Source organism: Geotrypetes seraphini, chromosome 9, assembly GCF_902459505.1.
Source record: "Geotrypetes seraphini chromosome 9, aGeoSer1.1, whole genome shotgun sequence".
In the NCBI taxonomy this organism is placed as follows: Eukaryota; Metazoa; Chordata; class Amphibia; order Gymnophiona; family Dermophiidae; genus Geotrypetes; species Geotrypetes seraphini.
The window spans coordinates 19,508,452-19,569,399 of record NC_047092.1 but is presented as its reverse complement, the minus strand read 5'-3'; the positions used below and the strand labels follow the sequence as shown (position 1 = coordinate 19,569,399).

At 44.2% G+C, this 60,948-nt stretch overlaps 1 protein-coding gene across 1 annotated transcript; it reads right to left on the bottom strand.

Moving 5' to 3' along the window:
• Positions 1 to 5,394: 5,394 nt before the first annotated feature.
• Positions 5,395 to 52,119, bottom strand: PRRT4 (proline rich transmembrane protein 4). Its single transcript, XM_033959584.1, has 3 exons — positions 51,990 to 52,119; positions 27,665 to 28,741; positions 5,395 to 8,046 (listed from the first exon to the last, which is right to left on the bottom strand). The coding sequence occupies exons 2-3, from the start codon at positions 28,641 to 28,643 to the stop codon at positions 6,086 to 6,088; spliced, it is 2,940 nt and encodes a 979-aa protein (XP_033815475.1). The 5' UTR covers positions 28,644 to 28,741; positions 51,990 to 52,119; the 3' UTR covers positions 5,395 to 6,085.
• Between the last annotated feature and the right edge of the window lie 8,829 nt (positions 52,120 to 60,948).

Here is a 60,948-nt window from a genome sequence, read left to right as displayed (position 1 = left end):
CATAGTTTGCGATAACACTGCCCTAAGGTTAGACATTAGTGTATTTACATTATAATGCAAGTTCTAAATATGCCATCCCTTTGATTCATCCTTCCTGTGCTCTCTCCCTCCTTTTTCCTTCTCTACCACAAGAAGGAAAGAAGACCTGTGTTTGAAAACCAGTTTAGTAATTAGTGCTGTGAGTTTTCATTGACCATATTCTCACACCACTGTGGGACTGTTTAAATATGATCTCCCCCTTTGACTAAGCCACGGTAGAAGTTTCTATTACGGCTTAGTAAGAGGGCCTATATTAGTCTAGTAAAATACACACACACATACTCACATAGATCAGTTTTTATTAGGAACTACTCAAGATTTGGCCACATACAGATATATGTTTGTAAGGAAAATAAAGTTTGACTTACGGTTTTTGGACATTTTAAAACAAAATCAAAAAAGCTTGTCCGTGTTGCATGAACAAAAAATTGCACACAAAATAAAGAAGAAATTTCCCTGCTCCCTCATTAAATATGTAGCACCAGTTTGAGAGAGGTTGAGTGGTTAACCACATGGGTTCACAGCCCAGGGTAGGAAGACTTGTGTTAATATTTCAAAAGCAGGTTTGGAGAATTTATTGGTTGAATTCACTCTCCCTCTCCCAATGAAATGCATAAGCAAAACAAGACACTCTAAATCCACTGTTCTCAATTAAATGAATATAGTAAATGAATGGCGGCAGATAAAGACCTGAACGGTCCATTCAGTTTGCCCATTAGTTATACCCATAAAAAATACATGATTAAATTAACTTGTCTCTTCTTTGATATTTCTGGGTCATAGACTGTAAAGTCCACCTGGTATTGTCCTAGGTTCCAAATGCTGAAGTTGCCGTCCAAGCTCACTCCAGCCTATCCAACCATCCTGTTTGCAGGATATCTACCATAAAGTCTGGCCAGTAACATCCTCATGTTCCAAGTTAATGGAGATCCCATTGATGCCTCTCCCCAGCCCATCCTACACAAAGTCACCACATATGGGACACAGACCGTGCAAGTCTGTCCAATACCTGCCTTAGTTCTTTAATTTACATCCTTGTACTTATATATAAGCTGTTTTCTACAGTCTCCCCTCCCCCAGAGTAGCTGTCTTCAGAACAGCTTCAGAAACAGTATGACATGAAATGTTTAATACAGTGTATGTGCTGCAGTTTCTGGCATCATCACAAATATGCCCTGATAATGTAGGATGCCCAGTGCACTGCTTTAAAAGCAATGCTCCTATGTCCTACTTAAGCAGGAAAAGGATGCTTTATTTCTCAATTCAGCCCTAACCAGGGAAAGAAAGAAAGGCGACTTAGTTTCATAGCAATGGTCCTGGTTTTAACCAAAATGAGGGTGCAGATGATAAGGTTGGTTATCATCCATTCTACTCTTTTTTTCCCCCCCCTGTTTAGATTCCTCTTCATTTCCCTCCACTGGTTCATTTGTCTTGTTCTCTCTTCCCCCTCCAGTTTTCTTCTCGCTTTAATTCTCCGTTGTCCTCTTTAAGTTCCTCTCTCTGTCCCCTTCACCTCCTCCTTGCTGTTAAGGTTCTCTTTACTGAATCTCTCATTCCCTTTTCCTTGGGTGATTCTTAGAAGAGAAGAGCGACTAAGATGGTTAAGGGGCTGGAGGAGTTGCCGTACAGCGAAAGATTAGAGAAACTGGGACTCTTCTCCCTCGAACAGAGGAGATTGAGAGGGGACAGGATCGAAACATTCAAGGTACTGAAGGGAATAGACTTAGTAGATAAGAACAGGTTGTTCACCCTCTCCAAAGGAGGGAGAACGAGAGGGCACGCTCTAAAACTGAAAGGGGATAGATTCCGTACGAAGATAAGGAAGTTCTTCTTCACCCAAAGAGTGGTAGAAAACTGGAACGCTCTTCCAGAGGCTGTTAAAGGGGAAAACACACTCCAGGGATTCAAGACAAAGTTAGACAAGTTCCTGCTGAACCAGAACGTACGCAGGTAGGGCTAGTCTTAGGGCGCTGGTATTTGACTAGAGGGCCACCGCGTGAGCAGACTTCTGGGCACGATGGACCACTGGTCCGACCCAGCAGTGGAAATTCTCCTGTTCAAGTTTGTCTAGTGTTTCTGCCCCACCAGTCGGATGAGCCTTCTAGGCGGCCTACAGTATAAAATATGTCCAAATGATGAACCCAATAAATCAGCGGGCTTCATTAATTTTTTAGCTGGATCCACCTTTCATTCTAATGAGCTGAAGGAGAACTGACAAATATCTTCCCATTCGGGGCCACAACACTGCTGGTCAGTGTCAATGGCATCATCCCCACCAGCCTACCATCAAACTTCATGGGGGGAGGGGAGTATCCTCAAGGTTGTAAATGCATTCTGTTTTGCAAATGGAGAAATGCTTTGTCCTTCAAGTATGTGGCTCTTCTCCCAACCCACCCCCCAAAAAATCTTCTTTTCTCATTCTGTCCTAAGCCTGGGTAGAGAAGCAGAAACCCCCCCCAAAAAAATACAGGAAGACAACGGGGGCCTCCACTGAAGATCAAAAACCAAGTGAAGTGAAGAAAGAAAAGTGGGGCTGTGGTTCACCTGTTTATCCAAAGTGGCAGCTTTAGAGAACGTGCTCCACTGCTCCTTTTGGAATGAAGTGAGAGCTCATTGGAGACGTTAATGATTTGGGAAATTCCGGGGAGCAGTAACTTAGCCCACAACCTTAACCCCCTCTTTTACGAAGGCATGGTGTGGGTTTTAGCACCAGCAACGGTGGTAACTGCTCTGACGCTCATAGGAATTCTACGAGTGTCGGAGCAGTTGCCGGCGCTGAAACCCGTGCTATGCGTTCGTAAAAGAGGGGGGTTAGTGAGGTTTATTTATTAAGAATAAAGTGATCGTTAGTTTTAAAGCTGTGAGATTTGTACGAACAGCCCTGGGATGGGAGATATGTTCCCTATGTGCTTAAAATATCTTTTTCAACCCCCTTTTTCATTGGCTACATTCCTCTCTCGCTTTAGTCTTGCAGCGTTACGCATTTATTTATTATACTTTTGTATTTTTCCCTAAAAATAAAAGATATGCACCTCTTGTGGTCACACTAGCACCTGTTATTAAAAAAAAGAAAGATCTTCCATGAATCCCACCTGCCACCTGTTTGTGTGACACTCATATTTTGCATGAAGTTCTGAGGAAGAGCAGCAAAGCAGCACCCCAGGGTATGATTAAGGCAGAGGCAAACTAGGAATGTGCTATGAGATTTATGACATATATATAGTCAGCAGAGAGAAGAGTGGAGGAAACTCACCAGCGTGGCTGCCACCCTCAGAAATCGCTCTATCCACCCCACCTTTCTGCAGTGCCCAGTAATGGGCAGAAGTCAGCAAGTAGCACTTCTTACCTGCTGCCGCCTCCTCATCTGCCAGCTTTCCTGCGCTGTCAGAAGCATGGCAGACACCGCAATTTCATGAGACCTATCAGCCCCATGGAGATTTGACTACAGTGGAAAGCTGGCAGCAGAAGCACTGCTTGCTTAGGGTTACAAGGCGTCCGGATTTCCCCAAATATGACCTCCTTTTCAAGCTCAAGTTTGGGGGTCCGGACAGCTTTTCAAAACCCGGCACTTTGTTCGTGTTTTGAAAAGCTTCTAGCAAAAAGTGACATCATTACGTCACACCAGCGCATGCACAGATGCCGTCCTGATGAGCAAACAGGTTGAGGAGGCGGGGCCATGTAGAACAGGGTGGGGGCTATGGGTCCAGGTTTTTGTTTACAAAATTTTGGTAACCTTATGCTTGCTGACTCCTACCTGTTAGAGGGTATCCTGAATGGGGCTGAAGAAGGTGATTATGCCAGGGGGTAGATGAACAAGATGCCTACATTTCTTTGCAGAATAGACTTAAAATCAGTATCATATCCAGCGCCAGGTGCCCTATTATGGAATTATCTTCCATAATTTACATATATACTTGATGGCTCCACCCATACGTATGTCCCCTGGCAAATTATGTGCCATCAAATCATGTCACGTACTTTTCTGATAGCTGGTATTCTGTAAGAGGTCATTTCTGTTTGCATTGACCTCTTTCAGGTCTTATCTTGTGGAGGAATGGCCTGGAACATCTCTACCATGTTTTTTCAGAGACAAAGGAATTCTCTAGTCCCTTCCAAGCAGCCTGCAGATAAGAGGAGGGAAGGTTGTGAGCACAGTTACTGTAATCCTAGTGTGACCATATGGCTCCAGAAAAAGGGACAGATTGAGACATCCGGGTTTTACTTCCATTGAAAGCAACTAAGATGTCTCAATCTGTTCTCCTTACTTCCATTGCTTTCAATGGAAGTAAAACCCGGATGTCTCAATCTGTCCACTTTTTCCTAGAGCCATATGGTCACACTGTGTAATCCCTAATCTATCCCCTCTTCTATGCTCATTCTCCTGGCCCACCCAACCCAAGCCTTTCCCTGGCTCTTCAGTTCCACTTCCTTTTTATCTGCAAATTAAGGCCTGGCCTTTTTTACTGCAGGCCTGCTACCTAAAATTAGGTGGCTTATAAAATTATCCTTAGTGGGGCAGCAAATTTTCCTTTAAGTAGATCTAGCTTCCTAACTCCTTAAGAAAGGTGCCACAATCTTTTGAATGTCAGTCTGTTTTTATCTATGGGGAAAGTGTTTAGCGTATAAGTGTAAGCTCTTTGTTTGTAAATAAAGTTAATTGTATATTAGATGGATTACATCCTACAGCAGAGCAAACCTGTTCTAAGGATCCCATGGCCAATCAAGTCTTCAAGATAACCACAATAAATATGCATGAGATAAATATGCATATCTAGTCCCCTAGATTCTATGCATGGTGCCAAAATTTAAAACAAAATAAAAAAAGGAAAGCAACAAACCCTACGGTGGTAAACCAGTGAAGAAAAGTAGGACTGGATAAATGGTCTTCTAAAGAAAAGGGGAAGAGGTCCAAACAGCAATTTTATTAAATAATAGTTTAATAAAGTTCTCAGTGTCTGCCACAAAGCCACAATTCATCACAGGGCTGTGTTTCAGCACTTGGAAGCCTGCATCAGGCGTCGTAATCTTATGGTAAATGCACAGTCATAATAGTATGTAGTGAGAGCGCTCAACCTTGGAAACACAGACACAATCTTTTGTGGCTGAAATATCAAATACTGTTGTTCCAACCCAGCCGCTCTCACTAAAAACTTTTACGACTGTGCATTTACCATAAGATTACAGCTCCTGATGCAGGCTTCTAAGTGCCGAAACACAACCTCATGCTGAGTCATAGCTTTGTGGTGGTCATTGAGAGCTTTTGAAACCTATTATTTAATAAAATTGTTGTTTGGACCTCTTCGGGCCTTTTCCCCTTTTCTTTAGAAGACCATGTATCTGGCCCTACTCTTCCTGACTGGTGCCCAAATCTAGGCATGCTTCCGAGATGCAACCACTGAGATGCAACCACAACTTAATTGGCTAACAAGCTGTTAGCCATTAATAATTGGGTGCTAATGACCAATTATTGACAATTGGTACCAATTACAGTAGGATGTGTGTACGCATCTGGCTGCATGTTATTCTTTGACAATGATACCCTAAATCCCATAATGTGCACTACAAAAGGGGGCACGGGCAGGTCAGGGGTGTTCCAAAATATTGCACATAGTGTTATCGAATAATGGGGTCTCCATGCCAACTTGGACACCAGGATTTACACCAGATTTCAGCAGGCATAAGTCTGTGCCCAGAATTGGGTGCGGGAATTGGCGCTAAGTGCTATTCCACAAAGGGCAAGTGCCATTTATATAATAGCGGTTAGCGCCAGTTTTTCCAATGCCTGTTTCTGAGTGGCATTCCTATCATTATGTGCAAACTTATCTCCAGGACAGGTTTGGGAAGCCCTGTCCTACCGCAAAACCATTTTAGGACTATGGAAATTCTGTAAAGAAGTGCAAAATTACAGTGCATGCCCCATCGTTTTGTGCCTCAATACGGTAGTCCTGGGCTACCCGCCTCTTCATTGCTGCCAGGAAGCTTAATGAACACTGTCTGTATTAGTTACAGTGGGAGGTCAGTGTTAGTCTTTGTATAAAATAGCAGTTTACAGGTCTATGGTATCACTGCTGATGCTCAGTGTATCTATCTGTCTGCAGATATCCACAAATTCCTCTTGCAAAGCTGTGTCCTGATGAGAGAGAAAGTCCAAAGAATCTTGGGAGGGTGGGGGAAGTGTTTGATAGAGGCCTGGCACCTGAGGAACATAGCTTGGGTTGGTCTGAGACAAGTTCACATAGGCTTTCTTTTCAAAGTTGAATGAAGAAGAGCAGCCAAACTTCTCTGGGCTGGAGCAGAGCACTAAGGACGAACCATTCATGGACAGTTTGTATGGAGAACTGGAGCTGCTGTTGCCCCCTCTCCATTTCTCTGGGGAAGATGCTGCAGTTTCTGGCTTGCTGATGTTTAGGGTAGCATGCCCTCTGGGCTGCATTGTTTCCATCTCCAAGCAAGAGGACGTTCGGTACAGACCACGGTCTGTGATCTTCTCCTTTAAAACATTGTTATCTAGAATGACGGGGCTCTTTATATTGAGAGAGAAGTTGCTAGAAAGGGCAGTGCCATGGAAAAGGCTCTTGGGAATCAAAGCCTCACTGAAGAGGGCCTCATCTATACTGCGTCGCAGGTTGATGGGTGATGGTGGCCTGAAGTCAACAGTTGAATCACTGTCCATCTGGATGCTGGTGAATGATGATGTCTTTGATTCACATCCCCTCTTCATGTTTGCATCACAGCCCTTGGTCTCCATGCTCTTGCTGCTATGATATGTTAGGTCAATATCTTCATCAAAGCTCATGTGCTTCTCGACCACTGTGTAAAGTGGGAGGAACTCTGAATTGCTCTGGGCAATGGTATCACAGATTACCAGCTTCTCATGTTGGGAAGATGCCCATTGATAATCGTTTGAAAGAATTGGTGCTTTCATAGTGACATGACTTGGAGAGAGGCAGAAAAACTTGGTCCAGCACCGAAATCTGGGAGTTTCATTGGAACAAAATACAGGGTAGATGCCAACAAGGGCTAGAGGGAGGCTCATACCCAGCTCACATAGTCTAAATCCTAATTGAAATGCCCACCATGGCCAAGGGCTGAAGATGTGGGTGCCACCATATCCCAAGGCATGGAGTATTGCATACAAATGAAGTCCTGCATTGAACAGTCCAAATGTAGCTGAAAACAAAGCAGTGTGTGTGGCTCTGCTCCAGTCTGCCAGATCCACAAATGGGCATCTGTTCAGGTAGTTTGTTGGCAGCATGGAGCTCTTAAGGTCATAGATAAGCACTGTGTCTGATTTCACCAGACAGTAGAAGATGAAGAAGGAAATTGACAAGATGGCTGCCATGATGACAAAGACCCCCTGAGAAATGAAGAGAAGGAAGGGAAACTGATGGAGAAGGTCCACAGTGACAATGGCCCCCACTGACACCAGGAAGTGCAGGAAGACAACGGCAGCCAAAACACAAGGGTGCTGGAACCAGGAATGGGAGAACTGCATCCTAGACCTAAGGGACAGCAGTAAGAAGACAACGCCAAATGAAGATGTGAGGCAGGGGAAGGTGACATCATACAACAAGAGGGCAGCAAAGGCAGGCAGTCTTTCCTGGTGGCTGTAGGCATCATAAAACAAGCAGAAAGCCCTGCTGCAACCAACGGTGAGCAGCAACAGGTCAAGAACAATGAAGAACTTGCAGCCAGCAGGACAGCGAAATGGCAGACAGAGTAAGCTCAGCAAGGAGATGAAGGCCACTAGGCCGAAGAGTGAACCCGCCCCATAAATGTGGACTTCCCAGGCAATTCCCCAGTCTGACATAGCACTGTTCCAGTCTGCATGAAGGGTAATAAAGAGAGGTGGAGAAGGAAGAAAATAAGAAGGGACGTGTGCTGTGGCTTCCACATCTTGTATAGTGGGGCTCGGGGTCATGGAAGAGGTGTAGCCTGTGCTTTTCTCACGGTTATAGTCTGTGGATGCTGAGCTTGCATGTGCGTCATCTTTGGTGGGAGCCAAGTCTGTAAAGAAAAGATGAGAGGCATGTCAACAGCATACTAGCATACAATCAACACAGTTGCATATGGTAGCATCCTATCTCACACATGATGTCTTTATATAAAGTCAAACACAAAGTCGGTGGGTAACTCAAAAAACGTTCATAAAAAGTACAACAAGAGAATTGTAGCAACGGGATATCAGATATTGACCTTAGAGTTTGAGATGCTCATCCGGCCTGTCAATTCGTCATTAATCCCTGCTGGTATTCTCATATTTAATGTGTTTATATATTTTTTTGTATTTTTATTTTTATATAGACTATCGTCCATCTTTTGGTTATTGATGGCTTGTTTAGTATGAAGTTAAACTATGACTCCCCAGCCTTGACAAAGATAAGCGAAATGTGTTGGCAAGGGGGAATATCACCTTAATGCTGAAGTTTCCAAGTTTATTAGTTTTTAATATCCCGACCATCAAGTGAATATCTGGCCGGTTTAACCATGCAGATTGCAGATTCTAAAAAAAAGCTAAGTTGTTTAAATATTTAACTTATTTAGAAGATAAGTGAAAAGAATTAGAATGACGATAGTCTATATAAATATATAAAAATACAAATACAAAAAAATATATAAACACATTAAATATGAGAATACCAGCAGGGATTAATGACGAATTGACAGGCCGGATGAGTATCTCAAACTCTAAGGTCAATATCTGATATCCCGTTGCTACAATTCTCTTGTTGTACTTTTTATGAATGTTTTTTGAGTTACCCACCGACTTTGTGTTTGCATTTGGATGAAAATATACTCTTAAGTTATCAGTGTATGTGAAGAGGATGGCTCAGACCTTTGTTTATATAAAGTCAACAGAACCATGAATGATATTATGGCATATCCTTAGATTCTATTAGCATCTGCCACTGGAAGCTTCCATTCATTCTGGCTTCTTGCCCTTGGTCGTAAGATGCTGTGATAAAATCATATTAACAATCCAAGCATAGTTAATTACAATAGGTAAGCAAAGATTTCCATATTTTATTATATCTCCTTAAATTTCCGCACTTGACTGCAAGTATTTTTCCATATTTTGCATACAAACACACCAAATTCCACCAATTATAACAATCTAGCTTAGAAGAGTTTTTCCAATGAAAAAGAATCAATTTAATTGTTATCATGACTAAATTTCTTAGAAGTTGGGCTTTATAACTGTCCAACTCAACATCTAAATCAGTGGTACCAAAGATGATTAACCTATAAGATAAAGGGTGTGAAATAGAAAGCAAATCAGAAACAGAAGACCAGACTGTAGCCCAAGACTCATATACATAAGGGCATTTAAAGAGCATATGTTCCAAGGTGCCTACCTCTAGGTTACAAGACCAGCAAATATTCTTCTGTTTATTACTGATCTTGGATCATTTCAATGATGTCCAAAAAGCTTTATGTACTGTATAAGAAAATAATGCGCTTGCATCATGCTAGCAGAATGTAAAGAAGTAGTAATGAATAAGTTCCTGGAGGAAAAGTCCATAGTCTGTTATTGAGAAAGACATGGGGGAAGCCACTGCTTTCCCTGTATTGATAGCTTGGAATATTGCTACTCCTTGGGTTTTGGCCAGGTACTAGTGACCTGGATAGTTGTACGCAGCGCTGTACATTTAATATTCAATAGATGGCCCTGCTCAGAAGAGCTTACAATCTAATTTGGACAAACATACAGGATATGTCATAAGAACATAACGTAAGAATTGCCATGCTGGGACAGACCAAAGGTCCATCAAGCCCAGTATTATTTCTAACGGTGGCCAACCATGTCCCAAATACCTAGCTAGATCCCAAGTAGTAAAACAGATTTTATGCTGCTTATCCTAGGAATAAGCAGTGGATTTTCCCAACGCCATCTCAATAATGGCTTATGGACTTCTCTTTTAGGAAATTATCCAAGCCTTTTTTAAACCCTGCTAAGCTAACTGATTTCACCACATTCTCTGGCAACAAATTCCAGAGTTTAATAGCATGTTGGGTGAAGAAATATTTTCTCCAGTTTGTTTTAAATCTATTAATAATAATAATAATAATAATAATAACTTTATTTTTATATACCGCAGTACCACAAACAGTTCAAAGCAGTTTACAGTGTAAGAGACTGTACATTTACAGCGAAGATACAATGCGAACTGTACATATTCAGTAAAGGTGTTTATACAGCAAAGAACAGTGTAGGTTTACCATGCAGGAGACTGTACATATACAGCAGAGATATATATATAGTGGAGAGGCAGTGCGAGAGGCATTATAATGAACAAAGCAGTGTACAAAAACCAATGCAGGGTGGTGAATGTCAAGAAGACTACCAGTATCAGTTATAGGATGGAAGTATTTGATTATTTGGTGATAGGGGAGGTTCCAGAAATTTGTCATAGAGGAAAGATTTGAGATTTCCTGAAGGATGAGTAAGATGGGGCAGATGAGATGAGGGTGGTCAGGCAGTTTGTCCATCTGCCAGCTTGGTATGAGAGAGTTCTATTGAAGAATTTTTTGTAGGTGCATCCCTTTGGGGAAGGGTAGGTAAACAAGTTGGCATTACGCGTGCGGGTGGTTCCAGGGAACACGAAGTGGTGAGACAGATAAATCGGGGATAAGCCAGTTAAGGTTTTGAAGCAGAGGCAGGCGAATTTGAAGATGACTCTCGCTTCTATTGGCAACCAGTGCAGTTTTCTATAGTAAGGGGTGATGTGGTCTGATTTTTTGAGGCCAAAGATTAGGCGGACCGCGGTGTTTTGGATAAGTCTCAGTCGTTTGATGGTTTTCTTGAAGGAGCCCATATAAATTATATTACAGTAATCCAGTGTGCTTAGGATTAGGGATTGGACCAGCAGTCTGAAGGAGGGGAAGTCGAAGTAATGTTTGATGGTACGGAGTTTCCAGAGGATATAAAAGCATTTTTTGACCTGGGCGTTGGTGTTGGTCTTCGAAGGTCAGGCAGCGGTCTAGGATGACTCCAAGGATTTTGATGGTGGGGTTAATAGGATAAGTTAGGCCGTTGAGTTGTAAGGTGGTGTTCGTTAATTTGTGGTTGGGACTTGCTAGGAAGAGTTTGGTCTTTTCTGGATTTAGTTTCAGTTTGGACTGAGTGGTCCAGTGTTCGACCATAGTAAGTATTGAAGAGATGTGTTGCTCTGTTGCTTTGCAGCTTCATCGCATGCCCCCTAGTCCTAGTATTTTTGGAAGGAGTGAACAAGCAAGTCACATCTACCCTTTCCACTCCTCAGTATTTTATAGATCTCCATCCTTTTTATATCTTTTTTATTTATTTATTTAATTTTCTATACCGTTCTCCCAAGGGAGCTCAGAACGGTACTTAAGCATTTTTCCCTGTCTGTCCTGATGGACTCACAATCTATCTAATGTACCTTTTTGAAGGTGCAGTCTCCAGAATTGTACATAATATTCTAAATGAGGTCTCACCAGAGTCTTATACAGGGGCATCGTTACCTGCTTTTTCCTAAAAGCCATTTCTCTCACTAAGCACCCAAGCATTCTTCTAGCTTTCGCCATTGCTTTTCAACCTGTTTGGCCACCTTAAGATCATCAAATAGAATGTGGACCATAGCGACTGAATATTGCCGACTTTCCATATAGCTGCAGCAGTCACTTCTCCCTATATTCAGTCCACATCATTTCTATGGAGAACAGTGTAGCCAGCATTAAAATTTAACTATTGATCCAACCGATTTTAAAATTCACTTCTGCGTGTGTAGTTTTCTCCCCCAGCCTAACCCCGCTCCTGGGAACACCTCTTTTAAATTTATTGTGTGCAATTTTAGCAGCTATAGATGGTACAATTTTTAGCTCTGTAGTTACCTGGTTAGATCTTTGTTGAAAATCATCCTCAGTATCTGCCATTTATCAACTGCTATGAATAGAGACCGTTCCTGCATTTCTGTGTCTAATCCTACTCTGGCTTGGCCCAAAATTAGATCAGTTACCCATGCTCATTCCACCACCTTTTGGTCCCTCACTGCAGATCGAATTCTCAAGCAAAGTTTTGGGCACCATTATTGACTGTACACTTTCCTTTAATGATCATCTCAACTCTCTGGTAAAAAAATATTTTTTAGTCTTCACATGCTGAGGAAAGTGAGATACTGCTTCTGCCAACAACATTTTGCTGTCCTTGTACAATCAATCATTCTTTCCAGACTGGATTGTTGTAATTCCATCTATCTAAGTCTTCAAAGACTTCAGCGGATCCAGAACTGCGGCTAGGTTGATCTTCGCAAAAAGCAAATTCGAACATGTTTCCCCGCTTCTGTCAAAACTTCACTGGCTTCTGGTGATTTCTAGGATTCACTTTAAATGTAGCTGCCTAATTTTCAAGATCCTGTATGGCATTCTTCCTCCCCTAATCCCACTATCCTGGAATTCTTTGAGACCTGACACTACCAGATCCGCCCACATACTCAAACTATCTTTCCCCTTGTTAAAAGGCATCATGTATGCAGGTAAATTAGGGAAATCCCTTTCCTTCAAATTCACTGAGCTTTGGAACAACCTCCCTGCCCCGCTGCGGAACCTAGGCTCATTCCAATTATTCCAAAAGCATCTGAAAACCTGGCTTTTCTACAAAACGTTAAGCTATCTATTTAAGATGTAAAACTAGCTATCCTCTTCCTAACCTCTAATTTCTTATTATGTCCTTCCCTCATTTATTGAATTTACCTGTAAACCGTGCCGAGCTCTATCTTTATAGAGATGATGTGGTATACAAACTTAAGGTTTCGTTTAGTTTCTCTTCCTCTCTCTCTCTCCTTTTTTTCTCTTTCTCTCTTCCTCTCTTTTTTCTCTCTCTTTCTCTTCCTCTCTCTTTTTTTCTCTCTTTCTCTTTCTCATTTTCATTAAAAGGCGTCTTGTATGCAGGTAAATTAAGGAAATCCCTTTCCTTCAAATTCACTGAGCTTTGGAATAACTTCCCTGCCCCACTGCTGAAACTAGGCTAATTCCAATTATTCTGAAAGCATCTGAAAACCTGGCTTTTCTCCAAAACGTAAAGCTATCTATTGAAAATGTAAAGCCAGCTATCCTCTTCATAACCTCTAATTTCTTATTATGTCCTTCCCTCATTTATTGAATTTACCTGTAAACCGTGCCGAGCTCTATCTTTATGGAGATGATGCGGTATACAAACTTAAGGTTTAGTTTAGTTTAGTTTAATCCTGATCGACACGTACAGATTTAGGAGTTCTTTTACTGAACTGTGGTAACCACTAACGCGTGCTGAACACAGTTTACAAGGCCTTACTATGGAGCGCACTCGGGTGTTCTGTGGTAATTTTGGCATTGGCACATGCTACATTGAAAAATAGCTGTGGGCAGAGTGTAGGCTTGCTCTGCGCAATTGGGTAGTTCATCTACATTGCTACATGCTAACTAATTAGCATGTGGTTATCACATGAGCAGTGGTGAAGTAAGGGGGGAAGGGGGGTTCGGTCACCGGCACCCCTCCTCCTCTTTTCCCCCGCCCCTCCCCACACCATGTGCACACCTTCACTTCCCCCCACTGCACCTCTGTCTCTTCGCTGGCACAAGCAGCAATGCCAACCTACCGCTCAAGCCAGCATCGGCTCTCTCCCTCTGATGCCACTTCCTAGGTGCAGGACCCAGAGGCGACATCGGAGGGAGTCGAAGCCGGCGTGTTGGTGACGCTGCTCACGCCGGAGAAGTTAAAAAGAGGTACGGGGAGGGAAAAGGTGTGCTGCGTGGGGTGGGGTGGGGAAAGAGCGGGGGCGGAGAAGAGGGTGGAGGAGGAGCGCCACCGCCCCAGGCGTCTCTCACCTTCACTATGCCACTGCGCGCAAGTCCGTAACACGCACAAAATAGGTGGCAGTAGAGGCTTCTGCGGCAGAGGCCAGGTACAAATTTATTTATTGAGATTTCTATCCCGTTCTCTCAGGAGCTCAGAATGGGTTACAATAGACCAGGGGTAGGGAACTCCCACAAGAGAGATTGTGGAGGAAGATGGTCTCGGAATCCTACTTGGATACGGATAGTCCAATCCGAGAATATTTTAATCCAATGCCAAGTTAAAGTTCAAGTTTATTAGGATTTTATATACCGCCTATCAAGGTTATCTAAACGTTTTTTTTACAATCAGGTACTCAAGCATTTTTCCCTCTCTGTCCCGGTGGGCTCACAATCTATCTAACGTACCTGGGGCTATGGAGGATTAAGTGACTTGCCCAGGGTCACAAGGAGCAGCACGGGGTTTGAACCCACAACCCCAGGGTGCTGAGGCTGTAGATCCAACCACTGCGCCACACACTCCATCACTGACCAAATTACCTCCACCTCCCTATTTGTGTAAACCAAATTGTACTGTATCATATTTTAATTCTTTGCTTTTTACAAACAGTAAAAGATCACTTATCTGTAAAGTGTGCAGAGTACTGATATGCCCGAAGGGGACCCATTTCGCTGCTAAACTAAGCTTTTTCAAGGATTCTCAGCACACTTTATTTCAGTCTCTCACCTCATTTGGAGAGATGTGTGTTTAATACCCAGCCTGACTCCCTTTTTGCCAGCAGGCTCTGCTTAGCAAATTTCTGATAGATGCTATGGCCAGTATTCCATTCCGTCCCTTGCCTGCCTGCATACCAACCCCCTGCAGATAGCAGTAGAGAAGCCGCAATATGAGTCCCCAAAGATCAGCACTATCCTTCAATTTAATACTTTCTGCTCAGCTCTGCAATGGCATCAGATCATGTGAAATCCTAACAGAGCAGCAATTACTTCCACACTATAAAGAGAGGTGCTTAAGGGGTGGAGAGGAGGAGAAAGGAGGCAACAATACGGAAAAAGAGAGAGTAAAAGAAAGAAAGAACAGAAATAAAATGGGAGAGAGAAAGAAGAAGCAAAAAAAGAGCAAGAAATAGCAGAAAAGATGTAGAAAGACATAAAGAGAAAAGGGGTGATAGAGGAAGAAGGTCAGAATTAGGGGGTTCAGTCAGTGCAATAGCCTTGGGCTCACATACCAGAGGGGGCATCAAGCGTGCTCAAAACTAAAGGTGTGAAGGATGATTCTATAAAGGTCACCTAAATTAGGTGCCAATTGCACACACTGATTTAGAGAATAGGCACACATACTCGTTGAAAGCTAGAAGGATGCTAGGGTGCATAGGGAGAGGTATGGCCAGTAGGAAAAAGGAGGTATTGATGCCCCTGTATAAGACTCTGGTGAGACCTGATTTAGATTATTGTGTACAATTCTGGAAGCTGCACCTTCAAAAAGATATGAAAAGATGGAGTCGGTCGAGAGGAAGGCTACTAAAATGGTGTGTGGTCTTCGTCATAAGGCGTATGGGGACAGACTTAAAGATCTCAATCTGTATATTTTGGAGGAAAGGCAGGAGAGGGGAGATATGATAGCGATGTTTAAATATCTACGTAATGTAAATGCGCATGAGTCAAGTCTCTTTCATTTGAAAGAAAACTCTGCAATGAGAGGACATAGGATGAAGTTAAGAGGTGATAGGCTCCGGAATAATCTGAGGAAATATTATTTTACAGAAAGGGTGGAACAGTCGCCTAGTAGAGGTGGTGGAGACAGAGACTGTGTTTGATTTCAAGAAAGCCTAGGATAGGCACGTGAGATCTCTTAGAGAGAGGAAGAGATAACGGTTACTGCGAATGGGCAGACTGGATGAGCCATTTGGCCTTTATCTGCCTTCATGTTTCTATGTTTATATATTAGGCACAGATCTCTAAAATTGAAGTGTTAGTTGCACTGGTGTATAACAGCAAATAGGTTTTGCCGATGGACAGAGCATGTGTGTGCCATGCGTGTTCCACCTAGCAATAGGTGCATCTTATAGAGTAAAAGAGGCACATACTGCAAGGTGTACTTAAGTATATTAGTTTATGCCTGCCATTTACCTGGTGTAAGTTTTCATGCTTAAGTTTTGGTCTGCCACAGTGCCTTTGTGCTATAGAAACATAGAAACATGATGGCAGATAAAGGCCTAATGGCCCAACCACAGCATCCACTATCTCCTCCTCTCCCTATTGGCTAAGGCTCTTAACATTTGCATCTCCTCTTCCTATAGGCTAAGGCTCTTTACACCTGCATTGTGATGTCATAGAACTTTATGGTTATGGAAACAGTAACATGATGGCAGATAAAGGCCTAATGGCCCAACCACAGCATCCACTATCTCCTCCTCTCCCTATAGGCCAAGGCTCTTAACACTTGCATTGTGAGGTCATAGAGCTTTATGGTTATAAAAAATATTAGAAATATGATAGTAGATAAAGGCCAAATGCCCCATCAAGTCCGCCCATCTGCACCATCCACTATCTCCTCCTCTCCCTAAGAGATCCCACATGCCTGTCCCACGCTTTCTTAAATTCAAACGTAGTTTTTCCCTCCACCACCTGTACCGGGAGACTATTCCACGCATCTACCACCCTTTCTGTAAAAAAGTATTTCCTTAGATTACTCCGGAGCCCATCACCTCTTAACTTCATCCTATGCCCTCTCATTCCAGAACTCCCTTTCAAATGAGACTCGCCTTATGTGCATTTATGCCAGGAAGGTCTTGAAACAACTCTCCTCTCTCGCCTTTCCCCCAAAGTATACATTATTGAGATCTTTAAGTCTGTCCCATATGTTTTATGGGCATTAGTTGATTGAATGGTCGAGCTGGGATGTGTTTTATTGGGTTTATGGTGAAAGTTGGGTGGGTGGGAGTGTTGGGATGTATTCTGTTGGGTCTATTTATTTATTTATTTCCAATTTACTACTTTTAACTGCTCGGGCAAAGCGGTGTACAGTCTAAAATATAAATGAAGAAAAGAACAACAATCTCTTAATAGGATAATATAATTCGTACAAAGAACAGACAGCACATAATCAAAGGGAATGGGGGAGGGGGAGGGGAAGGAAAGAATAAAGGTTGCAGGAAAAAGAAGGGGGCTGGAGGCAATCAGCGGTAGGAGCGCTGAAATCATCCCGGATAGGCCTGCTCAAACGGCCAGGTAATAGACAAGTGGATGGGAGAGTTGGGATGTGTTCTTTTGGGTTTACATTGGAGGTCGGGTGGGAGGGAGTGTTGGGATGTACTTTACCAGGTTTATGTTAGTGGAATATGGGATGGATTTGATTAGGTTTACGGTTGGGTTGGGTGGGAGTATGTTGGCTTTGTTACTTTTTTGTTTTATTATAAATCTCATTGAATTGTGGTAGATAAAGGTGAATATATGAATGATCATAAATAAATGAAGAGAGGTTAGCTGGATGTTTGAGGAAAGCAGAAAATGCAGACGTGCTGGATTAGGAAAATACAGAGACAGGTGAATGTATATGGGGAGTCCTCAATGTACAGGAAAACTGACAACAAATATTGATATTCACAGCATAAATATGAATTATACAGTGGGGTGCTGTACATGGACTATGTACTGAGAGACACTGTATATATGTTCATATCTTTATTTATCTAACTCGCTTTCTATCCCGTTGTCCCTGAAGAGCTCAGAATGGCTTACAGGTTTAACATACATATTATAAAAGAGCCCGAGAGCTAGTCTCGACGGGCGACTATAACAGTGAGCTGGATGGCCCAAGTTGGTCGCCCGTAGTGAGACTGCTTGAAGGCTGGTAGGGAGGTAGTAGGGAAAAGCGAGAGAGAAGCGGCAGGTGAGGTGGGTTGTGATTTCCCGCCAGAGGGCTGGAGAGTGATTGGATGGGAGAGGGGAAGCAGGGCATGATGGGAGGAGATATATAGTCTTCATGCATCCGAGGAACAGTGTGCTCCATAGTCCCTCAGAGGCAACTTTCCCTCCCACCCTCCCCTTGTGCTTATCGGGTTCACTTGGAAGTTTCAGAGTTTGAGGGTTGTCGCAGCGGCGGTAATCCCGAGCTAGAAGGTTTTGCCTCATCGAAGATGAGCAGGTATTTGGTAGTCAGCTCAGTTGAGTGGCGATGCCAAGGGTCAGGTGACCCTGACAGGAGAGGTATGGAAGTCCAGGTAAGGGAAAATGAGCTCAGGTGAGCAAATCTGCATTGATGCAGGTGGCACAGAATGGGGCATGGAGGTCCATGCCACCCCGTAGGCTCTTGCTGATGTGGCGGAGTCAGGGGTATACAATTTTGAGTTCTGTCAAATTGCAATGTTTTGTAGCTCGGGAACTGAAGCAATTGTTGATTGCTTATTGGTTGTCCCCAATAAACAAAGCTGGGGCCTGGTTTTTACCATCAATAAAGTGTCTGTGGTTTATTTATTGTCCACATTATTCTTGTGAATATATGAACTCGGGTGAGCAGGTATGGTGAAGGGCTTTGGGATACGGGGTATGAGGGGTGACAATTTGGCCATTCCAGATCCATATGTTAATAGTTGACAGGTTATAATTTGACAGTTAAAGAGTAAGTTTACGATCCAAGGTTGCATCCTAACTGGATACTAACTATGGATCTAGTGTAGTGATCTCAAACTCGCAGCCCGCCAGGTACTATTTTGAGGCCCTCGGTATGTTTATCATAATCACAAAAGTAAAATAAAACAGTTTCTTGATCCTATGTCGCTTTACCTATAAATTACAATATTATTATTAAGACTCAGCCAAAAGGAAAGATTTATAAACTATAAAGAGTTTTACCTCATGCAAAATTGTCATTTCTTTAATAAGACATTAACTATTTTTTCTGAGGCTCTCCAAGTACCGACAAATCCAAAATGTGGCCCTGCAAAAGGTTTCAGTTTTAGACCATTGATCTACTGCAAACAATTCGATTTTCCAGGTTACAATTTGCATAGTTATGCTTCGCGATGCCTGCTTTTTCAATACAAGTTTTTAACCTAATGTGGCACACATTGAGATCTAGTACAAAAATAAAATTCTCTGCAATCCATTTGTTATGGGCAGGTAATAGCTGCTCCTTCTTTTTTTGTGTACTGGAGCCTATTAAAAATGTGATAGCATAAGGGACATATAGCTGGTGTAACTATCATTGTCTTTGAGCCAGGTTTTAGTAGTCAGGAATGTTTTCATTTGCGAGGTCTTTTAGTAGGATGTCTTTGTTATTTACTTCCGTGTTTCCCCGAAAATAAGACAGTGTTTTATATTAATTCAGGGTCCAAATATGCCTTACAGCTTATTCTGGGGGGATTTCTTATTTTTTTCATGTCCAACAATCATCTCTCCCTTCTTCTCCTCCACCCCCTTTCCTTTCTCCCCCACCTCCCATGTGCAGCAACTTTCCTCCCCTCTCACCCATCCCCTTATACAGCATCCTTCTATCCCTCCCTCCCATCCTCCTGTGCAGTGCAGCAGAACCCCACCGACCCTCCCACCGTGGGACTGACATACCCCCACTCTGAGGCCCCCCAGAGCAGCAGGGATGGAGGTTGCTGAATTGATGAGTCCAATTTTTTCAGCAAATCAGGCAGCACGTGTCAAGGATGGAGTCAGGGAGTGTTGGGGACATTCGGGGGTCAATCTTAATTAGGGCTTATTTTCGGGGAAACAGGGTAGTTTGGCTTTTATGAGGGTGATATGTTTTTTGTTGTGGGGGGGTGAGGAAAAGGAGTTTCCTCTCTGGTTGTGACTGTACAGCGCTGCGTGCGACTGGTAGCGCTAAAGAAATAATTAATAGTCGTAGTTGTGGGGGCTGTGTTGGGAGGGATTTTGGGGGGGTCAGCAAATCTGCCCTGGTTGATAACTGGGAAAGGAAAGCACATGATGGGTAAGATTATGATAAGTTTAAGGTATAGCATTGGGGTCGTTGAATTATATTTTTAGTTTACTTACTTCTGTTGCTTACAATGTTTATTGCAGAACGTACAAAAATACAACATTCAAATTAACTTTCCGAAATAGAGCGAGATCCCACGTTTGCCTTTTCTCTGCTCTGCTGTGATAAGAAATTCATTTCTCAGGCAGAAACATATTTCCTTTCTTAGCTGAAATTGAAATAAAATGACATGGAGGGAGAGTGGGACGAAGGGAGAGAAGAGACAGATCTAAAGGCAGGGAAGGAGGGAGGAAAAGCAAGTGAAAAGGAGCAAAGTTAACGACGGGGAGAGAGAAATTAAGACATGGAGGGAAAGTGGAGACCCAGTGGAAGACAGATATGGAGAGAGGTGTAGAGGAATGGAAGGAGAAGTGGAGATGTGCAGCTTAAATGGAGGGGAAGTAGCAGGATGGAGAGATGAGGAAAGATAGGGGAACGAGTGCAATAAGCATGAGAGTGGGTTTAAATGCTGTCTGATACATGAATTGAATGAGTAACAAGGTAAGCCTTTCTCCCAGTGGGTCTCGGACACATGCAGAATATAGATTAAGGGCTGGGGAAGCTTTGCAGCAACAAATACACAGCGGCGGAAGGTTATCCATCTGTGCAAGGATGTGATAAATGTAATCTCCATTGCTTGCTAGTGCAGATGGCTCGTTCACCACCTCCCATCTTCCAACTCTTGAAGGCACACATGGCTCCTCCCTCCCCATCTGAGCAAAGCCCCTGTCAACACCATACAGATATACCCAGAACTCCCTCATATAAGGCCAGTTTAAACACTAGACAAATTAGGTTTTTATCTATGGTGCCAGGATCATCTGGAGGGGGAGGGGGAGGGGGAGGGGGGGAAGAAGGGCATTAAAGAACAGCAGCACTGATAGCTACATGAACCCAATAAAAATCACCATAATAGGGGGAGGGGTTTCCAAGGATGAAGGTTCACCTAATGCCTAAGGGGGTAGTTATCACCCTGTATTATGGTTATAACAAGTGTTATTTGCCCCTTAACATAACAAAGGACACTAACCCCCCCCCCCCTTTTACTAAACCGCAATAGCAGTTATTAGTGCAGGGAGCCGCGCAGTGCTCCTGGCACTTATAGAGTTCCTATGAGCGTCGGAAGCAGCGCAGAGCGCTTGGTACGGCTCCCTGTGCTAATAACTGATATTGTTTAGTAAAAAAAAAAGGGGGGGGGGAACTCAGGTTTTCTAGATGTAATCCAGTAAAATTTAAATCATAGGAAGCGACATGCTGAGATGCAAGTATGCAAATGTATTTAAAATGGCTCATTAGCATGTAAGAAACAAAATGTGGTAGGAAGTAAACAGTGCAAGCTGCTTCATGTCTGGAACAACAATGTCAGAAAAAGTGGGGTTATTTTTCCATCCTGCGAGCCTCAGGCTATCAAGCCAAATCTTGACATTTCCAAGCCGCTTCTTAAAGGGGCCGGCCAAATTGGCACCCCCCCCCCCCACTCCTACCACCAATTTGGAATCTCTCTTCCGAAGGCTTTCTCCCGTAACCACACTATTACCCAATAACCTCCCCCTGTTCGAGGCTCCCAGTGCATGCCCCTCCACTTCAATCGCTCCATGATCAGAATGCCCAATGCATCTGACACTCCCCCCCACTTCCCATCTGGAAGATCTCATCAGGTGGTCTAGCTGGGTCTGGACAGGAGCAATCCCCAAGCAACCCTTACCTTGATGACCCTGGATTCAAATTAGTGCCAGCAGCCCCTAGTAGTAGTCTTTTGGTACTACTTGTGACCATTAGGAGGTCATATTTCGCTATAAGGACTTATTTATTGGGATTTATTAATGGTGATGGGACTATAGTGCATCAGACAAAATTGCTAAGACAAATGCACGCAGGACATCTGTGCGCCAGATTAAAAGGTAACTTTAAAGCGTTCCGAGAGGGTGTGTGGGGAGAACCCCCCACTTTACTTAGAAGTGTTGCCGCTGCCGTTGGGGGTGGCACACACACACACACTTACAGAGGAAACTAGTTTTTCACTAAAACACTGGGAAAAATTACACTTTCCTCTCTAATGGGGGGGTTTCCTTCCCCCAAACCCTCCAACGGCAGCACCAACACTTCTAAGTAAAATCGGGGGGTTCTCCCCCATGCCCCCCCTCAGGGCGCTTTAAAGTTACCTTTTAATCTGGCGCACTGACGTCCTGCGTGCATTTGTCTTAGCATTTTTGTCTTCGCGCGCTTTCGTCTATGAACCTTCATTAACTTGTTCAGTTGCTCCTGCCTGGATCTCACCAAGCCCCATGGATGACACAGTAGGTTGAGGGATGGGGGTTAGATGCTACAGATGGGTGGTGGTGGGGGCAGAGACGTAGCAAGGACAGGAAGCGCCCGAGGCAGTGGTGCCACCCCCGTGCCCTTTCCTTCAACCCCTCCACTCCTTCCTTGCTCCCCAAAGCTACACTCATGCCCTCCCTTTCCCAGTCCATCTTTAAATATTCGCCAGCGCAAGCAGCTTCTCCTGCCTGCTGTTTGTGCCAGCATAGGCTTTCCCTCTGATGTCACTTCCTGGCCCGTGACCCGGAAGGGATTTCAGAGGGGAGCCAAGCTGGCAGGCAGGAGAAGCTGCTTGTGCTGGTGAAGATTTAAAGAGGGACTGGGATGGGGGTGGCGAGTGTGTTGTAGGGGGGGGTGGGGGCAGAGAGGTGCTGATGCCCCAACCAAAATGGTGCCCAGGGCGGTCTGCCCCACCCCACCTTACTACACCATTGGGTGGGGAAAATAACTATGGAGGGTCCTGGGTACTTAGAGTTAGGTGTGTAACCGTGGATTCCGATTAGTATTCTATAGCGGCAATTACGTGTGTAATTATAATTATAGAATTCACATTTACTGCACATAGGGTTCCTTTTACAAAGGTGCGCCAGCGTTTTAGCGCATGCACCGGATTAGCACGTGCTATAGTGTGCGCTATTCTGCACGTTAAGGCCCTAACACACCTTTGTAAAAGAAGTCCATAGTGTAGGTACCTAACTTCAGGCGCCTTTTTGAGAATTACTTCCCATGACCAGTGATTTGGAAATATATCCCTTTGTGGCTTCTGTTTTCTGTAACCTTTTCCTCCACCCCCTTTACACCAAGTGACATTTTCCAACCTGTTATTCTGGGGCTGTTCTCCCTGGAGAAGAGGAGACTTAGAGGGGACATGATAGAAACCTTCAAAATCCTTAAGGGCATAGAGAGAGTAAATAAGGACAGATTCTTCAAACTGAGGGGAGCCACAAGCACTAGGGGGCACTCAGAGAAATTGAAAGGGGACAGGTTTAGAACAAATGCTAGAAAATTCTTTTTTACGCAGAGGGTGGTGGACACATGGAACGCGCTTCCGGAGGAAGTGATAGGCCAGAACTCTGTACAGGGGTTCAAGAAGGGTTTGGATAGGTTCCTGGAGGATAAAGGGATAGAGGGGTACAGATAGAACTTGAGGTAGGTTATAAAAGTGGTCAGAAACCACTTCACAGGTCGCAGACCTGATGGGCTGCCGCGGGAGCGGACCGCTGGGCGAGATGGACCTCTGGTCTGACCCAGTGGAGGCAACTTCTTATGTTCTTATGTTCTCACTTACTGTTTTTTTAATAAATTCTTTCTTTTTGGACCATAGCAGCAGCTTTCTGGAGAGATTCTGCAGGGGTAAGCATCTGCTCATGCCCATTAAAAATCTGCACTGCCAGGCTGGTTTTGGGAACACAAGTACATATGTATTGCCAAACCGGGAGAGACCAAAGGTCCATCAAGCCCAGTATCCCATATCCAACAGAGGCCAATCCAGAACACAAGCACCTGGCAAGATTCCAAAGCATAAACCAGATTTTATGCTGCGTATCCTAGAAATAAGCAGTGGGTTTTTCCCAAGCCCAGCTTAATAATGGCTTACGGACTGCTCTTTTAGAAAATTAGCCAACCCTTTTTTAAACCCTGCTAAGCTAACTGCTTTCACCACATTCTCTGGCAACATATTCCAGAGTTTAATTACACATTGAGTCCCTGGTCTTGACTGTGCTAATGGCAGCCACCGCAGAGAGAGCCGAGTGGGGGATAACTTAATGGTTAGCGCAATGACCTGAAAACCAGGTTTGATTCCCACTCTAGCACCTTGTGACTCAGGGCAAGTCACTTAACCCTCCATTGCCCCAGGTACAAAATAAGTACCTGTATATAATATGTACCATTTTAACTGCAGCCATAGAAAGGTGATATATCAAATTCCATCCCCTTTCATTTAAAAAAAAAAAAAAAATTGGTCCCACCTTTTTTTTCAGTAATTTCATTCTCAGTCTTCTAACCATACCATACCCCTCCCCAAGAAAATGTTCATATACAGTAAAACCTTGGATTGCAAGTAACTTGGTATGCAAGTGTTTTGCAAGATAAGCAAAACATTTTATAAAATTTTAACTTGATATAAAAGCAAGGTCTTGCAATACAAGTATATATGCGTCATATCATCACAACTGAGCCGATGGTTCTTCTCTCTGTGACGCTGCGGGAGTGTAGTGACTGTTCTAAACGAGCGAGGTTTTGCAATACAAGAACATACAGTATCTAAGCGTCATATCATCACAAGTGAGCCAATGGTTCTTCTCTCTCTGACGCTGCGGATGTGTAGTGACTGTTCTAAACGAGCAAGGTCTTGCAATACGAGTACGTACAGTATTTTGTATTAAAGTTTTTGGGTTGTGGAATGAATCGTCTGAGTTTCCATTATTTCCTTTGGGGAAATTCGCTTTGATGTGCGAGTGTTTTGGATTACATGCATGGTTTCAGAACAAATTATGCTCGTAAACCAAGGTTTTACTGTATATGCTTAAACACACATGTGTACTGCCTTTCTGGTGGTTACAATCAAAGCAAATTACATATACAGTACTCCCCCCGATATTCACGGGGGTTCCGTTCCAGGAACCCCTGCGAATCTTGAAAAACCGCGAATACGGTTTTTCATGGGGGAGACTTGAGAGGACAGCTGGAGAGGCAGGAGAGAGCAGCCGGAGCACCGCCGAGTGAAGGAAATCACTCACTGTATGCTCCGACCACCTCTTCCTGCCTTAAAGTTGGGCCTTACTGATTAGGAGCTATGTGTCAAAGCAGCTCCTGATTAGTAAGGCCTGACTTTAGTGCAGGAAGAGGCGGTCGGAGCATACAACAAGTGATTTCCATCACTCGCCGGCGCTCCGGCTGCTCTCTCCTGCCTCTCCAGCTGTCTTCTCCTGAACGGCGGTTCGCGGTCAGAAAATATCGCGAAAGACCGGGACCGCGAATCACCGACCAAAAATGACCGGGGGAACACTGTATTATATACAGGTACTTATTGTGTACTTGCAACAATGGAGGGTTAAGTGACTTTCCCATGGTCACTTGAAGCTGCAGTGGAAGGAATCAAACCCAGTTGCCCGGGTTCTACAGGCCACTGCACTAACCATCAGGCTACTCATTCACAGCCACAGCAATGCTTTTAAATAATTTTTGTCTTTAATATTTTTGTGGTGAGTGGACATATGGACCGGCGGAAATAAAATAATTATTTTGTGGACCGGCACCGGTCCGCGGACCGGAAGTTGAAGAACACTGGGCTAAGTTATGCCCATCTCCACCCAATCTCCGCCCCAGACCCCGCCCCCATAATAGTACTAATTTTTTTTTCATATATATATATACACACAATATAATCGTATTAACAACACATAATGGTTAACCACAAAATTAAACTACACAAAGCACACTGTATGCTCCTACCAGAAAACAGATAACCCCATGCAAATGCAAGACCAAAAACTCAAAGTACTAATATATATAAACAAACTCTAAGATGCAAGACTCTGCATGCAGTACAACCCCAGAGGAAAAGAAACAAATGTATTTCTTCCTGAACAGACAAATCAATCACTAAATGTAAAAAAAAAAAAAAAAAAGCATTCCCCCTACCGTTGGTGTCTCTCCCCCTCCATGCTGTGCCTTGCCTTCTGGTCTGCCCCCCGGTGTTATCTTTGGACTGGTCCACGGTGCGATCAATGTGGCATCTTCAGGCCGGCTCCCTGAGTGCTGCAGTGCACAAAGCTGTGGGCAGCGGTTCCTCATGCACGTCCCGTTGTGACCTCAGAGAGAAGGCTTCCGGTTCAGACGCAGGACGCACGTAGGAGCCTTTTCCCACAGCTATGTGCACTGCAGCACTCAGGGAGCCAGCCCAAAGACGCCGCGTTGATCGCACTGTGGACCGGTGGCTGAAGAACACTGTCTTCTACCCGATGGACGTGCCGGCCCTGCGGACCGGCAGAACATTTCTGCGGACCGGCACTGGTCCACGGACCGGTGATTGAAGAACACGGCTCTAGATCCCAATTTTATGACTCCCTTGTTTCTACTACCTGAGTTTCCCTCTTTGTTGATCTTCACGATAATTTCATACCTAGTGGATTATTTTGTCAGGCTGTGATATCTTTTATTGCAGTGTTCTTCAGCCGCCGGTCCACGGTACGATCAACGCGACATCTTCAGGCCGGCTCCCTGAGTGCTGCAGTGCACAAAGCCATGGGAAAAGGCTGCTATGCACGTCCCGTGCCTGAACCGGAAGCCTTCTCTCTGACGTCGCAACGTCAGAGGGAAGTCTTCCAGATGAGGCGGGGGACGTGCGCGAGGAGCCACTGCCCACAGCTTTGTGTAATGCAGCACTCAGGGAGCTGGCCTGATGCTGCCACATTGATCGCATGGTGGACCGGCCCAAAGATAAGTTTAATTTTGTGGTTAACCATTATGTGTTGTTAATACGATTATATTGTGTGTGTGTGTGTGTGTGTGTGTATATATGAAAAGTGAATGGAAAAAATTGTGTTACAATTAGTTCTATTATGGGGGGCTGGGTCTGGGCGGAGATTGGGTGGATATGGGCGGGGTCTAGCCCACGACTTAGCCCAGTGTTCTTCAACTGCCGGTCTGCGGACCAGTACCGGTCCACAAAATAATTATTTTATTTCCGCCGGTCCATAGGTGTCAAAAGATTGAAGAACACTGTTTTATTAGACTATTACTGAGAGACAAGAAGGGTACTGTATATACTCAAATATAGGCTGAGATTTTTGGGCCATAAAAATGGCCCCAAAATGGGGGTCTCAAATTCGTAGCAGCCAATCAGCCAGTGGCCTCGAACAGAGCAGGAGGGCAGGAAGATCGCTCCTGCTCCATGCACCAGCTGGCTACCAGGGACCTGAAAGGTACATGGGGGAGGTGTGGTTGTCAATTTCAGCAGGCACAGGAGGCAGAACGGATTCCTCCTATCCTGCCCACTTGCGAGGCCATCAAGGAATCAGGGAGGAGGGGCAGGGGGGTTTATTCAGCTTGGATGGGAGATGGATAATCCCTTATATCACGACCCACCGCTGGACCACCGGGTCCCACAGCAGGCCCAGTGGAGGCCTGCAAAGCATTGGAAGGGAGGGAGATGGTACAGGGCAGTGAGGGAGAGAGGGGAAATAGGGGACACAGCCTGTCAGGTGAGGTAGGGGGCGCTGGGTGCAGATCCTGGCAGGGCACTTGACTATTAAGCCTCGTCTTATATTTGAGTCAACCATTTTTCCTCCTTTTTGGTGGGAAAAATGGGGGTCTTGACTTATATTCGGATTGACTCATATTTGAGTATATACGGTATTTCAGAACACAGAGGGCCTCTGTAGATGTACCTAACAGACCTAAATAGTCTCATATTCATGAGCTGCAAAACATTGTCTTTGGATAATGATTAAGTTTGCAGAATAGACGCGGTCACAGCCAATATGGCTACTAGAAGAATACAAACTTTATTGCACTCACTGTCACTGCACGCAGCTGTGTCCTGCTTCTCCAGTGTGTTTCTTGGCTTTAAACTTGATAGGAGTGGTAATACTGATACCAGATCCGATACTTCTTCCTTTGAAGATCTCTCTTGCTGAAAGTGAGTAGGAAGCTTTCCGGCTTTTTCTTCTAAGCTGCTCCTCAGTGAATAGTCATTTTTCAGTTCCACTTCTGGACTATAATTGGCTTGATGGATTCCTAAGGAAGGTTTAGACTCTAGATCCAAGGTAGGTAATATTGTGGGCTTGACAATGAGAGAATTAATGTCAAGTATTGGCCTATAAGATGATGATAACTCCACAGTGGGAACAGGATTGAGGAATTCAGAATCAAAAGGCAATTGTGGAGATGTCCTATGCCACCCAGAAGGAGGAGATAGACTAAGCCTGGAGGCCGCAGAATTAGCTTCTTCCCTAGCTGGCAAGTCATCCTTCCCATGAGTCGACTGCTGCCAAGGGAACTGAATTAAGTTATTTCCAGTTGCATGCTGGGAAGAGCCATGAGATGGTTCTTCAACAGATTCAGTTATCAGAAAATGAGAACCTGGCATCAAAGACACAGACGTGAATGGATTTTGTGGAAGTTCAGTCCAATATTTATTTACCGGGGTGAAAAGATTGATTGATGAAGATAACTCTGTTTTGTCTTCCAGCAACATACCAGTAAAGAATGGTTGAGGATCAAATACAGACTTTCCTTCTTCCTGTCCGATGGGCTCATCGTTCCCAGCCCTGTTTTCAGGATTCAAGTCTTGAGCTGGGGAGACCATGGCATCGTCGTTTTTCTCAGACCTAGTGGGAGATGCTACCAGAGGTACTTGCTGATGTTTCTCTGCAGGGCTAGTGCGAGTCTGAAAGGGTGACGAGGTTGCAAGTGGTTCTGCAGTGGCACCGACAGCTCTGAAGTCTATCAGTATAACAGCAAGGCAGTAATGATGAAGCCATGTGATGAAACCCATGTTCTGCTGCTGTGGAAGGATCCACCTCTGAGCCGGAGGCAGAAGTGTTTACTACGCTGCCACCTCAGCGTGGGAAAGGCTGTTTTGTGCTATGGTGCCTGAAACGAAAGAGATGATGATCATTATTTTAGCTAAGCAAGACGCAAAAGTCATTATTTATTTTATCTTATGTATTGTGAACATTTCATAAAATGCCCAATGTCAACTGAGACATTAAAATGGTTTGCAACTCCAGAGAGATAAAATGGACCCGATAAAAAACTCCGAACCTCCACAAGCACAAAATCTTCTCTATTTTTTTTTTTTTTTTTTCCTGAAGGCTAATTTGGAAGAAAAATTCCTCATGTAAATCTGTTATCAGAAAATATCCCTGTTCAGAATTCATCATTTAATGAACTGTCAGCACCAGCTGAACGTCTCATACTATCTTGCTGCCCTGAAGCGACACTTTGAGACAGGTCATATAAGTTGAGTTGGCCAGTATGCTGCAACTGAATGCAGTATATGCAGAGCTGTTAAGCCTCTCAGCCCTTATCTAGCCTGGTGCCACTCAGCCTGATCGATGCATATCTTGTTTTCATGCTCACATTCCACAGAGAGCAAGCTGCAAGCATAACCCTTAACAATTGTTTATTATAGGTCTTAATGGCTCCAGCAAATGCACCCCTCCTTAGCCTTAGTCCTTCATGGTATGGAATGACTCAACTTCAAAATTCAGCAACCCTCCCCCCCCCCCCCCCACACACACACAGAATGTTTCTCTGGAACTGCCACCAAGGTGTGGATGCACTAAAAATGGCCGTTAGACTGCGTGGGTCGCCAATTTTGTTGTCCGATTCTGAAACGGCGATCGGCGTTCCAACCAGTATGCATGCAAATGAATTTCACGGAGGTTCGCCATAATCCCGTCCGATTGGTCATCGTGAAAGGGACTTTGACACGTACGCAGAATAGTCCACTTGATACAGACACAAATGTGTGCATGCGCTAAGCATTGCTGCATAAGCGTCAGTCGTAGGCATGCCTTATTGTGGCGCGTCATATGCGTACGTCATAGCCGCGCGTCGAAGGCATCAGCTGTACAGCATTCTTGTTACAAAAACGATTTTACAAGACCGCTGGTTGAGATATTCCTGCTTCTTGAGCTGTTGGAAAAGCGAAGAGTTAGGCAGCATTTAACACTTTTCCGCTGTGTTGTGTGTTTTCAATCGGCTGGTTATTTTTTTGGTATGGTGAGTATGATAGCGTGGGTTGATGTTAGGGGGTCCATTGGTTTTTTTAAAATAATTTGAATTGTTCTCCGTTTTGCGGCAATATCAATGGATGCATGGAGTCGGGGGGAGGGGGGCTGTGCTTGATTGTTGTGATTGTGTTTGGGGAACTTGGACACAACATCGAGGATCCTCAGGTTTGCATCACAGACACTTGGATATTTAAGGAATATCCCATCTTGCGGATGCAGAACATTATCTCTTCACCCACAGGGGGAGTAAAAAGAGCAACGGGACAGTGGCACCGAAGACATTAGGCATGCCAGCAATCTTGAAAAACTCACACGTGGATTACGAATGCATGTAATTCACGGGCTTTTCAATTTTACAGCGTGCACGATATCCCATGATGCTTTGCGCTTCCTCTTGCCATAAAGCATAAAATACAAGACACCTCATGGCAAATCATTTAACTACCAAATTGCAAAAGTACAGAACTCACTTCCCATCGAAATTCGTACAACCACTGTATGTGCACTGTTCCACAAAAATCCGAAAACAGGGCTTTTCAAGAAGTCCCTGTTAAGGGCCTAAGGAGACTCAGGCCTAGATTCACTAAACTCACCTTTCCGATCCGATCCGTAGGTGATCCGTGGCCGAGTCTTCCCGGGTGACCGATTCACTACGAGTCATCATGCAAATTAATTAAATCGGAGGCACGCCTCACATCGACCCCACGGATCACTGCAGAGCGATCCCGATGCATGCGCAGACCATCTTCTCCGCACAAGTGAGATCAAAACAAGGGTCGGGGGGCTTTAATGGAACAGAACACACTTTAGCTAGGGAATAGCACATGCTGCAGCCAGAAGCAGAACACGCTTTTAACCCGCGGGTTAAAACCACGGGCTCGCAGTGCAGAGAAGGGCAGGAGAGTCGGCAGGGACAGGGCGACAGAGAGCAGGAGAGCTTGCCTTCTTGTGCTTTTTGCACAAGGGAGATGGGATTTCAGGGCTGCAGAGAGCAGGACAGTCGCAAGGACATGAGCGACTGGTCCTCAGCAGTCGCTTCTTTTTGGATCGGTCAGCCCCATCAGTGTTCCTTCTTCTGTTTAGTGAATCGTTGCCTTCCTACTTTGCATGCCATTTCCCCTCATTTGCATGTGCGGATCGGATTGGGTGTGGATCGGATCGGGCAGAAGGTTAGTGAATCGGGTCGGGGTTGCAAACTGGTCGGGACACGATCAGTAAGCGTAGCGAATCTAGCCCTCAGACTTCATAATATACGTTTACTCGATAGATGACAGTCTCCCTCATTTGGGAACGCATAGCGTGGGCTTTAGCGCCGGCAGTGGCGGTAACTGCTCCGACGCTTCTAGAATTCCTAGGAGCGTCGGAGCAGTTACCGCCGCTAAAACCCACGCTATGCATTCGTAAAAGAGGGGGAATGTTAGTAGTTACTGTTATAGATGCCTTATCTTACATTACAGGTATAATTTTATGGAACATGTATAACTCTAGCGCGCCTTAGTAAAAGGACCCAAATATCAGCTATTGCATTGACCCTAGGAACAGATTTAACTAAAGTTGAAAACCTCAGACCAGTGAATTCTGCGTTAATATACAACTAACAGTTTATCTAAATTTGGCAGAAGAATTTCATAGTTCACAACATGTTTTTTCGGGCTATGCACAGAAAAAATTCATCTAAGGCAAGGCAGATATTGGGTTGTATCAATAGAAGTTTCGTCAGCTGAAAGCCTGAAGTCATAATGCCGTTGTACAGGGCCATGGTGAGACCTCATCTGGAGTACTGTGTGCAATTCTGGAGGCCACATTACAGTAAAGATGTGCGCAGAATTGAATCAGTTCAGCGGACGGCCACCAGGATGATCTCGGGACTCAAGGATCTCTCGTACGAAGAGAGACTGAACAAATTGCAGCTCTACACTCTCGAGGAACGTAGGGAGAGGGGAGACATGATCAAAACATTTAAGTACCTCACGGGACATGTCGAAGTGGAAGATGATATTTTCTTTCTCAAGGGACCCTCGGCCACAAGAGGGCACCCGCTCAAACTCAGGGGCGGAAAATTTCATGGCGACACCAGAAAGTATTTCTTCAAAGAGAGAGTGGTTGATCATTGAAACAAGCTTCCAGTGCAGGTGATCGAGGCAGACAGCGTGCCAGACTTTAAGAATAAATGGGATACCCATGTGGGATCCCTACGAGGGTCAAGATAAGGAAATTAGGTCATTAGGGCATAGACAGGGGGTGGGTAAGCAGAGTGGACAGACTTGATGGGCTGTAGCCCTTTTCTGCCGTCATCTTCTATGTTTCTATGTTTCTATTCTATGTAGCAAAATGCTGTTTATAACCTGCCTAGAACTCTGACTTGCGAGGATTCGGCGGGATAGAAGATTGCACATAACATATGAAGTAAGTTAACAAGTTCAGAGTAACAATATTAAAGACAGATGAGAGGAGCTTCTGTACCATTCATACATCCCATGGCCATAAAATTATTCAATATTCTCTCTAAAACAGCCAGTATTAGGTGGAAGATACCACTACCCGATCACCCAAGCTATAAAACAGCTCTTCCTTACAATCAAAAAGTATTTCTCTTTTCTAACTTCAGATCTGGTCTTCCTGCCGGTTCATGTGATCATCTTCTGTCACCGATTCACGTAGACCTCCCATCTTTATGTGGTTTTAGACTAACTTCAGACATTTGCCTCTCTTTCGGAGGGTTTATAATAAGTGTCGCCAGCTCTGGCTGGTATTTTTGACTGCTAAAGAAAGGTGTGGTTTATTCCTAAAAGGTCTGTGGAGAAGCCCTCTGATCTGATGTTAAACTACGCCAAGGCCTCCTTATTCAGGCTGGAAAAAAAAGAGATGCTCTTAATTTTTAAAGTAAACATTATCCTTCAGTTGGGTTAACCTCTGCCCTCTATTATCAGTTCAATTGATGTGAAACAGTCTTTAACTTTCACATCTGTAGCCCTGGGTTATCTCGCTGCACTGGGTCAGGGACAGTGGGTAGGGGGCAGGATTGGTTGAGGGTAAGGACTTTCTTTCAAGGGCCTAGCTCTGTGATTTCTCTTCTCACACCTCCAGTCTTCCAGCAGTCCGCAGTCCCCTTCCAAAAAAACAACTGTTTGGACTCAATGGCAAGATAAGGTATCCTGGTTTAGCAGTTTCCTTCAGAACAGGTACACTTGTAATTAGATCGCTACAAAAATCCAGCTTCAAAGAGAGAGACAGTTGTGGCCCAGGTCATGAAATGCCCTAACCTTAAAGTGTGTGCCTCAGGGTTAGTGCTGATGGCCTGTTCTATGCCACTGTGATGCAGGGGTACCCGTTTAAATTACTTCTAATTCCCTATACCCTTCCAAGATCACTTCGTTCAATCTCACAGAACTTGCTTACAATCCCTTCACTGAGACACATTAATACTGTATTTCCCCCTATATAGGCCGCGGTCTATATATGGGCTGTGCAAGCCTACCCAGTGGGTGCGGCTTATACTGGTTTTAAAAATTATCCCCCTCCCCCTCCAGCCTGGCCCCGCGCTGCTTCCTTTATGGCTTTGCTGTCAGTTCTCACGGGACTCGTGGTCCCATGAAAACTGACGGCAAAGCCATGTAGGAAGCAGCGCGGGGCTGGGCTGGAGATCGAAAAGATTGCTCCTGCCCTGCACTGCTGGCCGTGAGATTCAAGGAGGCAGCCGTCCGCCGTCCATCGAGGGAGGTTAAGGGGGGGGGGGGGATGATTTTAAAAAACAGTATAGGCCGCCCCAGTTACTGGTAGATAAGCCGCGGCTAATACAATAGGGTGGCTTATCTTCCAGTTTTAAAACTTTCATAGGCATTTTCTGCAGCCTATACATGGGGGCGGTCTTTATGTGGGGAAATACGGTACTTTGCGTACTAAAATCTTCTCAGTAACTGCCCCATCTCTCTGGAACTCCTTGCCAAAATATTTAAGAGGAAGAGATGCCTCAGTCTAAACCATTTTAAGTCCAAACTTAAAGCTTTTCTCTTTGCTGATGCCTTTGGACTTTAACAGTCCTTCTAAGGACTAAATGATATCTAAATTTGTACTTTCCTTCCTCCCTCCCTTCCTAATGTTTTTTTACCTTTTCCATACTTTACTTTCAAGATTGTAGTTCCTCGCGTTTTCCTTCTGTCCCAGTTTGTCCAAAATTAATTTCTTTGTTAACCAACTACACTTGTGATGTTTGATTTTATTAATTTAATTAGTTTACACTTATTTAATGTAATGTCTGATTTTGTTAATACTTTTTTGTTTTATGTAATCCCTTTTTATATTTGTACACCACCTTGAGGCCTGATTAGGCGGCGTATCAAAGATAATGAGGGAATGATTATTTTTTAATATCATAATTTTATTAATGGGAACCAACAAGTCTAATACATAAACTTATAGTGAATTTTAAAGAAAAAAGAAAGAGTACATCCAGAATAGCATGGATCACATCACAAGTATACAAGAAGAGTAAATTCAATCACGTGATCCCATTGCTCAAGGAATTACATTGGCTTCCAGGGTATCGTAGAGTTCATTTTAAGTGTGTTTCTATTGCATTTAAAATTCTCTGATATTTTTATTGCTTTGGTTCCTTTAGATTGGAATGTACACAGATCTCATCTCGTTAGGAGTTCAAATAAATTAAAACTTAAGTTTCCTTCCCTTGGGGTAAAAATAGAACTTCCAAGAGATTCAGCCACTCTTTCATTGTCAAACTAACCGAGCTCTGGAACGAGTTACCGCTTTCACTTAGAAGTCTAGGCCCCTTCATTTTATTTTGGAACGCTCTGAAAACTTTCTTGCTCACTAAACACTTCGGGAACTAATCCATTCTATGTAGATTACATTCTTCTTCTATATTTATGTCTAATGTAATCTAATCTAGTCTTCAATTTAGTCATCTCCCAACGGAGCGCGACTCGGTTCACATGTAATTAAGACTAGAGTACATAAGAGAGCATAAAAGAAATAAAGCTGGATTATCGTCAATTCTTTGATACTATAGTTAAGTCATTTAAATGTTGTGTAAACAGCAGAGTTTTCAGGGCTTTATGAAATTGTTGTAGCTGGCCTATCAGTCTAATGGAGTCAGGAAGTTCATTCCATATCTCTACCATACTTACATTATCGTAAACTGAGTTGAGCACCTTTTTGGCTGGAGACCCGGTCTATAAAATTAAGGTTTAGTTTAGTTTAATTGGCACTGTTAAAGTAACCCCTCCATCTTACTTCCCACCTCCCTATGAGGGAATGGTTTTTACAGCTGGCTTTTCTCACAGGGATGAATGCCAGGAGAGGACATCAAAGTGCTTACAAGAAGATGAGTTGGCCTTTGTTTGCTTTCTGCCAGACTGCCAAGATGGAGCACCAGACTTCTGAGGAAGCTGGGTCGAAGGTGTAAAACAAGAAATTAGAGGGATATGTGCTTCCCCCCCCCCCCTTTCTTCCCTGAAGAAAAGTTGGGACAGCTGGTAGGTATGTGCACAGGGCAAACAGTTTTGTTTTGGGGTTTTGGGGGGAGCTTTATCCCTGATTTTTGGATATTTTTGGAGGGGGTCATTATATAGTCCACTGCACTAACCACTAGGCCAGTGTATCGCAAACTGTGCTATGGGTAGATTCCGGGTGTGTCGCGAGACGCCAGCGAGGAGAAAAGGCACCGGCCCCTCTCCTCCTCACTGCCTCCTCTCCACATTTCTCTTCCTCTTGCAAACCCCCCTCCCCCCGGCGTAGTAGCAAGCTCAGTGCCCCATCTGGAGGGCCTCTGCGCATGCATGATCATCAACGTGATGACATAATACATGCGGATGATGTCATCACGTCAACGTCCGAGCCCTTCAGACGCGGCCCCGAGTTTAGTGTGCCGCGGTTTCAAAACGTTTGCGAGACACTGCACTGGGCTATTCCTCAGACTCCCAAACGTTCATTTTAATCAAAATGTTTGATGTATGTTAGAAATATTTAATGCATGCTAATTAACTTTAGCACATGCTAATTCATAGGTTAATGCGCATTAAATTGATTTAGTGCATATTAAGGCCCTCTTTTACTATGCGGCAGTAGAGGCTTCTGCTGCGGCTTGGAGCGCTGAATGGTCTGATGCTGCTCCACCACGGAATTCTATGACGTCAGAGCATTTAGCACTCCGGGCCATGGCAAAAAAAAGGGGGAGGGTTAAATTTTAAAAGGTGTGTTAATAACTGAATATGCACTAATGAATGCATACCCCCTAATAACTGATTTTTATGCCTCCTTTTATTCCTGAAGAAAGAGGTTTGCTGGAAGGCTGAGAGGATGTATAGATTCATTACACTGATGATGATGATAAGGGCTCTAAGAGAAAACATTTAACATAGAAACATAGAAAGATGACGGCAGATAAGGGCTACAGCCCATCAAGTCTGCCCACACCATTTACCCACCCTCTTAAGTCTACTGACCCCCTAAAGTATAATTGTAATTATACTGTCACTCTACTGACCCGCTCATTCAAGTCCTAGTGACCCTATCCCTTGGCATGACCCTCGTAGGGATCCCACATAGGTATCCCATTTATTCTTAAAGTCTGGGATGCTGCTGACCTCGACCACCTGCACTGGAAGCTTGTTCCAATGCTCAATCACTCTCTCCGTGAAGAAGTACTTTCTGGCGTTTCCACGAAACTTCCCTCCTCTGAGTTTGAGCGGATGTCCTCTTGTGGTCGAGGGTCCCTTGAGAAGAAAAACATCATCTTCCACCTCGACCCGTCCCGTGATGTACTTAAATGTCTCAATCATGTCTCCCCTCTTCCTACGCTCTTCGAGAGTGTAGAGCTGCAATTTGCTCAGTCTTTCTTCGTACGGGAGACCCTTTAGCCCCGAGACCATCCTGGTGGCCATCCGCTGAACTGATTCAATTTAGATTAGCTCTGGAAGGTAACCCTTCTTCTTCAGATCAGAAATAAGCAAATGTTGACCAACGCCAGTATTTGTCAACATTTGCTTACTTCTGATCTGTAGAAAGGTTACCTTCAAGAACTAATCTTAACGATCTTAGGTGTAAGACTTGATTCAGGCCTAACAATCAATTTGCAAGTAACAAAGACCATTCAGGCGTGTTTTGCACAAATGCACCTATTGCACAGATTGAAACCAATGCTTGCATCGTTTGATTGTTGAACTCTTGTTCAGGCCATGGCATTGTCATGGCTTGATTACTGCAATGCTCTATATCTCAGAATAACAAAAGCAAGATTTAGAGCATTGCAGGTTATACAAAATGCAGCAGCACGTTTGATAATGGGTGTGTCTAGATAAGGCCATATTTCACTATATCTCAAAAAACTCCATTGGCTTCCGGTTGCCTTCAGAGTACAATATAAAGCAGTGATGATTTGTCATCAATTCTTGTATGGCAACATCCCAGAATTGCTTAAAAGTAGCATACTCGGCTATACACCAATGAGATCTCTGCGTTCTGAGAGTTTGAACATAAGAATTGCCGCTGCTGGGTCAGACCAGTGGTCCATCTTGCCCAGCAGTCCGCTCACGCGGCGGCCCTTAGGTCAAAGATCAGTGCTCTAAATGAGTCCAGCCTCACCCGTGTACACTCCAGTTTAGCAGGAACGTGTCCAACTTTGTCTTGAATCCCTGGAGGGTGTTTCCCCGTATAACAGCCTCCGGAAGAGCGTTCCAGTTTTCTACCACTCTCTTGGTGAAGAAGAACTTCTTTACGTTTGTACGGAATCTGTCCCCTTTTAACTTTAGAGAGTGCCCTCTCGTTCTCTCTACCTTGGAGAGGGTGAACAGTCTGTCTTTATCTACTAAGTCTATTCCCTTCATTATCTTGAATGTTTCGATCATGTCTCCTCTAAGTCTCCTCTTTTCAAGGGAGAAGAGGCCCAGTTTCTCTAATCTCTCACTGTACGGCAACTCCTCCGGCCTTACTGAAGACGTCCGTGAATCCAAGACTTGTTGAGACAGGTAAAAAGACTTTCTGTTGTGCAGGAGTGAAGGTGTGGAACTCCTTAGTGGGTCAGATACGAAACTGCTGTGAACAGGGTAGGTTTAGAAAATTACTAAAGACGCAGCTTTTCATAGACGCCTTTTTTAAAATTATTTCCGCTAAAACTGATGAATTTTCCATCCTATGGTATTTTCTTGAGGATCATATGTAATTATACTTTTATTAGATGACTGTTTTACTATGTATTTGTTTTTATTTTTCCATTATTTTAGCACTGTGTATGTAAACCGTTTAGTTTTAGACGGTATATAAATTTTTTAAATAAATAAACAATGCACTAATGCTGGCTTTTACAAAGCTGCGGTGGAGGTTTCTACCATGGGCTGGGGAGGTAAATGCTCCAATGCTCCTAGTATTGCTATGCGCATCGGAGCATTTATCTCACTGGCCCGCAGTATATTTCCCCCTCCCCATTCACGGTTTCCACACTCGCAGTTCATATATTCGCAATTTTTTTTGGGGGGGGGACCCCCATACTTTACCACATTCCCGCCTCTCTCCAGCCTTCCTCCCGGCATCCAGGCCTTACCTGGTGGTCTAGCAGGCTTTCGGGGCAGGAGTGATCTTCCTACGCTCCTGCCCCATGCAGATTGCCAATAGAAAATGGCTGCCGTGAGCTCCCGTCGTAGTCTCGAGAGACTACAGGAACTCACGGCAGCCATTTCCTATTGGCGATCTGCATGGGGCAGGAGATTAGGAAGATCGCTCCTGCCCCGAAAGCCTGCTAGACCACCAGGTAAGGCCGGGATGCTGGGGGGGGAGGAGGTGGGAGGAAGGCGGGGGTGAGTCAGAGCCAGATGAGAAGATATTTGCGGTTTTTCTCAATTCGCGGACCGGCTCTGCCCCATCCCCCGCAAATACCGAGGGAGATGTACAAACTTCTACCGCAGCCCTAAGTTAGTCCAATAAAAAAAGTATGATTATCTTTATTCCTTTTGTTTTATTTCTATTTTTTTCTATATACTATCTTAAATCAGTGGACTAACAGCTACCACACCCCGTCAGCTCTCCCGCTGATGTCACGTCCTATGCGTGTCACCCAGAAGTGGCATCGGCGGGAGAACTGACCGGGGTGGGGGGTTGCAAAGAGCACATTGTTGATCGCCACAAACAACTTCAACTAGAGTTACAGGGGAAGGGGGTCGCGCATGGGAGGTCGTAGACGAGGGGAGGGGCACCACCCCCCCTGGCGCCTCTCATCCTCACTACGCCACTGCCTATCGGTGCCTAAAAATGCTTAGGTGTCGCTAGGCACAAGCCTATAAATGGTACCTAGCAGTTCATTGAGAAGCGTACCGAAAAGTGCCTCGCAGTTAAACGCTGTTTATAGAATCAGCTATTCTTTAGTAAATTAACTTGAATATTTAGGTAGTTGTCTTGCCACATGACCCATTTTCAACTCAGCTTCAACCCACAGACAGATGTCTGACATTCTTCTCTAGAATCTTCTGATATAAAGACATCCAGACCTGCTGTAGCAGTTCCATAACATTGTAATACTAATTTTTATTTTTTATATGCTGCCCAACCAATAGTTCGGGGCGGTTCACATCAAGAGGACTGTTACATCTCAGTGAAAAATACAAAGTCAGAGAATATAGCAATAAAATTTAGTGTACAAATCTTTCAAACAGGTAAGTTTTCATCGACTTTCTCAATGCATAATAAGATTATGTTTGAGCTTCTTTTGAAGAGGATGACCCAGTATAAAAACGAAAGGATTGGATTGGATTAGTTCGCCACCATTCTTGAGTTAAGACGATGTTCTCACTTTGGAAGGTAGCATTTGGTTTTCACCTAGCCAAGCAGGTTTTCAGGATATCCAAAATGAATATGCATGAGATAAGTTTGCGTACACTACTTCCGTTGTATGCAAATCTATCTCTTGCATACTTGTTATGGATCTGCTTAAACCCCGACTGGCTAGGTGTGTCCTGAAAATTAGGCTGAGAACGCCTGGTTTAGGTTATTTCACAGAGGGAAAGGGTTGCATTTGGGGCTCTTTCTGCTACTGGCTTTAGGTGTTGGCAAACTTTGATTGACTCAAATAGGCTACCACCGCCCATCCCCCCAGACTTAGCACCTAAGGTGGTTGCCCTGCTTGCCCACCTCTTTCTGAAAACTTTGAATGTACATAAATCATATTATACACTGTCAGAGTTTACTATAGAAACACGCTGGATTTTCTCCATCCTTTGCACAGATGGGGACACACCCAAAGGGCTCGCCACCACAGAACAAGGCTGGGAGCTATTTCTGGCTGGGAACAAGGCGGCCACAAACATTAGCAAAATGCTAGAGTTTCCTTCCTACAACTGTTTCTCCCAACAAAGATGAACTAGTGTGTCTCCGAGAATTCACTGTGGTGCCTCTAAGGCCTGGAGTCCCCCCTTGCCAGTCAGGTTTTCAGGACATCCACACTGAATTTGCATCAAACTTGATTTGCATACATTGCCTCCATTATATGCAAATGTCTTTCATGCATATTTGTTGTGGAGATCTTGAAAACCTGACTGGCAGGGGCTCTCCCTGGACAGATTTGGGAATCACCACCTTGAGTAAACCACCAGTGACGTAGCTAGGGAGGATGGCACTCGGGGAGGTAGCGTCCAACATCGCCATACCATAAGTGTTTGAGGCTTGTGCGGTTAAGGCAGAGCTTACAGGAATGGGACAGGGACATTGAGTTCCTGCGGGGATGAGGAAAAATGTGTCCCCGTGTCATTGTCTACACTGCACCACTCTAGAAATCAAAATGTAGTAAAAGTGAGCCAAGTATAGGCCAATGGAGCCATTGTGACATCACTGATGAGGTTGACTCTTAGGCATTGGTGGAGTGAGGCATTATGACATCACAATACTAGCTCTGGCTATCAGAGGCTAGAACTCTTCACACTATTTATTTATTCAATTTTCTGTACTGTTCTCCCAAATAGAGAATGACACATTTTTCCCCTTCCCCACAGTAATTCATTTTCCCCTCCCCTCCCCGCGAATTCTTTTCCTGTGTCTGCCCCATTCCTGCAAGCTCCCTTCTCATCTGCACAAGCCTCAAACACTTTAAAATCATACAGTAAGTGTTCGAGGCTTGTGCGGTTAAGACGGAGCTTACAGGAATGGAACAGGGCCAGGAACAGCAACAAAACTCACAGGGGCAGGACGGGGAAATCAAACTTGTCCCCGTGTCATTCTCTACTCACTGTCTCTTATTCCATCTTCGTTATCATTAGATGCCATCCTAAGCACGAAGGTTGCCAGCCACGATGCGGCAGTTCTTTTTGCGCTCAACTTCTTGTCTTTGTTTCGCCTGTGGTTCTAAATCTTTATTTATTGTTAGTATTTTTTGTGTGTGTGGTTCCAGAACTTACCTCTTTTTTACGTCATTGCCCTGAACTGCTCTCTGGTTTTCCCTATTATCCCTTTCAGTACTGATTAGTTAATTTGTCACAAAAACCTCTGCGCACATGATCACCATCTCTCCTTTATCCTTTTGGCCAGATCTTATGTCGGTGATCTTCCACCTCCCATATTATCATTTCAAATCATGTTCTTCTAGCGAATCCCCTCTTTTCTGCCTGTCACCTCTATTACTGTTCTTCTCTCCTAAGGGTGGGCCTTGTCTAGAGCAGAGGTCTGCACGGGAACGGAGATCGCAGGAATCCCGCGGGAATCCCCCCCCTAACCAACGGGACTCCCACGGGGACCCCCCTCTGGCCCACAGGACTCCCACGGGGACCCCCCTAAAGCCAACGGGACTCCCACGGGGATGGAAGGCTTTGGAAGCAGGGTTCGTCCATGTTACTCCTCTTCTTAAAGAAGCTCATTGGCTCCCCATCACACATCGCATCACCTACAAAATCATCTTACTCTCCTTTAAAATTAAACTTTTCCATCAACCACTTTTCCTTGATAAACTACTAATTCCACAATGCTCCCCTCGTACTTTAAGATCCTCTGACCAAAAACTCCTCTTCATTCCTTCTTTAAAAGAATTCTATTACACCCGAAAAACTAATTTTGCAGTAACTGCACCCACACTATGGAACTCTCTCTCACAATATTTACGGGACGAACAAAATCTAATCAAATTCAAGACCGGCTTAAAGACTTTCTTATTTCAAGATGCCTTCGGTTGAATATAAATCACTCTCTTTCTTCTCTTAAATATTTCTCCTATTTATTTCCCACTCTCACTTTTTCTGCCTATTACTGCGAATAAGTATCTGCAGCAACAATGCTACCCCATTCCTCACGTTCTATCCCCTCCCCACTTTCTCCTTCTTCACTAAATTATGTAACTTCTCCCCTCCTTCCCTTATTTTCCTCACCTTCCAGTTTGTCTAGTCTATGTCATATACGTTCACATTATTTTATAATATTTTTTAGCCTCTACAAAACATTGTTAACCGGCCAGACATTTGCTTGATGGTCGGGATATTAAAAACTAATAAACTTGGAAACTTGGAACTTGGACACGTAAGCCTTGGTAAAAGAGGGGGTTTATAAGTTAATTAACTGAACAGAAAACAAAAAAAGGGTTTCACCAAAGAGATTCCACAAGGAAAACAGCAGCACAAACACCCAAAGAAACTGTGGAATTGATGATCCTGTGAGAAGTAATTGCTGCTTTTTATGGGGACGGCTGGGGATGAGGTAATTCCTTGCGGGGATGGGTGGGGACGGAGAGGATCCTGGCGGGGACGGGTGGGGATGGAGAGGATCCTGGCGGGGTCGGGTGGGGATGGAGAGGATCCTGGCGGGGATGGGTGGGATTTCTGTCCCCACGCAACTCTCTAGTCTAGAGATGACAGAGAACCAGTCTGACTGGCCAATCCAGGGGTAGGATCTAATATCTGCCCCTAGGGGCAGCAGGAGGAGTGATCTGATAAGAGTACAGGGTTCAGCTATTATTTCCCTGCCATTTCTTGTAACTTTGACCAAGTCCCTTTGAGGGACTTCTAGGCATCGCGATACCACATGGTAACAGCCTATTCTAGAGGCTGCCTGAATTTCGGTTTAGGTTTTGGTGCTGAATCCAGCCCAAATTCCATTTTGTACTCTACAATCTGAGGACAAAACCCTTCTAACAATTCCATCCTTGAAAACAATCAATGCCAGGCGCGATACGCATTTTTCAGTTTCGGCCCCTCAAATTTGGAACCTATACCGGCCCAGGGAAGGGAGGAAAAAATCCTTGATAAGTTTAAAGGGAAATTAAAAAGTCACTTATTTAGGGACGCCTTTGAATAATTCACTTTCGTATTAGTAGGACACCGACCCTTATGAAGGCATCCCACCACCTATGTTATTCCCTTAAGGTATTTTTCCCCTTTTTCGTGCTCTTTCCTATTTTGATTGTAGTTCTTCCTCGTATCTCCCTCTCTGTTTCAGAAAGTAACTATTGATCTGTCTCCCCTTTTTCTTCTTTTTCTGTTTTTTTACCACTGTACATCGCTTTGAATTTATGAAAAAGCGATTTTATCAAATTGTAAATAAACTTGTAAATTCCATGTTCAGCCTTATTTTTGGTTTCAGCCAAAAAAGGTTTGTGCATTTTCGGCTGGAACAGAAACCACATGTGCAGCCCCTTCTTCCTCCTCCCTGACTCTAACTCCACTGACCAAAAAGAGACTCGTGGACCCACCACCCTCTGGTGGTAGCCCTGTCCAGCCAGCAACCCCCTCCTGGGCCTATCTTGTTGCTGGTGGGTAAGGACACAGGACTAGGGCTACCAGTTGTCCAGAAAACCCGGATATATCCTCTTTTTAGAGGACTGTCCAGGGGCCCGGATGGACTTTCCAAAACCCGGCAGTTTGTCTGGGTTTTGGAAAGCCCTGACGAGCTCCGCTGCATTTGGAGGGCCTCTGAGCATGCACGGGTGATCTCATACACCTCCACGCATGCTCCAGGCCCTCCAGACTCTGCTGGAGCTCATCAGGGAAGAAGAGAGGAGGTTTGTGGGGGCAGGGCTGGGGGGGTGGAGCTGAGGTAGAATGGAGCGGGGCCGGAGGTAGGGTTACTAGATGTCCAGATTTCCCCAGATGGCTTTTCTAAACACGGCACTTTGCCTGGATTTTGAAAAGAAATCGCATCAGGAGGGGGCATCCGCGCATGCATGGATGTAATGCGGTGATGTAATGCGGTGACATCATTGCATTGCATCAGCGCATGTATGGATGCCTTTCTGCCCAATGAACAGGCAGTGGGGGCGGGGATGGGGCGGAACAGGGCAGGCCTGCGGGTTTGTTCTAGGGGTCTGGATTTTACTGACGTAAAATCTGGTAACCCTATCCAGAGGTAGAACAGGGCGGGGCCACGTGTCTGGGGTTTGGTGCCCCAAAATATGGCAACCCTACACAGGTGTGTCTCCAATCACAAAGTATTGCAGTAAAAGACTAAAGTATGTATTCCTGGTAGATGGATTGTGCATTTAAGATTCTTTGCTGCATGTAAGGCAGTGGTCTCAAATTCAAACCCTTTGCGGGGCCACATTTTGGATTTGTCGGTACTTGGAGGGCCGCAGAAAAAATAGTTAATGTCTTATTAAAGAAATGACAATTTTGCATGAGGTAAAACTCTTTATAGTTTATAAAACTTTCCTTTAACAGTTAAAAGGAAAGATATATAAACTATAAAGAGTTTTACCTTATGCAAAATTGTCATTTCTTTAATAAGACATTAACTATTTTTTCTGCAGCACTCACATTTAAAGTTTAATATCTTTTCTTTCTCAAAACTGGCACATTTCAATCACTAAATTGAAAATAAAATCATTTTCCTACCTTTGTTTGGTAATTTCATCAGTCTCTGGTTGCACTTTATTCTTCTGACTGTGCATCCAATACTTCTTCCCTTCTTTCAGCCTCCTGTATGCTTCCTCTCCTCCAGACCTCATTCCCTCCCCCAACTTTTTCTTTCTTTCTCTGTCTGTCTTTCTCTGATTCCGTGCCCCATTTCTTGCTTTGTTTCTGGTTCCCTGTCCCCCCCCTCCTTCTTTCTTCCTTCCTCCGTGCCCCATTTTTTTGCTTTTTTTTCTGGTTCCCTGTCCTCACCCCACCTTCTTTCTTTCTTTCTTTCTTCCTTCCTTCCTTCCTGCCCTCCCCCATGCCACCGCCACTGCGGAATAGGCTGCTACTGCTGCCACTATCGGGAACAGGTCATCTCCCTGCTTCTCTTCTGCACGGGGCCGACCAACTCTCGCTGCCCGATGTCAATTCTAACGTCGGAAAGGATGTTCCGGGCAGCCAGGCAGCGATTGGCTAGCCAGAACTTCCTCTCAACGTCAGAATTGACGTTGGGCCACCAGAGTTGGTCGGCCCTGCAGGGAAGAGAACAGTGGACCGCCCCCCCCCCCCCCCCTTGGTACGCCATTGGAGCAGCAGAGTGTCTGGCCGGCTCGATCGTTCAAAGCCGCGGGTGGCGGCTTCTTGCGAGATCCGCGCCTGCGTCTGAAGCCTCTCTGATGTTGTGACATCAGAGAGGCTTCCAATGCAGGAGTGGATAGCTCAAGGAGCCGCCAACCCGCGGCTTTGAGCGAACGAGCCGGCTGCTGCTCCAAAAGGAAGAGAATGATGGCCTCCAGACCCTGGGCTGCAAATAAAACCTGGAGAGCCACATGCGGGCCGCGTGTTTGAGACCGCTGATGTAGGGTTACCATGTGGCTCCAGAAAAAGGAGGACGGATTGAGACATCCGGGTTTTACTTCTACTGAAAGCAATGGAAGTAAAGAGGACAGATAGAGACATTGAAAGCAATGGAAGTAAAACCCGGATGTCTCAATCTGTTCTCCTTTTTCTGAAGCCATATGGTAACCCTTGCTGCATGTACCTCCTCATAGGTCATTTATCTATTAGTATTTCCCTGTTAACTTTGTTTTGTGGGTCACTCTTCAAGACTGGTGAATACAGACAGGGCAGGATTTAACCAATAGGCCAAGTAGGCACGTGCCTAGGGCCCAAAATTGTCAAGGAGGCCCGATGAAGAAGGGCATCAATATTGTTTTTGCCGATGGGCCCCTCCAGCATCGATCGGCAACGCGGGCCCCCCCGATTGGCAATGTGGGCCCCACCCCAATCGGCAACGCAGCCCCCCCCCCCCCATCGACAGAAAGTAAGACAAGCAAGCAACGCGGGTAAGGAAGGCAACGGGAACTGCAATTTTGCAAGCGGTGCTGCTTTCCCAAAGCTTCCCTCTGACGCAGCTTCCTGTTTCCGCCTGGGCGCATGGTGGGGCGGGGTGGGGGCAGGGGGCCCAGTGTACTTGTGTGCCTAGGGACCCTCGACAAGTTAATCCTGTCCTGAATACAGGGCTTTTTGAACATTGCTATAGCATCAAGCACAGAAGGGAAGTGGATCCTCTTATAAGACATTGTACTAATAAAAATCATTCTTTTACAGAATTTTATTGCACTGTGTTGATTTGTTGTGTTTCATCTCCACGTCGAGGCAATATAAAGAGGAGACTACATCAGAACAGAAATTGATTTTTTCTTTAAATACAATATGGCCACAGGGCTTAAATCAAAAACTGGAATGATTTCCATTTTTTTTTTTAAGGTATGGTGCATTCTGGGATTGTTTTAAGGCATGATACATTTTGGGAACTTCTGACTGTGGTAGTGCTCTGGAAATAGTCCCTCCCTCCCCGGAAACAGGGAACTTCTTCTACCAAACTCGCTATACTCATGTCACCCCTCTTCTTAAGTCTTTTCACTGGCTCCCTATTTGCCATCACATACAGTTCAAGATCTTATTGCTGACCTACAAGTGGGTTCATTCTGCTGCCCCTCAATAACTCTCCTCACTTCTCTTTCCTTATACACCTCCCCGAAAACTCAGTTCCTCAGATAAGTCGCTCTTAACATTACCCTTCTCCTCCACTGCCAATTCCAGACTTCGTTTCTTTCATCTAGCTGCCCCCTATACCTGGAATAAATTACCCGAGTTTGTCCATCAAGCCCCTTCCCTTGTTTAAAAGCAGACTGAAAACCCACCTTTTTGATGTAGCTTTCAATCCTGAACCCTACTCCTCTGCCCTCCAACCCAGCCAGCTGATTAACTGTTCCCCTTAACTATATCCATTACATCTTGTTTGTCTGTCTTGCCTGTTTAGATTGTAAGCTCTTTGGAGCAGGGACTGTCTTTGTGACTGTACAGCACTGCGTGCATCTGGTATCACTATAGAAATAATTCATAGTAGTAGTAGTAGTAGTGTGACGAGTTTCAGTCTTTGGGAAGCAGAGCTGAGATTGTGATGTCATAATGCCTCATTCCACCAATAGGAGCCAACCTCATCAGTGATGTCACAATGGCTTGATTGTCCTGTACTCCCCTCTGCCCTCCAAACCAGCCAGCTGATTAACCATTCCCCTGAACCATATCCACGATATCCTGTTTGTCTGTGTTGCCTGTTTAGATTGTAAGCTCTTTCAAGCAGGGACTGTTTTCTTACTCTTTGTGACTCCGTACAGCGCTGCGTGTGTCTGGTAGCACTATAGAAATAATTAATAGTAGTAGTAGTAACTTACTCTTCTGCTGGAGCAGAACCACTGGAGTTTTTGAAGAATTGAAGATTTTGTGAACAATTAGGGACTATGAACTGAACGATTCTCCGGCTAAAGATAAGTGTTTTTCTAATTCTCCTGTGCACAGACAGTGGTTTGGACCTTCTTGAGATATGGAGGGGTTTTTTAATGCCAGTGATAAGATTTAAGACAGCTAGAAATTTATTTACTTAAGCTTGAGTCTTTTTTTTTTCTCCACATGTTTGTGACTGCTTGATACTCTGTAGGTTGGGCGCCTTCCACTGCCTGGCTTTGTAACAATTTAAATATAGCTGTGGCTTTATATTGGATTTTGTTTGATACTTAGTTTTGGGTTTACCATGACAGGAATCAACTTCACTCCTAAACCAGAGAGAGCTTTTTTTTCTGGAGTTCATAAGAAGTATGTTTATTTTTATCAAGGTACTTAAACTGCCCTTCACAATACCATCAAAGTGGTTTTTATATTCAGGTAATATAAGTATTTTTCCATTTGAGTGTTCTAATTTCTCTTCTGTTGCCCAGTCTAAAATGTAATTGTCCATAAGCTCACCTCCACCATAGAGAGAAATTCATCTGTAATCCTCCAAACAAATAAATCCCTCAGCACACACAAAGCAATCTCTTTTCAAATTAGAAATCCCTCCATATACCCCAAACACACACAGATACTCCTCATGATCTCTCTCAAGCACACCTTCTGTATACCCCAACACACATAGAAACCCCTCTATTCCCCTTCACCTGCACAAAAGCACCTTCCCATCACCCCTCGGACTCAGTAACCCCTCTGCATCCTTCTCACATACAAAATAAACCTTCTATTGTCCCTCCTTTCTGAAAAGACATCCCTATGCTACCCCTCACATACACTGAAACACCTTCCCATCACCCCTGAAAGAGTAACCCCTCTGCATCCATCCTCACACACACATTGACCCCTATACATACACACACACAATTAACCTCTTAATACACAGATTGCTCACACACACAACCCCTTAATACAGATTGCTCACTTGCACACACACACACAAACACAATTAACCCCTTAATACACAGATTGCTCTTACACACATCCATTAACCCCTTAATACACAGATTTCTCTTACACACATACACACACATCCATTAACCCCTTAATACACAGATTTCTCTAACACACATTCACACACATCCATTAACCCCCTTAATACACAGATTGCTCACTTGCTCACACACACACACAATCACACACAATTAACCTTTTAATACACAGATTGCTCTTATACACACACACATTAACCCCTTAATGCACAGATTGCTCACACACATTAACCCCTTAATACAGATTGCTCACACACTCACATATTAACCCCTTAATGCACAGATTGCTCTTACACACACACACAACCTCTTAATATGCAGATTGCTCACACACATTAACACTTTAATACACAGATTGCTCTTACACACATATACACACACATACATTAACCTCTTAATACACAGATTGCTCTTACACACATATACACACACACAATTAACCCCTTAATACAGATTGCTCACTTGCACACACACACACAAACACAATTAACCCCTTAATACACAGATTGCTCTTACACACATCCATTAACCCCTTAATACACAGATTTCTCTTACACACATACACACACATCCATTAACCCCTTAATACACAGATTTCTCTTACACACATACACACACATCCATTAACCCCCTTAATACACAGATTGCTCACTTGCTCACACACACACACAATCACACACAATTAACCTTTTAATACACAGATTGCTCTTATACACACACACATTAACCCCTTAATGCACAGATTGCTCACACACATTAACCCCTTAATACAGATTGCTCACACACTCACATATTAACCCCTTAATGCACAGATTGCTCTTACACACACACACAACCTCTTAATATGCAGATAGCTCACACACATTAACACTTTAATACACAGATTGCTCTTACACACATATACACACACATACATTAACCTCTTAATACACAGATTGCTTACACACATACACACACACATTAACCCCTTAATACACAGATTGCTCACTTGCTCACACACACACAATTAACCTCTTAATACACAGATTGCTCTTACACACATACACACACACATTAACCCCTTAATACACAGATTGCTCACTTGCTCACACACACACAATTAACCTCTTAATACAGATTGCTCTTACACACACACATTAACCCCTTAATACACAGATTGCTCACACACATTAACCCCTTAATACAGATTGCTCACACACACTCACATATTAACCCCTTAATGCACAGATTGATCACTTGCTCACACACACACAATTAACCTCTTAATACAGATTGCTCTTACACACACACACAACACCTTAATACGCAGATTGCTCACACACATTAACCCCTTAATACACAGATTGCTCACACACATTAACCCCTTAATACAGATTGCTCACACACACTCACATATTAACCCCTTAATGCACAGATTGATCACTTGCTCACACACACACAATTAACCTCTTAATACAGATTGCTCTTACACACACACACAACACCTTAATACGCAGATTGCTCACACACATTAACCCCTTAATACACAGATTGCTCACACACACAATTAACCTCTTAATACACAGATTGCTCTTACACACATACACACACACATCCATTAACCCCTTAATACACAGATTGCTCACTTGCTCACACACACACACAATCACACACAATTAACCTCTTAATACACAGATTGCTCTTACACACACACACACACATTAACCCCTTAATACACAGATTGTTCACACACATTAACCCCTTAATACACAGATTGCTCACACACAATTAACCTCTTAATACACAGATTGCTCTTACACACATACACACACACACACATCCATTAACCCCTTAATACACAGATTGCTCACTTGCTAACACACACACACACACACAATCAACCTCTTAATACACAGATTGCTCTTACACACACACATTAACCCCTTAATACACAGATTGCTCACACACATTAACCCCTTAATACAGATTGCTCACACACACTCACATATTAACCCCTTAATGCACAGATTGCTCTTACACACATACAACCCCTTAATACACAGATTGCTCACACACATTAACCCCTTAATACACAGATTGCTCACACACAATTAACCTCTTAATACAGATTGCTCTTACACACATATACACACACATACATTAACCTCTTAATACACAGATTGCTCTTACACACATACACACACACACACATCCATTAACCCCTTAATACACAGATTGCTCACTTGCTCACACACACACACAATCAACCTCTTAATACACAGATTGCTCTTACACACACACACATTAACCCCTTAATACACAGATTGCTCACACACATTAACCGCTTAATACAGATTGCTCACACACACTCACATATTAACCCCTTAATGCACAGATTGCTCTTACACATGCACACAATCCCTTAATACGCAGATTGCTCACTTGCTCACACACACAATTAACTCCTTAATATATAGCTTGCTCTTAAACACACACACACATACCCCTTCTGTAACCCTCTATTCCTCTGCTCCCATTCACATACACAGTAAAATCTTTCCCTCACCCCTCACACACACATTTTAATAACCACCGTTCATCTTCATACACACACTCATAGTAAACCCACCCCCCTACACATCCCTTTACATCTCCGATTTACAGAGATACAACTCTGTTGTATACTCCTTTTACAGACATATACAAGAACTCGTATGCATATCCCACATATCCAGACATCCCCCCATCTCTCCTGACACAGCTCAGAGTACCCCTGTGCAGCCCCCTCACACAGCATACATGCAGATTCCTCTGCATCTCGCATCACCAAAAACCTTTCCCTATTTCCCCATACTCAGACACAGGTCTCTATGTAGATCCCCTAGCACAAAACAGACTCCCCACATCCTTCTTTAACCATAGAAACCTGATGCCCCTCGCCCCACACAGTCTCCCCCATTCCCTTGTGAGATTCACAACTGCATCTGGCTCCTTGCCCTCTTCATTTGGTTGGTGTACTCTTTTTTTCTCTCTTTCACACCACAATCCAGGCAGGAGAGAATTGATTGACTCATCTGAACCCCCACAGCTACTCTAAATGCACCCCCCTACTTCTGTTGGCTAGATGCACACCACTTTATGTCTTGATTATCCCTGCCCCCCCCCCCCCAATCCTATGTCCTTTTTCAGGAAGGAGATGGTATCTTGATACATTTCCTCCCCACTTTCCCCCCCCCCCTCCGTGCTGCATTTCTGCTCTCTGGATCTTCCTCGGGAAGTTTGATCAGGGATGCGGTGGTTCAAGGTCAACCCTAGAGCTGCTTTTTCACACCAGTCAATTTTCCATCTTTGCCCCCCACACACACCCTAACTCCTTTCCGCACTTCACCCCCTCCCGAGCAGCTCTCAGGATGTGCAAAAAATGTTCTCCGTTTCCTTCATAATAAGTCAGAGGCACCCACAGATTACTCACCTATCCATGGACGAGTTGGGGGGAAGCCAAGTGCAGCCAGTCCTCTGGGGCATGTCTGCTTCTCTCTGCCTCCGATTTGCAGATTCTGTACATTTTCACCCTTTCTATTTATATTTTTTTTCATTCAGCACAGTCTTTGTTTAACCTCTTCAGTCTCTGTCCTTTTCCCTCTGTTTTTTTCCAGCCTGTCTCTCCGTAAATCTTGTCTCTGCAGCCCTCTTCACGTGTCTTAGTCCCTCTGTCACATTTCTATAGCTTCCCTCCCCCCTCCTTTTTTTTTCTTTCTAGCCCTCTTCCTCCCAATGGTTTGAAATCTCAACACCGCTAACAATACTCTACGGTCACACCTCAATGAGCAAATTGTTTGGCAGCAGGATGGGTGGGTGGGTGGGTGGGGGGGGGGGGAATCTCCCAGGGTCCGCAGCAGATCCTGGGAAAGAGGGCTCAGGAAAGGATGGGGGAGGGCAGATTCTGCCAGACAGGGTGATTCTGACTGGGCACGTCTCCTCCTCTTCCTCCTCCAGCTGCACCTTTTTTTTTTTTTTCTCTGTCCCTCCAAGGCTAGTCAGTCACTGGCAAGGCAGCACAAGGGACAGCTGTCAGAATTAACATCTGAAACTGAGACCACAGATAACAATGTGGATGGAACCAAACCTGACTGGTAAAGTCTAAGCTTAGTGCTTCCAGCCTTCCTATAGAGCGATCGAACATTTATGTCTATGTTTATTAGCAGATACCGCTCTTCATTGTGGGAGTGGGAGATGCAGTGGGTTAGAGCTACGGCCTCCGCTCCTTGAGGTTGTGGGTTCGAATCCCGCACTGCTCCTTGTGACCCTGGCAAAGTCACTTAATCAAGAGCAAACAAAACAAAACTGCAGATCTGTACAAGACGTAGGCAAAATTTATTGTGACAAAATAATTATATGCAAACCCTTTTACCAATCAAGGGACCAGACACGGTCCGTGTTTCGGACAAACCTTCGTCAGGGGTCCATGGTAAAAAAGGGAAATAAAAAAAGTCACAAAAAATGTAGAGTAGCAGCAAGGTTTTGGTGACGTCGGGGCTCACTGTTTACAGTGAGTGAGCCCCGACATCGCCAAAACCTTGCTGCTACTCTGTTTACAGTGAGTGAGCCCCGACGTCGCCAAAACCTTGCTGCTACTCTGTTTACAGTGAGTGAGCCCCGACGTCGCCAAAACCTTGCTGCTACTCTGTTTACAGTGAGTGAGCCCCGACGTCGCCAAAACCTTGCTGCTACTCTGTTTACAGTGAGTGAGCCCCGACGTCGCCAAAACCTTGCTGCTACTCTGTTTACAGTGAGTGAGCCCCGACGTCGCCAAAACCTTGCTGCTACTCTGTTTACAGTGAGTGAGCCCCGACGTCGCCAAAACCTTGCTGCTACTCTACATTTTTTGTGACTTTTTTTATTTCCCTTTTTTACCATGGACCCCTGACGAAGGTTTGTCCGAAACACGGACCGTGTCGGGTCCCTTCATTGGTAAAAGGGTTTGCATATAATTATTTTGTCACAATAAATTTTGCCTACGTCTTGTACAGATCTGCAGTTTTGTTTTGTTTGCTCTTGGTTGGTTGTCCACTGCAGTTTAGGTTGGGACCACCCTCCTCTTCTTGTTTTGTTGCCAAAGTCACTTAATCTCTATTGCCCCAGAGTGGGAGCTCGCCAGGACAGTTAGGGAATAATGCTTGAGTGCCTGAATAATTTGTAATCCACATAGAATTGTAGGATATGCGGAATAAAAATTATAACCCCCCCAAAAAAAAAACAAAAAACACAACAACATACAACCAAACATCAGTGCGGTTTATAACAAAATATAAAAAGGAAAAGAACGCTAATATTTAAAGAACAGATAAAGAGCAATTAAAATAATAAAGTCAAAACTAAATAAATTAAATTCAAAACTAAAATCTAATAGTCGCTGCATGGCCTATTAGCCCAAAGATGGAAAAATTAAAAATCTCTTAATACTTAACTTACTAAAATTAGAAAAAGGCCAATTCAAAAAGGTGTTTTTAACAAAGATCTAATTGTCAAGTAAGTATAAACTAAATCTGCTGAAAGGTGTATTCAACATAAGAACATAAGCAATGCCTCCGCTGGGTCAGACCTGAGGTCCATCGTGCCCAGCAGTCCGTTCACGCGGCGGCCCAACAGGTCCAGGACCTGTGCAGTAATCCTCTTTCTCCTAGGACAAGCAGGATGAGTCAGCCACATATGGGTGTTGTCCCAACAGCTCCCAATTTGCGGAAAAGCTCTCCAATAGCTCAGAGAGATTTTTTTTTTTTTTTCTCTGAGCACGTGCAGTGCCTGGGCCCCACTGGGCATGCCCGAGCCCTACCCATTTCTCCCTGCTTCCCCCTAATCCCCAGTCTTTAGTTTCCGCCCGTTCCTATTGGTCGGATTTTTCCACAGCTCTCCATCACCATTTTGTCTACAATCAAAACTTTTTCTACTTATCATCTTGAAGATGCCAGAAACATCTAAGAAAGGTCCGGGCTGCAGGAAAAGGATGAGTACACTGGATCCTCACGATCTGTGCGTTTGCTGCTTGGGCCCAGTGCACGAGAAATAGTGTTGCTTCTGTCCCCTTTTCCAGCAGGAAATTGCCCAATCCTTTCTTGAACCCCAGTACCTGTACCAGTATTCTGCCCTATTACGCTCTCTGGAAGCACATTCCAGATGTCCACCACACATTGGGTAAAGAAGAACTTCCTGGCATTTGTATTGAATCTGTCCCCTTTCAACTTTTCCAAATGCCCTCTTGTTCTTTTATTTTTCAAAAGTTTGAAGAATCTGTCCCTCTCTACTCTCTCTATGCCCTTCATGATCTTATAGTCTGTATCATATCTCCTCTAAGTCTCCTCTTCTCCAGGGAAAAGAGACCCAGTTTCTCCAATCTCTCAGCATATGAAAGGTTTTCCATACCTTTTATCAGATGTGTCGCTCACCTCTGAACCCTCTCGAGTATCGCCATATCCTTCTTAAGATACGGCGACCAATATTGGACGCAGTATTCCAGATGCGGACGCACCATGGCCCGATACAATGGCAGGATAACTTCTTTTGTTCTGGTTGTAATACCCTTCTTGATTATGCCTAGCATATGCCTATCAAACACTGCAACAATAGCCCTGTAACAATATTTGACATCAAGGGATGCCTAGGATATTAAATAAAATGATTCCACTGCCTCCATTTCCCTAAGACCCTATCAGAAGAATTCATTGCACCAAACTGTTCAGTGGTGTCCTTAGCAAACGAGCTACAGTTCCTAATGAGAACCAAGTCTATACAGATCCCTCTTTAACCACTGATCGTATCTTTAATTTACAGACACCGATTAACAAGCATGTAAAAAAACCCCCAAACAAACCAACCCCAACAATAGCCCTTTTGGACAGAATGAGTGAATATTTGATCGACTTTACAAAAGCTTTTGATTCTATTTGGCACTCTGGTCTTAACCTCAAACTATTGCAAAATGGAATGAGGAAACCTATTGTATGATACAATTGATGTCCAACTAGCTGGAACTTGGTGGCAGATAACTTCAGGCAAGATCGAGGAATAAGTCTGGGATGTAATCTGTCACCTTCTTCAGCTTCTATATTAATGGGAGCCCGAGTCCACGTGTCGACGGGCGTAAAGTAACGCGGGGCTGGTAGAGCCCTCGTGTTGCCCGTCGGCTGGGGGTAGGCGGGTTAGTAAGTTAGGGGGAAGGGCAGAAGTAGACAGGCAGGGATTGGCTGAAGAGCCTGTCAGGGAAGATAGTTTTAAATTCATTGGTGGAGTGGCGCGGGGCGAGTGGTTAAAGCCGGCACCCTGGAGGACTCGACTCCTCCTGAGGTCCTCCAGGGCGGTTTTCCTGCCCTCCCGCCCTCTGTTGGGGGTGGCTATAGTAGTTTGGGGGGAGGCGGATTCCCGAGCTACAGGGTCAGGAGGCTCACCAGGTGATGAACGTTGGGACAGCAGGGAGCCGTGCCCGGTGGGTCAGGTGACCCGGGAAAAGGGGCATGAGGGTCATGCCACCCCTCTGACTCTTGCTGTGGTGGCAGGGTTGAGGGAATAAATTAAGACACTCTGTAGCTCGGGAGGTTTGGTTTATTCAATGTTCATTATGTTAATTAAGTTAAGATTGTTATGTGTTTGGTTAATAAACTGAGCTGCGGCTGATTGTCCCAACAAAATGACTCAGTGTCTTTGAGAATTAAGAAGGGGGTAAAGAAGGGGGCTGGTGGTTATGTAAATATATATATATATATATATGTAGGCAGACAGCAGGGTCTATCCAGATCCCGCTGTTAATGATTTCACCCACTGCAGAAGAGATTCTCAGCCCCAGGTCTGAACCAAACAAATTAAAGATCAAATGTCTTCCGTAGGCAGATGACCTGGTCATTTTGAGAGGTATTTTCGACATTCTATTGTAGAGGTTGTGCTGAAAATGGCTAAAATTCACATCCTGAATATAGCAATCTTCAAATGGAAAAACATCTTTTTTGTTTCTAAAATCGCAGTTTACCAGATGTTTTTATGCTTAATTTCTGACTTGGTTACTTGTTGCTCTGTGTCTTCCAGGCCACTGGAATGCATGGATTTTTAGATTTATTTATTTTTTTTTTACTGTTTTTTAAGCCAATTTTGATTGTTTTGAGTAAAAATAAAAACATAGTGATTTCAGAAGGCCATAAGGCTTCATTAATTTTTAAGCTGGGGCCACTTTGGATTCTAATGAACTGAACAAGAGCTGCCAAATCATCTTCTTACCATATGGATCCGCAACGCTGTTGACCAGTGAGTGTGTCAATGACATCCACCCCAACAGCTCACCTTCAAACTTCATATCCTTAATGTTCTGAGCATTTCCAAAATGTGTTCTCTTTTGTCTACTGAAAAATGCCTCACCCTTCAAGCATTTAGCTCTGCCCTCCACCCACTTTCCCCCATTCTGTCCTCAATCCGGGTAGAGAGACAGAGCAGCAGGAAAAAAGAAGGACAAGGGGCTCCCTTCAGTGGCATAGTGAAAGTGAGAGGCGCCCGGGGCGGTGGCATCCCTCTCCTGCCCTCCTCTCCCGCCCCCGTTCCTTCCCCAATTCTGCCTGCCATTATTAAACATACAATTTATACTTAGAACAATCATTTTCTCCCCCCCTTACCAAATTACTACAATAAGACAAATTATGTAATTATAATATTATAATTAAGTATTTTAATAAACAAAATATCTTTCCCTCCCCTGGATGTGTAAGGAATTCTACCAACCTCAAACCCCCCCCAAAAAAAAAACAAAAAAAAAACCCCCATTACAATTGTTGCTACTGTTTGAGTTTCTGTCAGGTACTTGTGGCCTGGATTGGTCATTGTAGAAACAAGATGCTAGGCTAGATCCGTGTTCTTCAACCACCGGTCCATGGACCAGTGCTGGTCCACAGAAATTTCCTGCCGGTCCACAGGGCCAGCACATGCATCAGGCCCAAAACAGTGTTCTTCAACCGCCGGTCCACAGTGCGATCGATGCGGCGTTATCTTCGAGCCAGCTCCCTCTTCCTCACTGATTCAGTGCACAAAGCCACGGGCAGCGGCTCCTACGGGCGTCCTGCGCCTGAACCGGAAGCCTTCTCTCTGACGTCGCAATGTCAGAGGGAAGGCTTCCAGATGAGGCACGGGACGTGCAAGGTGCAATTAGTACTATTATGGGGGCGGGGTCTGGGGCGGAGATTGGGTAGAGATGGGCGGGGTCTGGCCCACGACTTAGCCCAGTGTTCTTCAACTGCCGGTCCACGGACCGATGCCGGTCCACAGAATAATTCTTTTATTTCTGCCGGTCCATAGGTGTAAAAAGGTTGAAAAACACTGGGCTAGATGGACCATTGGTTTGACCTAGAATGGCGAGGCAGGTCATCTTCACACCACATACTGCTTCACAGCCTGATCAGTCTTGTTACTTCAAATCTTCCTTTAAAAGTGTTTTTTTTTTTTTACAAGGTGGTATATCTGGAATGCTTATAAGACTTCCAGAGTAGTGAATGACACGGAGCCAAATTTGTCCTCGCCCCCGCATGAACTCAATTTTCCTGTCCCATCCCTGTAGCTTGCAACAGATAGATGGATGAATGAGTAGTCGGATGACAGCGGTAACGAGCGGATCCCTGATGAAGCTGAGGCGAAACATGTCGGGTCCAACCGCTAATCGTCAAATTACAAAGAAGCGAGCACTATTATAAGATAAGTGAAAAGTAACAATTAAAACTTTAATTTAAAAATTCAAATAAGTCTAGTGATTGAGAACTTCATGTTGAAAGTTATATTAAAGCCTTTGACCAGTGAAGATTTGCACAGCAAGCTCCCCGGTGAATAATACCATAACGGACGGAGGAGTGGTGGTGGTTCTGAGGTCTATGGCACAACAGCTAATATAACTGTGATAATTGAGTAATGAAAGAGATGGAATGAGAAGACATTATCTTAGAATATTCTTTTAAAGCCATTCCTTGATAATATTGAACAGAACCTAACACCAGCACTAGAGCCAATTAGAAGCAGTTTTAAACCAAGTGCAGTGTTTAGGGGGCACTAGGGCAGAAAAAACAGCCCACCCACCAAAGATTACCGCAAATCTTAAATGTAGGCAAATGGATTTCAATGGATGTAAAATAGAGAATGACACGGTGACAAAATTCATCACCGTCCTCGTCCCCGCGGATAACCGCGGGAAATAATCCCATGTCATTTTCTAGTGTCTATTTCAACCTCAGTCCTTCTACACCGGCATTCTTCAAAGCAAAGCTTGAGGGTCAGTGGTTGTGGCCATTCATACTCTGATTCTTATGTGAGCCAAGGATAATGAAGCCATTGTGACATCACTGATGTGATCGGCTCTTAGGCACTGGTGGAATGAGGCATTATGACATCACAATATCTGCTCTGGATACCAGAGACTGTCATTCTGTAGTGTCTGTTTCAACCTCAGTCCTTCTACACCGACATTCTTCAAAGCAAAGCTTGAGGGTCAGTGGTTGTGGCCATTCATACTCTGATTCTTATGTGAGCCAAGGATAATGAAGCCATTGTGACATCACTGATGTGATTGGCTCTTAGGCACTGGTGGAATGAGGCATTATGACATCACAATATCTGCTCTGGATACCAGAGACTGTCATTCTGTAGTGTCTGTTTCAACCTCAGTCCTTCTACACCGGCATTCTTCAAAGCAAAGTTTGAGGGTCAGTGGTTGTGGCCATTCATACTCTGATTCTTATGTGAGCCAAGGATAATGAAGCCATTGTGACATCACTGATGTGATTGGCTCTTAGGCACTGGTGGAATGAGGCATTATGACATCACAATATCTGCTCTGGATACCAGAGACTGTCATTCTGTAGTGTCTGTTTCAACCTCGGTCCTTCTACACCGGCATTCTTCAAAGCAAAGCTTGCGAGTCAGTGGTTGTGGCCATTCATACTCTGATTCTTATGTGAGCCAATGATACTGAAGCTATTGTGACATCACTGTTGTGATTGGTTCTTAGGCACTGGTGGAATGAGGCATTATGACATCACAATATCTGCTCTGGATACCAGAGACTGTCATTCTGTAGTGTCTATCTCAACCTTAGTCCTTCTACACCAGCATTCTTCAAAGCAAAGCTTGCGGGTCAGTGGTTGTGCCCAATTATACTCTGATTCGTCCCTCTCTCCTTAAAGAATGACATGAAGATGGTTTCCCGCGGTTATCCGCGGGGACGGGAACGGTGATGAATTTTGTCACTGTGTCATTCTCTAATGTAAAAAGGGGTCCATCCCGATGCACAAAACTCTGCCCCCTAAATAAGAAAACGTACCACAAGCTCAGAGGGGTTTGAAGGCCATGGCCAATGTTGTTGATGCCACTGCCAGGTACAGGTGGGAGGCACAGAATGACCTGACCTCTGCCAGAATCCCTCCTTCACCCACTAGTTAAACAAGGTTGATCACAGAACACCCCCCTCTGCTTGGAACTATTCCATTTGCACATGGCAGGGTGACCATACTCTGCATATTCCTCCTGCTTTGCTTCCCAGTTTTCAACACTAACAGCACACATATGGTTTGCATACCATTGAGAATTGGAAAGGTGTTTTTTTTTGGTACTGCTCTGGAGTTCTGAGAATCAGTCTGTAAGTTTGTAGCGGAGGTAATGGTGGGTTAATAGAGACGCCAAGGGTGACCCATCCCCAAGTGAGATTTATCATGTTAAGGATTGAGACTGAGGGCCGAAGAACGAGGCTTTTTTAGACAAGGTATAAATCTAGAGTGATTTAATTGTTGTATTGCTTTGCAAATGAATCAAGGCAGCATTAAATGATATTGGCTTTTCTTTGGAACCTCTGAAAAATACATAGTGGACAGCAATTTCAATCGACAAAAAATACATATAAAAAAAATAATAAATAAATTAAAAAAAAAAAAAAAAAAAAAAATACCTGGAACCTAATTCACCCTACCGAAACCGATTACCTACCAAAGTATGGAAACAGAATATTTGATATGTATAGTAATGTAACCTGATTTATCTTCCATTGTTATTATGTCTACACCCTCAATCTGTATTCTCCAATGTCATGTACCCTCCTGGAAATGTCCAGCTCTCTTCTTATGTAATCCGCTTTGAACCGCAAGGCACAAGCGGAATAAAAATCACTAATGTAATGTAATGTAATGTAAACTGAACTGAAACTTGTCTTCAACCTCACATGTGTTTGTGTGTATTGATCAGTCGACTCTGCTTTTTTTTCCTCCCTTTGGAGGGAGTCATCATAAAACCCAGGGGGAATTGTTGACCTTCATGTCTGTGATTGCCTGATGGTTAGGTATTAGCAGGCACTGAAACTGCTTATTTGAACTTTGATCTGCTGCACCTGGGTACTCCTGGGATGTAATAATGTGCACTGCAGAGGG

Bases quoted from the DNA above. Each gene is read 5' to 3' on its own strand.
- PRRT4 (XM_033959584.1), bottom strand. From the start codon at position 28,643: ATGGGTTTCATCACATGGCTTCATCATTACTGCCTTGCTGTTATACTG. The intron at 8,047-27,664 runs GTGAGTGCAATA...TTTTCTTTACAG, and splicing joins CACAGCTGCGTGCAGTGACA to ACTTGGCTCCCACCAAAGAT.